Source organism: Gossypium arboreum, chromosome 7, assembly GCF_025698485.1.
Source record: "Gossypium arboreum isolate Shixiya-1 chromosome 7, ASM2569848v2, whole genome shotgun sequence".
NCBI classification, from domain to species: domain Eukaryota; kingdom Viridiplantae; phylum Streptophyta; class Magnoliopsida; order Malvales; family Malvaceae; genus Gossypium; species Gossypium arboreum.
Genome location: NC_069076.1, coordinates 20,147,434 through 20,219,522, shown reverse-complemented (window position 1 = coordinate 20,219,522; position 72,089 = coordinate 20,147,434).

The following is a 72,089-nucleotide window of genomic DNA, read 5'->3' as shown; positions in this document are numbered from 1 at the left end:
CTGCCTAACTCTCTGTTTATGATGCCATCAACAAATTGAAGTCACACGGCCAGATCACATGCTCGTATGCTTAGGCCGTGTGCTTCACATGGCTGAGACACACACCCGTGTCTCTGCTCGTGTGCTTAATACTGAGCATTCTATTTTGCAGCAATTTAGGTGCAGGGGACACACGACTGGATAATAGGCCCATGGGTTGACCGTGTGTCACACACGGCCTAGACACACGCCCTTGTGTCTTCCCGTGTGGACAATAATAAGGCTGTTTACCAAGCCATTTGTCACCCTTAATCACACATGCACTCACATCAATTCAAAGGCACAAAACATATAATACTTAGGCAATCAAACACTCACAACTAAGTCAATAACATGTCATTCTTATGCCATCATTTATCATGCTTAAAACATCATACTTAGCCCATTAAAAACATACTAATCTCACATTCACAAGAGGGCATTAACAAATGAATAAACTTATAATTAGCATAAGCCATCATTCATGGCTATATATAAGAAGAAACATTAACAATTACTAGCCAACACATATGGCCAAATTAATTATGACACATATAACAAATGACCAAGTTCCTATACATGCCATAAACTTAAAGTACTTGAATTCATTTATACCCAAAATGATAACTTGATACTATGATAATCTCCAGCGATCTCCAGCCCGAGCTAGCTTAATAACCCTATAAGACATGAGAGAGGAAGGCAAGGTAAGCTATATAGCTTAATAAGTTCATATGCAAATAATAAGCAATCTCAACTATACATATTTCATACAATTAACATAATGTAAAACCATACGAATGTCATTTAAATCTTATAAACATAACTTACTCATTCATATCTTACTGAGTGCTTTCCATGTTTTACAATATGAACACACATTATTATAATTTACTCTAATCTCATGGTTATAATTGATTCATTCACAATGCATACATCCTTTTAACTTATAAACATAATTTAACACATTTTGGCTTTAGCTTAACAACCATGATCTTTCCTTTATAACATGTTATAGCAATTAACAAATCACTTCAAATCTCATAATAAACATGCACATTAATTATGTGTACTCATATTTCCAAGCATATTTCTTAATATCTTTCGATTTCATAATCTTTTATCCTCTCGTACTTTCATACCATTTTCAATAGGCAATTATGCCAATCTTTCATTTTTCTCATATCTAATAAATCGCCACTTAAGTGAATAAGACGTGTTATATCACAAAAATTTGCCCCGAAAGCCAATCACATAATCATCAATCAAATTTACCATGCATTTAATATATCACAAGGTCATCACAATGTTATTCCCATAGTGCACATAAACTCACAATATCATGAAATCATTAATTATAAACCTTATGCACGTACATGTACTGTTTCAACATAATCTCATACTCATCTTTGTCTTTGTCATAATCGTCAAATTTCCCATTGAACCACTTGGAATACTAAAGGATACTCAGGAATCACATACACATAGAATCATACCAATGCCATATCCCAGATATGGTCTTACGTGGGATCTCATATCGATGCCAATAACCCAACTATAGTCTTACACGATTCTCATATCGATCCCATGTCCCAGACATGGTCTTACACGAAATATCATAATGATGCCATATCCCAGATATGGTCTTACACATGAACTCATAACCCTAATGTCATGACATTTGTATCTTAACTATTCCTAAGGTTCAACTAAGATTTCTCTCTCTCGTCGAAACTTCGTCAAATTATCCTCATAAAAATAATCATACATTTTATACAATATTATAACATTAAAATAAAACTATAATATTGCATTATTTACATACGAGCTTACCTCGAATGTGGCAACGACAAAAAAGACCTATTTGTCCAATATTTGTTTTTCCCCCGATTTAGACTCGAACTTCGTTTTTCTTGATCTATAATATCAAATTTAGCTCAATTATTAGTCACATTATTCAATGTGGCCCAAAAATCATATTATGGAAAAATTATGTTTTTTCCCCTAAAGTTTGACATATTTACATTTTTGCCCCTAAGCTCCAAAAATGAAATTTATTCAATTTCTTCGATTCTCAAGCCTAGCCGAACCACTTTTATACTTATAGCAGCCCAAATTTTTCATTAAGTCACACTTTTATGACATATTTTATAACTTTTACAAATTAGTCCTTTTGGGCATTTTCACCAAAAATCACTTAGCAAAAGTCGTTTATCTAACATTAAACTTGCATAATATACCATTAAACATCAAAATACACAAATTTATAACATGGTTCAAAACCTAGACCTTCATCATATCTCAAATTAATGGTAGAAATAGATAGATCATGATACAATGACTTCAAAAACATGAAAATCATTAAAAACCGGGCTAGAACAGACTTACAATTGAGCTTGAAAGCTTGAAAAACCCTATCCATGGTTTCCCCTTGTGAAATTTGGCCATGGGGTTGAAGATGGACAAAAACTGACTTTTAATTTTGTTTTTAATTCATTTTAATTACCAAATTACCAAATTGCCCTTAATGAAAAACTTTAGAAATAGAGCAAACCATGTCCATTTTTGTCCAAAAACTTAAAAAATGGTCTATTTACCATTTAAGGACCTCAAATTTAAAATTTCATAACAATTGGACACCTCTATCATGTAGAACTCAACTTTTTCACTTTTTACAATTTAGTCCTTTTGACTAAATTAAGTTCCCAAACATCGAAATTTTCGAACGAAATTTTCACAAGATCATTCTGTGAAACTGTAGACCATAAAAATATAATAAAAATGAACTTTACTATGTCGAATTTGTTGTCCCAAAACCACTATTCTAACTAGATCTAAAATCGAGCTATTGCACAGATGTGTCGAAAACTGCGTTCAGGACCAGGTACGGACATTATGAATTTCTTGTGATGCCGTTTGGTTTGACTAATGTACCTACAGTAATTATGGATTTGATGAACTTTGTAGTATTGATTGATGATATTTTGATTTATTCACGAAATTAGGCAGAGCATGCCGAGTATTTGAGAATTGTTTTGCAAACTTTACACGAAAAGAAATTATTCGTTAAGTTTAGAAGATGTAAATTCTGGCTTCAGGAAGTCGAATTTCTAAGACAGGTTGCATCAGCCGAGGGCATTAGAGTTGATCTGAGCAAAATTTCAGTTGTCGTAGATTGGAAGCCTTCGAGAAATGTATTTGAGGTTAGAATTTTTTTGGGTTTAGCTAGATATTACAAAAGATTCATTAAGGATTCTCGATGATTGCTACACCATTGATGAGACTATTGCAAAAAGATTTTAAGTTTGAGTGGTTTGAGAAATTTAGCAAAGCTTTAATAAATTAAAAGCATTGCTAACTGAGGCACCGATGTTAGTTCAGATAGAGTCAAGTAAAGAATTTGTGATTTATAGTGATGCATCATTAAATGGTTTAGGCTGTGTTCTGATTCAAGAAGGCAAAATGATAGCATATGCTTCTAGACAGTTCAAACCACACAAAAAAATTATTCGACACACGATTTAGAGCTAGTGGCGATTGTGTTTGCTTTGAACATTTGGTGACGTCATTTATACGGAGAAAAATATCACATCTTCACTGATCATAAAAGTCTGAAATACATGATGTCACAGAAAGACTTGAATTTAAGATAATGCAGATGGTTCGAGTTATTAAAAGACTATGATTTGATCGTTGATTATTATCCAAGAAAGGCTAGTGTTGTTGCTGATGCTTTGAGTAGAAAATCTCTGTTTGGTTAGCGATATTTGAATACACAGTTGATGTTGACTTATGACGGTTTCATTTTAGCTGAGTCGGAAGCTAGACCGATCTTTTTACAATAGATTTGTGTAGCTTAAAAATATGATGATGTGTTGTTAGCTAAATGGAAACGGATTGAAAATGTAACACCCCAAACCCGGCCCGGACGTTATAGCTGAATTTGGCGCGTCACATTGAAGTGTTTTAGCGAAAACCTTGTTTTCATTGAAAACCCTTCTTTAAAATTGGAAACCTTAATTAACTTATAAAAACTCTCTTTTAATCGCGAAAGCTTGTTTAAAACATATGATTTATGAGAACCTATCATTTTAAAATTTAGTTGCGGAAACGTAGAAAAACAAACTATGATTTAGGAAACCCATGTTCAACTTCTCATAATTACAACACATAAAAGTAACAATCTATATGATAATAAAAGAGAAGGCCTTATTACATTTCAGTCTAAAATTACTTAATAAACTAGAAACTATATGTTTGTTTTAAAAAAACAAGTCCAAGTCGTCTTGCTAGTTGGCTACCTCCGAGTCCCTCCAAACATCGAACCTTCTACTGAGCATCACCTGAGAAAAATAAAAGAGGGTGGTGAGTTTTCAAAAACTCAGTGTGTACAACCTTCGATGAGTAACAAGCATTCATCAATCACCATAAAATCATACATGCAATGCAATGCAGTGCAACCCACCCCAATAATCCAACCGGTACACATCATCTCCGTCCCCCGATACATATCATGTAGGGATATAAATATTGACCCACCCATCTGATACACATCAATGATAGCCCAGTTGCGAAACTACCTTCATTGCAGCAAGCTGCCAATCACATATTGGGCTTAAAAGCCGTCGGTGGACCCACGATTGTCAAGCAACCATGTGATCCTCATATACTTCCTCCGTTCGATAATTCCCAGCCCATATGCAACCTAAACAGCATATCGTATGTATGCAGCAGATATACATGTAACATCCATAAATATTACATTCAACACATAAGGGTATTTTGGTCATTTTTGCCCTTAGGGGCATTTCTGTAATTTCTCATTATTAGGTTTATTACATAGCTTGGCCTGTTAACAAGTCCTCGTTGGCTAAAGTGAACAGATACTATGCACCAAGTAGGATTCTAGAGAAGAGGAGGTGAGTCATTAAGACCGCTTAAGTACCTAGCTCTCCCTAGATCCAATCCTAGACCTGTATATACCCATTGCCACACCTTAATCTTATGACTCGTCCACGGTCACAATTAATTAATTATTTAAGTTTTATGTCAATTAAACAGTTATCAGATACTAGGTCCAAAACCCCTTACAAAGTCCAAACAAGTCTACATACATTCATATTGCCAACTAGGCCCAATCATATTCATATGGTCCGTTAGGCCCAAATCACATTCATATGGCCCATTAGGCCCAATCACATTCGTATGGCCCATTAGGCCCAAATCACATTCATGTTCATGCTTTCATATAATTTTCCATCACTTAACATCAAGTTGCCAATTTTGCCTATTATGGGCCCAACAGCCCATCGGGCCCACATAGCCCATTCTGGCCCGGTTGGCCAAAACACGACCCAAGTCCATGGAATCGCTCATGGGGCCCCAGATAACCTATCGGTTTCCCTCTTACGAGTGTTCACGCACTCGCAAGACTACCGTAGCCAAACTTTCGGCTTACCGATCTACTTGTGTGTGTGCAGTGTATGTACACACAAGGTAATAAAGCGTGCTATGATCCCCTTTACCATAAACCTACAATCGGTATCACTTAATGATGAATCACATGTACTTATCGAATACTTTACCAAAAGTCAAAATCTGACCTTAACCTTACCTGAAATGCCAAACCTTAATGGCTTTTTATTGCTCACTAATCATGAGTACTTCCCAAATCTGCATTAACCTTTATCGTTAAAAACATAATGGGTTACTTGTATCCAACATATGTCACCCTTTTCTATTAAAGCCTATTCAGCCAACCCTTACTGAAGTGAAGAACACTTACCAATATCTCACACCTAAGGAGTAAATCGGTAGGGATCCAAAAGACTGGGATTTGATACTAATCCTACCAAAACCAATTAAAAGAAGTGAGGGATAGAGTGATCTATACTAGCAAAACTGATTGAGAGAGCAAAACACTTACACTAGAATCGGTCGAAGTAAAAAGAGTAGTGGCGGCATAGAGGATATTTGGCTCTTGAGACTTCTTTGGTAAAAGAGGTTATTCGGAACAAAGAGAAGTAGAAATCGTTTAAAACCAGAGGTGAATCAAAAAGAGAACTTTAGTAGGAAACAATGGAAAATGGGCACAAAGAAAAAGAAGGGAGAACAAGGGATTTTCGGCTTTTAGATCTTTGGAGAGGTGTTTTCTAGCAACAAGGTGAGGGAGAATTTGGCATTAGCCTGGAAACCTCACATTCGGCACCTATATATAGCCTCTATGGCCAAATTTCCCATGACCAAATTCCCAATTCAGCTCCACCTCTTCTTCACTCCTCATCTCCTAAATTTTCTCCCTGATAACTCCTCAATTCCCTCCTCGAATTTCTCCTCTTATCACTCCCTACAGAGTTCATGTCCAACGCCACCACTTTCCATCTCTTAAGCAAAAGTAAATCCTTCTTTTGGGCAAGGAGGGATTCGAACCCCTAAACTCCTTGCCATGCATGTGGCGCCACTTGCCATTAAGCCACAAGCCTTTCTTGTGTCCAATTCTTCCTTCATTTATTCAAAAACCCACCTACTTGTCATCCAGGTTCTTTTAATAATTAAACTATAATTTCCTTCACCCCTAAGTTCAAACTCAAACCTTAACCAAGACCTACTATCACATAATTAACACTTGACTAGGAATGGTAAGCACAATTTTTATCGAAACCGAAAAAAAGAAAGTTTGGGATTTTAAGATTTATTGGGCATTACAGAAAAGACTCCTGATTCAGACTTTCAGATTGGATCCGATGATAGTTATACTTCAAAGGCAGAATTTTCATTTTGAGAAATTCAAATCTCGTTCCAAAGATTTTACAAGAAGCTCATAATAGTAGCTTATATGTTCTTCCTACTAGCAATAAAATGTACGGTGATTTGAAACAAATGTACTAGTGGCCAGGTATGAAATGAAAGATCTCAGAGTTTGTATCGAGATGTTTAGTTTGTTAGCAAGATAAATTCGAGCATCAGATACCTTCTAGTTTGTTACAACCAGTGATGATTCTGGAATGGAAATGGGAGCACGTCATGATGGATTTTGTATCGGGATTGTCTTTATCTCTAAGAAAAAAAGATGCAGTATGGGTCATTGTTGATTTGTAACAGCCCATTTTCAATAAAATCAGAACATTGGTTTCGAGACCACGAATCTAATGTGAAAATATTTATTTTATTATTATTTTAATGTTTACGAGACTATATTAAGGTCGTGTTAAAATTTTGTTAAGAAATTTTGACGTTTGAATGCTTAATTAAGTGAAAAGGACTAAACTATAAAAGAAATAAAAGTATATTTCAATTAGTTAAAAGGGTAAAAAGGCTATAAAAATGAAACCAATTGGACTTAAGTGGTAATTAGACCATTCATAGAGTTAATGGACATATATGGGTATAGCTTAAGTGATTTTTGAAGTTAAAAACAAAGGTTAATTTAGTAAATGAATAAATTTAACATAAATCAATTAAAAGAAAAATAACTGTCCATCTTCTTCAAGATTTTAATCCACCAAAAATTAGAAGAAGAAGAAGATTCCAAATTAGGGTTCTTTCATTCGGCCATGATCTATCCTTGCATGTAAGTGATATTTTGTCCCATTTTTAATGATTTTTATGTTTTCGAAACCGTTGTAGCTTAATCTAGATAGCCCAGGGACTAATTTGCAAAAATGTTAAAGGAATAGGGTTTTACCATTAACATGTTTGTATGATTCATTAAGTTTAATGAAAGACTATGAGTCCTTGTTGATAAATAAACAGGTTTTGCAAAGTGAATTTTGATGAAAATGTCAATTACGGGCTTATTTGTAAAATATGTAAAAGTACATAGTGAAAGTGTGAAATAATGATTTGTATGAGTTGCTATAGGTTTATAATGAATTCAAATAGCATGGGTTAGGGATGAAATTGCGTAAATTTCTATTTACGAGCTTAAAGACTAAATTGTAAAGAAGTTAAAATAATAGGGGCAAAAATATAAATTTGCAAAAGTATGAATTTTGGATTAAATTGAATAGTATGTGTATTAAATAGATTAATTTTGCCTATTTAGACCAAGATAGACCTCGTACGAATTTAGACCTGGGTAAAGCTAAAGCTTCGGATTAGTCGACTTTGTTTCTACACCTTTATCGTCGAGGTAAGTTCGTATAATTATGTAATGTTTTAATGTCATATTTTGAGCTATATGTAAATTGTTGATTATTATGTAAATGAATAATGTAAATCCAATGATTTTACAACAACTATTGAGCCCCGTTTGAACCTTAGGAATTCGTAGGATACAAATGACATGTCATTAGGGTTTTCATGTTTCGGGTCTTAGTTTTTGAATGTCCTACCGATCGCTAATGTCCTGCATTGTTGCAGATACTCCACAGCTCATGTGAGTAGCATCATGTAACTTACATTCCAACCCACAATTCGTGTGAGTAGGTCCATTTCATAGCTCGTGTGAACAATTATGTAAAGGAAAGGAAAGATTACGGTTATATGTTTAGCACACTTTGTGTGAGCTATCCCACGTATCCGATGATATTCTAAATGATTCAATGGGCATGAAAATGAAAGGAAATTATAAGTCCTCAAAATGAACCATGATGTGTACTTATGAAAGGAATTGAAATGGTGAGTACATTGGAAGTATGGTATGTTATTGAAGATGATGAATTCAAATAAGTTATGTTCATGTATAATGGTTTACCTATGTTAAACTCATGTGAATTATGTTTGAGTATGCTAACAACTATTATGGTTGGTGCTTAGGCTTGTGCCAAGCTTATGGTTGGATTTTAATATGAATAGATCTAATGTTAAGTAATAAAATGGTAAGTTATGTTTTATGTTTTACGAACTTACTAAGGATTATATGCTTACGTAGTTTTCTTTCCTATGTTTTTTAGTTAATCAGAAGCTCGTTCAAGACTTATCACACTATCCCACGGATATCAGTAGATTTCAAGGTTTTGGCCATGATTATAATGTCATGCATAGGAAACTTATGTTTAAAGTTTAAGTTGAATACTCAGTGTTCAATTTGGTATGTATGATAGTTTTTTTGGTACCATTTAGAAATCAATATATTTATGTCATTTAAGTACTTTGATGCATGTATCAAATGGTCCAAATGGTAAGGTTATTTTGATATGGCATGAATCTAATAAGGTATGGCTGAATTTTGTTAATTGTGGTATGTTTTGATATTGAAATAGGTTAGTTGATGAATGATCTAGTATACACATGTTTAGGTATGTTTGATGTATGTGCTTGAGGTGCCTATATGGCATATTGGTTGTATGGATTATTAGCCTATTGTATGGATCTTTTTATGCAGGTTTTGAGTATGTTTAGAAGCCTTGATAATGTGTGTAGAAGTACATGGGCTTATGCCTAAGAAGGGTGAAAGAAATGTCATGATTTTGTCCATTTTCTTGTCTACATGGCCTAAGATGCGGGCGTGTGTCCTGGTCGTGTGTGGTACACTGCCATGTGACATGGGCGTGTGTCCGGTGAAGGTTTTAAAGGTTTCTAGTGAGGCAATTACACAACCTAGCACACGGCCTGGTACACGAGTGTTAGGCTTGGCTGTGTGACCCAAGTCAAAAAGTTACACAGGTATGGACACGGGTTACGACACGATTGTGTGTCCCTATTTCAAATGTTACATGGATTGAGACATGGGTGTGTGTCTCAGCCATGTGAGGCACATGACTGTGCGACCCCTGCAATATGAAATTTTCTATCTTTTTCCTTAATGTTTCTAATGTTTCTGATTTAGTCTTGAATGGCTTCTAAAGTATTTATAAGGCCTCGAGGGCTCAAGTAAGGGACAATATGTGATAGTACTAGAAAGAACATATGTTTTCTCCGTACTTATTGGATAATTTGGCCCATTTAGTTATCTTTAGCACATATTTTAGCATTTTTAGTTCAATAAATTGCATTTTATAACTCAGTGGATCTTAACCTATTTATCCTTAATTTCATCATGTTTTGGTACTAATGTTGTTGCATAAGTATTTCTAGTTTGTACCTAGAATTGTCACCGCACTTGACAGCTGTTCGGATAAGAACAAAAAGGTGTGAGCTATGCAGTCTAGTACAACCAACTTGTACGTACAGAGGCAGTATGATTATGAAAAAAAGGACACTTGTGTTATTTGGATAAGTATTAATATTCACGTGAAAAGGAGGGGGATTATCTTCTTCAACCTATCTTTTGAAGCTTTTCAGCTATGGTGGCTTAAGTCTCCTACGGGTGAACCGATGTGAAAGGGACGCAGATCAGCTCCTGACGAGGAGCCCTAAGCATGACACAAGAGGGAATGGAGAGAATCAAGTCAAGATTATCTAGGAATAGTATTCTCCACCTGTTTCTTTTATACTTCTTTACTAAACGATGGTGATGACTTTCTATTTCATGTCTGTACAAAAGTACATATGATTTCTGGGTTAAATGTTATTTTATTCAATCTTGCTTCTACTGTTTGATCTTTGGGTTTGAATGTTTCTAGTATGGAAATGTTATTACGGTCACTGACACTTGAAAGTGTGGCGACAGTTCAAGCTAACAAGCATGACAATGGAAGTTGCTTGAGGATTAGAGGAATTTAATCCACTTTTTCTTAATAGTGTTCCATTGCCATCATTGGAAGGTATGGTTAATGTGCATGTTTAAGTCTTAGATTAAGTATTGAAGTTAAGCTTGGTAAGATATTCATTGCAATTTAATGCATCGACAATCACATATCCTTTTATACCTTGTAAGCATTTAGTATTATGTTGAATATTCATATAGAAGTTAAGCTTGGTTAGATATTCATCGCAATTTAATGCATCAACAATCACCTATCCTTTTATATCTTATTGTTTTCAAGTTATTGTTTCGACAACTACTCTCACAATTTATCTCGTTTCTATCTATTTATTACACTGACATTGATAGACAAAAGACAACCATCCTCGTGGGATCGATATCTGACAAACACATTATTGTTGTGACATTAAATAGCAAATTAAGTTTTGGTGCCATTGCCGGGGATGGCATTTGTTTGATGTTTATTTTTGTTTGTTTTTATTTCATAATATTTAGTTGTTACTAACTTGTTTTCTTTTTGTTGCTATTTTCACATTTTATTTTAGGTGTTGTATGACCTGAAGTAATTCGGAGTTAACTGCCGATTTTGATCCAAAAATTGAAAGAACCATTCGGAGGATACTTTGAGAACAAAGTAATATGGCTTTACCAATAAACTATGAAGTCATACCTCCAATATAGCAACAGAATGCTAATTACCCACCGTTGCCGCAAGATACTAAAATACAAAACATGACTAAACGAGATTTTGTTGTACCTGTCTTGGATGACTTATAACTGGGAGTTGTTAGGCCAGCAATCCAAGCTGGAAATTTGAACTCATAATGTTTCAAATGGTTAATTCTACTGGGCAATATGCTGGATTGCCACATGAGATGCACAAGAACACCTTAAATCATTTTTATTAATTTGTGCTTCCTTTAGTCAACAATGGGTTCCTAATGATGCTTTGAAGATTCAATTATTTCCTTATTCCTTGTAGGGAAGAGCTCATAGTTGGTTCCTTAGGTAACTTGCCGGCTCAATTACTTCTTGGAATGCACTAGCAACATAGTTTGTATTGCAATTTAACCTGCCAACAATGAATGCTCGTCTCTGAAATGATATTATAGCTTATCATTAGCTAGATGATGAGAATCTTCACACCATATGGGAATGTTATAAATATTTGCTTCGATGTTGTCCCATGCACGACATTCAACAAGAAACACAAATTGAGATTTTCTATAATGGGCAGAATTCACACACAAGGAACCTTGTTGACGCATCAGCCAATGGTCCTTTGCTGGACTGTACTTATAATGATGCTGTTGGAATTCTTGAGAGAATTGCTCAGAATAATTATCAATATCCTATCTCTAGAGCTACACAAGCAAAAGCTACTCTGGGATTTATTGAGTTGGATGCAATATCTACACTTAGTGCTCAGGTTTCTTCTCTCGCAAATATGATAAAAAAATATGCAAGGGACTACTGATGTTGCACCTATACAAGTCGCTTAACAAGTTGATGTTCCTAACTTTTTTTGTGAGATTTGCAGTGACAACCACAATTATGAAGATTGTCTACAACATGCAGAGAATGTATTTTATGTTAGTAACATTCGCAACAATTCTTATGCCACCTCTTATAATAATTCTACACGCAATCAACAGTTTTAGAGAACTCAGAATGCTAGACAAAATGCTGCGACATTCTGATATAGGAATATATCTACTCCAGGAAATTATAATTCAAGACAAGGGAATTACAATTAACAACAATAGAGCTACATTAGCACACTCAGATGCATCCTGTGACAGCCCAAAATTGACCCTAGTCGGGAGGTGGTTTCGGGACCACAAAACCGAGGCATAAAAATAATTTATAATTTATTTTGATGCCTATAAAATGTGTTAATTCATGTGTGACATTTTGATGTTTTGATTTAGAGTTATAAATGTGAATTTCATTAGAAAGGACCTAGTAGTAAACTTTGAAAGTATGATGGGGAAAGGTGTGATGACTAGTTGAACATGCATGCAAAAATAAGGGATTTGCATGTCAATTTCCCCAACATGAAGTGGCCGCCATGGCAAGAGTGGATGGGCAAAACATGTCATGAAACATGTTTTGTTGGTGCATTAGGGTGAAATAATAAAATAAAGAGCATGGGCAAAGAAAGAAAAAAAATGGTCTCATCCATGCTTCCCCCGCCGTGAGTTGAGAGAAAGGAAAAGAAAAAATTTGGTTCATCCATTCTCATTTTCTTTGGGCTGAAAATTCTAAGAAGGAAGGAAATTTTGCTCCATTTTTAGTTTAGAAGAGATCTAGAAGGAGATTTGGCTATACTTGCATCAAGATTAAGGTATGTTGAGGTTGTGTCATGAGATTCATGCTTGTTTTGGTTGCTAACTTGATGTGCATGTTAGCCATGGTTCAAATCCCTGCTATGCCATGAAAAATGGTATTTGGCCAAGGTTGATATTGTGTTAAAGCCATTGCATGCTAAATGTGAAGCTTGTTGATGATGCATGTAATGATGGATTGACTACTCTTGAAATTTCTTTTTAGTATTCTTGAGTAGGACATTGAATTCTTTGTTTAACCATGACCGAAGTTGAAAGAGTATGGTTGTGATGTATTTGGCCATGGTGCATTCATGAGCATGATTTATGCTTGTTACTTGATTGGTAAAAATTTGTGTTTGGATGGGTATGAACCCCTTGAGATTCGGCCTTGCACCTATATGTGTATACATGTTTGCACATGATGTATAGTTTCATTAGAAACAAACGGCATCAGTATTGAAACCCTGTACAGAGAGATATTCAAGTTGTAACGCGCGAAGGTCAGTGTAGTCGACCCACGTAACATGGGTGACTTTAACTAATAAAATGTACCAATTGGCGGACCAAAAATTCTAGAAAAAATCCAGGGATGGATATATGAGTCTAAATTCGGGGAAAATTTATGGAATCGGTTTCCAAGTTCGTAACTCAAGATATGCTTTTAAGGCAACAAGGATGCGCTTTTCCAGCTTGCACAGGAATGTCAAGTTGGTCGGTGCTATAAGTGGTTTTGGCTTGTTAACCTCGTGTCCGACAAACAACGGTCTCGAGTTCGGGTGTTACAATTTTATTGGTATCGAGCTACGGTTTAGTCGATCCTAGGACTACCGTGATATGTTTGGGGTCTAGCTATACATGCCATTAAGTGATAATTGATAGCGTGATGAATGATTGGTTCAACCAATACATTCGAACTAACACGGCTGTTCCACAACCTCCATTCCCGACTAATGCAACCCGCACCTACAATACCTCCGAATCGACCAAATAAGGTCAAGTAAGCCCCCATTCGATAGAATTCGAAAACATGGGGCTACTGAATTTAAAGCTACGGATAGCGACGATGCCGAGTAAGCTGAATTTTGGTTGGACAACACTATCCGGGTGCTCGATGAGCTATCATGTACACCGGTGAATGCTTCAAGTGTACTATCTCCTTGCTACGCGATTCGCCTACTATTGGTGGAGTACTCGACTTGTTGTGCCTAGGAGCACGTAACTTGGGAGTTCTTTCTAACCGAGTTCAAAGAAGTATATCGATCGAGATTTATGGATCAAAACGGAAGGAATTTCTTGAACTTAAACAAGGTTCCATTTGATTCACCGACTCACGAACGAAAATTTGTGAGGCTTAGCCGACGCAGCGCGTGAATGCATTTCTTCGAAGTGTGATGTGTAAACGCTCAAGATGGATGAATGATGATATAAAGTCGTATGTTGGCATTTTGGAAATCCGAGTTTGTGGCTCTTGTCGAGCGAAGCGCAAAGCCGAGGAGCTCAAGATGGAGAAAAGAAAAGTCAAGTGGGAGCAAGGGAGTTTCAGAAGAGGTCTTGGGAAGCCCTTCCACGATCATCAAAGAAATTTAGAGATGGCTTAGGCGGTCTAGAGACACTTGGGCTTTTCTAGATGAGACCGCGATCGACCCCTATGGGCACGCGAGTCACTTGATCGCCAGTGTTGGCAATGATCGTCGAGATGAACGGAGTGCCAATATTGTGGCAAATGGCATTCGGGAGTTGTAGACTCGTGACCGCCTCTGTTACAAGTGCGGATCACCGATCATTTCATTAAGGATTGCCCGAGTTTATCCGAACAAAACGTAAATCAAAGTGGGAACCCGGTGCTACCACAACTCGAGGTAGGCCACCTAGAAATATGGGCAATGCTAGTGGTTTGTGAATACCGGATGTTTTCCACGAAGAATTGCCGGATTACCACTGTTCGGAAATAGAGTTTGGCATCGAATTGGTACCGGTACCACCCCAATTTCGATAACCGTATCGTATGGCACCAACGAATTAAAGGAGTTGAAAGCTCAGTTGCAAGAATTGGTGGATAAAGGTTTTGCTCACCCGAATTTTTCACCTTGGGGTGCACCAGTGTTGTTTGTGAAAAAGAAGGATGGAACCATGAGGCTGTGCATCGACTATCGTCAGCTTAATAAAGCGACGATAAAGAACAAATATCCGTTATCACAGATCGACGATTTGTTCGATCAACTCAAGGAGCTTCGGTGTTCTCGAAAATAGATTTGAGATTGGGCTATTATCGATTCTTGAATTCGAGATTCAAACGCACCCAAGATTGCCTTGAGCGAGATATGGTCACTACGAGTTCCTAGTGATGCCGTTTGGGCTTACTAATGCCCTCGGTATTTATGGATTTAATGAATCGATCTTCGACCATATTTGGATCGGTTCGTAGTCGTGTTCATTGATGACATCTTGGTCTATTCAAGAAATGAGACCGAACATGCTGAACACCTGAGGTTAGTGCTGCAAATTTTACGGAATAAGCAATTATATGCTAAGTTCAAGAAGTGTGAGTTCGGTTAAGAGAGGTTAGCTTCTTGGGGCATGTGATATCTCAGACGGTATTCGAGTCGACCAAACAAAATTTCAGCCATACTTAACTGGAAGCCTCAGAAATATTACCGAGGTTCGAGCTTTTGGGGCTTGCTTAGTTATTACCGACGATTTGTAAGAGGTTTCGATGATAACCACGCCAATGACGGCTACTCCAAAAGGATGTTAAGTTTGAATGGACGGAGAAATGTCAAAAAAAAAGTTTCGATCAACTGAAAACTTATTTGATGAAGCCCCAATTCTAGTGCAACCCGAATCGGGCAAAGAGTTTGTTATTTATAGTGACGCATCCCTACTTGGGTTAGGTTGCGTATTGATGCAAGAAGGTCGAGTTGTGGCCTGTCGTCGAGGCAATTAAAGCCACACGAGAAAAATTATCCGACCCATGATCTCGAATTGGTCGCCATCGATTCGCCTTAAAGATATGGCGACATTACTTATTTGGTGAGAAGTGCCATGTGTATCCGGATCACAAAAGTCTCAAATATTTGATGACTCAAAGAGACTTAAATCTGCGACAAAGACGTTGGCTCGAGTGTTAAAGTATTATGAGCTGGTCATTGACTATCACCCGGAAAGGCGAATGTGGTTGCGGATGCCTTAAGTCGTAAATCATTATTCGCTTTACGAGTGATGAATGTACACTTGTCCGTTTCTACCCGACAATGTGTTAGTAGCTGAATTGAAAGCCAAACCATTATTGATACGTCAAATTCGTGAAGCTCGAAAGTCGACGATGAGTTGGTTGCAAAACAGTGAGTGTGTTCGAACAAGGACTCGGAATTTCAAATCGATGATGACGATTGTTTGAGGTTCAAAATTGCCCTGTGTTCCAAAGAATTGAACTTATTTCGATAATTCGAACGAAGCCCATTGTAGCCGAATGGCAATCCACTCGGGAGTACGAAGATGTACAACGATTTGAAACGCGTCGGTTTTGGTGACATGGTATGAAACGAGACATCTCCGACTTTGTTTTGAGATGTTTAATATGTCAACAAGTGAAAGCGGAACATCAAGTGCCTTCAGATTACTTCACCACCACGATACCCGAGTGGAAATGGGATCGAGTCACAATAGACTTTGTATCCGGACTGCCATTGTCAGCAAGTAAGAAGGATGCGATTTGGGTCATGGTAGATAGATTGACTAAGTTGGCTCACTTTATCCCCGTACATACGGATTTTTCAATGGACAAACTAGCCGAATTGTACGTTTCTCAAATTGTGAGATTACATGGGGTGCCTATTTCTATCGTATCGGATAGAGATCCGAGATTTACCTCGCTATTTTGGAAGAAGTTGCAAGAAGCTTTGGGTACCAAGCTACATTTCAGCACCACCTTTCACCCCCAAACCGATGGTCAATCTGAGCTGATAATTCAGATACTTGAGGATATGTTAAGATGTTGCATCCTCGAGTTCAGTGGTTCATGGGAACGATATTTGCCTTTGATTGAATTCGCTTACAACAATAGTTTTCAATCAAGTATTAAGATGGCACCCTACGAGGCTTTGTACGGTCGTAAATGCCGTACACCATTGTTTTGGACGAGCTCGGTGAAAGCAAAATTTTCGGTGGATTTAATTAGAGATGCTGAATGAAAGTGAAAGTAATCCGTGAAAGTCGAAGATAGCCTCCGATCGTCGAAGTCGTCGACGCTGGTCTCAAACGAAAAGACATCGAGTATCGTGGGAGATAAAGTGTTTCTCAAGGTTTCGCCTTGGAAAAAGATACTCGATTCGGTAGTAAGGGCAAGTTGAGCCCGAGGTTCATTGGGCCATATGAGATATCCGAGCGAGTCGGCCCGGGGCATATCATTTGATTTTGCCCCGAACTCAAAAAGATTCACGATGTCTTTCATGTTTCGATGCTTCGACGCTATAGATCTGATCCATCGCACGTGATTAGTCCATCGAGGTTGAAATTCAAACCAATATGAGTTATGAGGAAGAACCGATTCGTATCCTATCACGTGAAGTGAAAGAGTTATAAACAAGCGGGTTCCGCTAGTGAAAGTGTTATGGCTCAAACACGGATAGAAGAAGCTACTTGGGAAACCGAGAACTCTATGAAAGAGCGATACCCAACCCTATTTACGGTAAGATTTTCGGGACGAAAATTTCTTAAGTGGGGAGAGTTGTGACAGCCAAAATTGACCCTAGTCGGGAGGTGGTTTCGGGACCACAAAACCGAGGCATAAAAATAATTTATAATTTATTTTGATGCCTATAATATGTGTTAATTCATGTGTGACATTTTGATGTTTCAATTTAGAGTTATAAATGTGAATTTCATTAGAAAGGACCTAGTAGTAAACTTTGAAAGTATGATGGGGAAAGGTGTGATGACTAGTTGAACATGCATGCAAAAATAAGGGATTTGCATGTCAATTTCCCCAACATGAAGTGGCGGCCATGGCAAGAGTGGATGGGCAAAACATGTCATGAAACATGTTTTGTTGGTGCATTAGGGTGAAATAATAAAATAAAGAGCATGGGCAAAGAAAGAAAAAAATGGTCTCATCCATGCTTCCCCCTTGGTCGTGAGTTGAGAGAAAGGAAAAGAAAAAATTTGGTTCATCCATTCTCATTTTCTTTGGGCTGAAAATTCTAAGAAGGAAGGAAATTTTGCTCCATTTTTAGTTTAGAAGAGATCTAGAAGGAGATTTGGCTATACTTGCATCAAGATTAAGGTATGTTGAGGTTGTGTCATGAGATTCATGCTTGTTTTGGTTGCTAACTTGATGTGCATGTTAGCCATGGTTCAAATCCTTGCTATGCCATGAAAAATGGTATTTGGCCAAGGTTGATATTGTGTTAAAGCCATTGCATGCTAAATGTGAAGCTTGTTGATGATGCATGTAATGATGGATTGACTACTCTTGAAATTTCTTTTTAGTATTCTTGAGTAGGACATTGAATTCTTTGTTTAACCATGACCGAAGTTGAAAGAGTATGGTTGTGATGTATTCGGCCATGGTGCATTCATGAGCATGATTTATGCTTGTTACTTGATTGGTAAAAATTTGTGTTTGGATGGGTATGAACCCCTTGAGATTCGGCCTTGCACCTATATGTGTATACATGTTTGCACATGATGTATTGGCATGACATATATACTATTTCAAGGTATATATTTGCTTGTGATGATGTTTCGGTTATGAAGTACATGAGAGATGTGTATTGAGCTACAATATGTAATGCGTTAGTTAGTAAAATGCATGTTGTTTTTGTGTGGTATTAAGTGCATAATTGGCCTCAACATGGACATGCATATTCGGCCACATGAGGGGAAGTTGGTGTGCATGCATTCGGTTAGAGGCAAGCATATTGATGCCTATTCTTGGCTTAGAAAATTCGGCTAAGAGGAATATTAACTAATGTGTTGAGTTCAATTCGTGATTTCGTACATATGCGACTTTGATGCCTAATGAGCATATATATTGGCTAGGTATCTTGAATTCCTCTTTCGATGCTCAAATGATAAAACCAATTTATTTGTTAAATTAAGCTCAAGAGCAAAGGGGAGCTAAATCCAATAAGGGGAAGGAAAAAGTCGTCGAATAGCCATCGAAATCGTTCAACCACGTCCGAGGTAAGTTTTCGAGTATCGAAACTTAGATTTTGATTCGATTGAATGAAGTAATAAGCAATCGAAATTGTGCCTTTGTATGTGGCCATTGAGCCGAAATGATATTTTTGCTAAGTGAATTGTGCATAAAAGTTGTGTTATGAAATTGAAACAAAGATGTGTATGAATGTTCGAGTGATATCCGGGCTAAGCCCGAAGGCAATTGGGCGAGTTATGATATCCGGGCTAAGCCGGAAGGCAATTGTGCAAATTGTGATATCCGGTTAAGTCTCAAGGCCTTTGTGCGGTTACCATAACCGGCTATGTCCCAAGGCGTTTGAACGAGTAGCTATATCCGGATAAACTCCGAAGGTATGTGATTCGAGAACTTTGAACTTGCTGTAAAATTTTCAGTTAATGCACTTGTGAAATTCCCAACAACAAGGTATGTTTTGTGTGTGCTTCGCACACTATGAGTAAGTGCGTATGAATATTCGCTCTAATGATAAATGAGCTATCGGCATTAACTAGGCCGTTATTTGTGTATGAATATAAGAGTTGGGATTGTGAAGTAAGCATGTCTTTGAGAAATTGTGCATATGAATTATTGTTTAGCTACTTGAATGCTATGCTTTGGTTGTGTGTATATTATGGCTCAAACTTACTAAGCATAAATTGCTTACTCCGTTTCTTTGTTTCTCTGTTTATAGATTTTGCTCGTTAGCGATCGGATTCGGGATCATAGAAGTTGAAGTCAACCACACTATCAAAGCCCTTTTGGTACTCCTTTAGTTGAGTTTTGGATATGGCATGTATAGGACCACCCTCGGTTGTTTTAAGTACTTTGTGATGTATATGTGTGCGGCCATGCGAAAATGGTTCGTAAAAGTGGAGTATGGAATTTGACCATATGTGGTTTGTAATTATATTTGGTTTCATGATGTGATTATGGTTTGGAATGAGAGTGTTGGTCACATGATCAGCCATTGGAATGGCTAAATATGATCATATGTGGACCTAAGTATGACTAGACTATAGTTGGTCCATGGGAACTACAATATAGGTAAAGCCTACCTTAAAAACAGAGGCTGCCAGCTGCAGTGACATGGATGTGAAAAATCACCAAAATTTGTAGGAATGGTGTTAAATAGTGAATAAATTATGTGATCGAACCTTGACGAGTCTATTTTCATATGAAAGTAACGAAACGATCATATGAACAGTATACTGAGAGATATTAAAGTTCTCGTGAGACAGGGCCAGAACGGTTTCTGGGTCCCCTGTCGCGACTTTGAAAATTTACCATAAATTATCCAGAATGAATTAGAATTCATGCCTTATATTTCCAGATTCCATTTTCAGTCTAGTTTCATTAACAACAAACGGCATCAGTATTGAAACCCTGTACAGAGAGATATTCAAGTTGTAACGCTCGAAGGTCAGTGTAGTCGACCCCTGTAACATGGGTAACTTTAACTAATAAACTGTACCAATTGACCCGACCAAAAATTCTAGAAAAAAATCCAGGGATGGATATATGAGTCTTAATTCAGGGAAAATTTACGGAATCAGTTTCTGAGTTCTGTAACTCGAGATATGATTTTTAAGGCAACAGTGACGCAGTTTTCCAGCTTGCCTGGCAATGTCAAGTTGGTCGGTGCTATAAGTGGTTTTGGCTTGTTAACCCTCGTGTCCGACACCGGCAACGATCTCGGGTTCGGGGTGTTACACATCCCTAACAAAGCCAGATGTATCCATACCAGAATTAGACACAGCCATAACATTCTTCAGTGCTAAATTAGCATGTTTAAGAACATCGACGATAACAGTACATGCAAGCTTATCATTTTGACCCATTAGCAGCTCTTGAGGCTTTAATGCGGGAGTATGTGACTCGTACAGAAGCTATTATGCAAGGGAATTAATCTTCTATTCGGGTGTTGGAGGCACAATTAGGACAACTTGCTTTGAATCTGAATACTTGACCACCGGTCACACTACCTAGTGACACAAAAAATCCTAGTCTGAGGGAGAAAGAACATTGCAAGGCTATCACTCTTAGGAGTGGTAAACAAACTGGCACGCCTACTACAGACTCTATTGTAGCACCTTTAGATACTGGAAAAGTGATCCTTGGTGAGAAGGTTGAATCTGAAGGTGTCTGACCTAATTTTCACTCATATGCCTCATATCTGACCCTCGAATCAAAGGTGTCAGTACAATCAGATGTATCTCCACCATTACTTTTTTCGCAAAGATTCAGGGAGAATGAGCAAGATAAGCAGTACCAATAGTTCCTGAACAAACTGAAGCGACTTCAGGTCAATATTCCTTTAGTAGGCGCTCTTGTACAAATTCTGCATTATGGGAAATTTATGAAGAAGCTCTTATCCAAGAAGAAGATCAGTGATATAAACCGTTGCACTCATAGAAGGCCGTAGTGTTGTTTTGAAAAATAAGTTACCCCCCAAAGTAAAAGATCCTAGGAGCTTTACTATCCCATGTTCAATTGGCAACCATTATTTGGGCAAGGCTTTATATGACTCGGGAGCTAGCATTAAACTAATGCCACTATCTACTCTCAGAAAGTTGGGAATTGGTCACATGAAACCTACTGCAGTGACATTGCAACTAGTTGATTGATCATTGGCTCAACCTAAAGGGAAAATCAAAGATATCTTAGTTCGTGTGGATAAATTCATTTTTTCGTCTGATTTTATCATACTTGATTGCGAGGTAACAAAAATGTTTCTATAATCTTGGGACAACCATTTTTAGCCACCGGATGAACTTTTATTGATGTTTACAAAGGTGAACTGACCATGTGACTTAATGATGAGCACGTTACCTTTAATGCTTTCGAATATATTTAATGCAAGGATAAAGAAGAATGCCATACTGTTGATGTGCTAGATGTCTAATTGAGGAAGAATTCAATTACCAAAGCACAATACTTACTTGAGAAGTTTGCAATGACATCTAATAATGAATTATTAGATAATTGTGCCAACATGGTTGAAGCTAACAATATTGAACTCAGGCTGTAACACCCCAAATTTTGGGCCTAGAAGTATTGGGTCTTAAGTATAGGAATAGATAGGAGGCTACACATAAATGTTTAGTGGTGCAATAGAGTGACACAAATACATGCCTGCTTTAGTAGTTAAGTGTCCTAGGAAGTGTCTGAGAAGTCTTGGGCTCAAGCCTTGCCTTGCTCAAAAGTTTTGTTTTTAAAGGAATAAACCTCTTCTCTAGTCGGTAGGCTTTTAAATTAAGTGACCGTCGATGTTACACTGGCGTGCGCTCGCTCATATGGTAATCTAAATGCCTAAACATGGATGTATGATTGTTGAGGCTAGCCATGAGTGATTTCATGGGCCGAGCCCGAATTGGGCCATAGTGGGTTGAAAAGGGTCGTGCGGCCGCCCGGGCACGTGGGCCCCACATGGGTAAATCACACGAACGTGTAGAGAATTTTGGGCAGGCTGTGTAGTCTTCAGGCCAAGGCCATTTCTGGGCTATGTGGGCCACACGAGCATATGGGCCCATATGGGCCCACAATATGGGCTGTGGGCTGCTTTTCACTGTTTGACTGTTAAGGTTGCACAGGTCACCCGAGACGACTGTAGACCTACTGTTGGGTTAGTAAGTTTATCTAGACCCCCTATATATGATAAAATGACTATCTTGCCCTTATAAGGTAAGATGACTATTTTGTCCCTTTGTGATGTATATATATATGTACATGTTGATCGTATTTAAGCATGCTTTTTAAACCGTAATGGATACATGTGTGATTCTGTGATATGACATGACATGATTGTATGATGCATTGCATGGGGATGGGTTTATACTGATCGGAGGAAGTGTACTGAAAGGCTTCGAGCATAAATTACTGGCAGCCCATCTGCATATTACTGTTTAGTGTCGCAACCGGTACTATTTGGAATGTAGGGATGGGTGGGTTGATTATATCCGCACATGGAGTGTAGGGTTGTACAGAGTTGGAGTGTAGAGGCTAGATGGGCAGGACTTACATATTTTTTAAACTGTTACTGCATTGATTATTGTTACTGTAATGGGCTAAGGACCAAACACATGACTGTTTCTGTATTAAGATGGGCTAAAGCCCAAACTGATATTGGCATTGTTAATAAAAAGGGCTTAGGCCCAGACTGTGTTTGTTTTCTGACTGTTTGCTTATATGGGATTACACACTGAGTTTTTGTAAACTCACCCATCTATTTATCTGTACAGGTAATCCCTAGGCTTAGTCAGATCAGTGCTGTTAGGGACTGAAAGGCGGCAATTCAAACGCATTTACTATCATATTTGATTTATTTTTACAAGTAATTTTATTTTGGGTATTTTTACTATAATAAGGCCTCTTTAAATTTTTAATCTTTAATTTTGGGTTTTACTTGTTTTGATTTATAACTGATAGTCGTAGACGCAAGTTTTCAAAAAAGATAAATGTTTGTCCAAACCACCACGTTTATGCAACAAGTTTTAAAAAGCTTCCACTATAAGATGATATTTTTGGAAATGAATGTCGATTTTAAAGAAAATACTTTTTGGATAGTGACGCAAGTTTTGAAAAGGATGACATAACTCAGAAAAACACAAAGAGGTTAAATGTAACGCCCCCACGCCCGAGACCATCACCGGAGTCAAGCTTGAGGGGTTACCGAACATAATTTATCAATTTAAGAACTTCAAATCATTTGTTTCTACATTCACAGCTTTCTAGCTACTCGCGTCACAGTTACAAGAAAAATCATATCTCGAGTTATGAAACTCAAATTCAAGATCCGTAAATTTTCCCTAAATCTAGACTCATATATATATTTACTAACTGTTTTCTAGATTTTTTGGTTGGTCCAATTAGTACAGTTTATTAGTTAAAGTATCCCCTATTTCAGGGTTCGACTGCTCTAACATATGTGTATTACGAATCAGATATCTCTCTATACAGAAATTATATGACTACAAGGTTTGTTTTTATTAAAACTAGACTCAATAATGAATCTGTAAATATAAATAACAACTTCTAATTATTTTTTTAAAATTTATTATGAATTTTTAAAGTCAGAAAAGGGGATCCAGAAATCACTCTGGCCCTGTTTCACAAAAGTTTAAATATCTCATAAAATATAATTTATATGCCTATTTTGTTCAATCCACATAAAAATAGACTCATTAAGCTTCAATTTCATAACTTACTCATTATTTAGCTCCATTTATACTATTTTTAGTGATTTTTCAAATTCATGTCATTGCTGCAGCAATATTCTGTTTTAAGGCAAGTTTCATCTTTCCATGAATTTTTTATGAACTAGATAACCTATTAAACTTCCATAATATCAAACATGATCTAAATTAGCCATCACCATGACTTATCAATATCAAACATTTTCTCAACCAAACATGGCCATATCATAAAATTATTTACACAAAATAGGTATATTGCTATACATGCCATACTTAAGTAGTTGTACAAGCCATTTACCAAGATAAAAGTCCTTTGGATAGTGTGATCGAACTTTCGACCGTCCCGATTCTGAGCCGCTTGTTCAAAACTACAGTGAATGAAAAGGAAGGAGTAAGCATAAATGCTTAGTAAGTTCATATGTAAATAACAAGTAACATAACAATACAAATATACCAAACAACTTTAGCATGGTATCACCAAAACATATATCACATTTCTAAACATCATTCATCATCTTACCACCTTATCGTTGTTGTATCTATTTTCAACCCTAGGGTTAAGAACATACCTGTCCAAAGTGTCCATTTCACAACACTTACCAAAACGTCGCTTGCATCTTAAGTGTTCTTCCATTTCACTAGAAATTTCACCCGTTGAACACATCAGAATACAACTCGGATACACGGATAATTTGCACGTAAGTGCCTCATATGTAATCAAGAAATCATGTAACCCGCCCCTAAGTGAACTCGGACTCAACGAGCTCGGGCATTCGCATCCATAATTGAACTCGGACTCAACTCAACGAGTTCGGATGCCTAGTTACATCTCACGAACTCGGACTCAACTCAACGAGTTCGGACATCCGCATCCATAGGTGAACTCGGACTCCACTCAACGAGTTCGGATGCTCAACCATCCTAGTGACATGTCACTTGTATCCTAATCTATTCCTAAGGTTCAAACGGGCTTTTTCCCTCGATCTCACATTTGTCGTCTTCCATGGAATATCGGAACCGATACTCGGTAGCAATTCATATTTATCAAGTAGTAAACATAATTTGCATATTACTCAACATTAACCACAAAGCATAATATTTCACGATAAAAAAAAATCAGCATATCATATAATTAACATCAATAACTTAAAAATAACAATTATGCTACATTATTTACACATGAACTTACCTTGGTACCAAAATATAAAGATTTTGCAATTTAGTCCATAATCTTTTCTTTTCCTCGATCGCGACTTGAATCTCGTTTCTCTTGATTATGGAGCTTGGAAGCTTGAAACAAACCCTAGCTATGGAGAACCCTTGAAATTTCGGCCTAATGAAGAAGATGGACAAAAATTGGCTTTTAATTTTGTTTTTAATTCATTTTAATAACTAAATGACCAAAATACCCTTACTACTAAACTTTCCAAAAATTCCTTCCATGTCCTAATTTTGTCCCTGAACTTAAAATTGGTCAAATTCTATTTAAGACCTCCTCATTAATATTCCAAAACAATTTCATACTAAAAACTTCTAGAATGCAAGTTTTGCAACTTATTCGATTTAGTCCCTACTTTCAATTTAAGCACTTTAGGCATAGAATTTCATCACGAAATTTTCACACAATCATGCAATCATATCATAATCATCAAAATAATTATTTCTATCTCGGATTTGTGGTCACGAAACCACTATTCCGATTAAGCCCTAATTCAGGATATTACATTAAATATATAGTAAGAGTCTTCATCAATATAACATTTTACGAAAAACTCTTCAATGTGACATTGCCAGATTCGGCCATAACGTCTAGGCCGGGTTAGAGGGTGTTACACAGGCATGGATGGCATATTGAATCCTTACACTTAACCAACAGAACAACTCTAATTTTCAAGCCATCTATCGATGAAGCTCCTATTCTGGAATTGAAACCACTACCTACTCATCTTAGATACATCTTTCTTGGTGATAATAATACTCTCTCATTATTGTCTCTACAACACTGGATGTAACTCAAGAAGAGAAATTGGTCTATATTCTTAAGCAACATAAACAAGCTATAGCTTGGACTATTGCTGATATTCGAGGCATTAGTCCATCTTTTTGCATGAATAAGATCAAGTTGGAAGATGAAGGCAAGCAATCAAGTGAGTAAAAAAGAAGATTAAACGAGAAGATGAATGAAGTTATTAAGAAATAAATTATGAAATGGCTTGATACTAGAATTATTTACCCTATTTTTTATAGCAATTGGGTAAGTCCAGTGCAATGCATTCCTAAAAAGAGTGGCATCACTATGGTTAGCAACGACAAAGATGAATTAATTTCTACATGTATTCTTACGGGATGGCGAGTCTGTATGGATTATTGTAAACTTAATGCTACCACAAAGAAGGGCCACTTCCTACTTCTTTTCATTGACCAAATGTTGGACTGGCTTGCTAGAAGAGCCTATTACCGCTTCTTAGACGGCTATTCTAGGTACAATCAAATTGCTATTGCATCGGAGGATCAAGGGAAAACAACTTGACCTGTTCCTTTGGTACTTTTGCTTTTCGTTGTATGCTTTTCGGTCTTTGCAATGCACCAGCCACATTTGAAAGATGCATGATGGCAATATTCTCAGTTATGATTGAAGATTCTTTAGAGGTTTTTATCGATGTTTTCTCCGTCTATGGGAATGATTTTGATCATTGTGCTGACAATTTGGATAAAATATTGTGGTAGGCCATCGCATCTTTAGCCAAGGCATTGAAGTAGACAACGCTAAAGTGGAAATCATTTAGAAATTACCTCCACCGACAAATGTGAAAGGTATTCAAAGTTTTCTTGGGATGCGAGGTTTTACCGAAGATTTATTAAAGATTTCTCAAAAATTGCAATGGCCTTATGCTCATTATTAGAACAGAATTGAAAATTCCTCTTTGACAATGCATGTCTGGATGCATTCATTCAATTAAAGACACAACTAGTAAATAACCCATTGTCATTACACCAGATTGGTTTCAACCTTTTGAAGTTATGTGTGATGCAAAAGACTTCGTTGTGGGTGCTGTTCTAAGATAACACAAGGGAAATTTATTTCATGCCATCTATTATGCTAGCAAAACTCTTATAGAGGCTCAAATCAATTATACCACTACAGAGAAAGAATTTTTGGCTGTAGTCTTTACTTTTGATAAGTTTCGTTCTTTTCTTGTTGGCGCAAAGGTTACCGTATTTACTGATCACTTGGCATTGAGACATCTTTTTGCAAAAAAGGATACAAAACTAATACGTTGGATCTTACTATTCCAAGAATTCGACATCGAGAAGAAAGACTACAAGGTTAAGAGAATCAAGTTGCAAACCATTTGTCTCAATTGGAAGTTGGCAGCGAAGATGGAAACATTACTTAAAATTTTCGGTGCAATCCTAGATGAGAAGCTATTTGTTGTAGATGCAACCCCTTGTATGCACATTTAGTTAATTATCTAGTGTAGGGAAAACTCCCATTGGGTGTCACAAGCCATAAAAAGAAAGATTTCTTCGTGAAGTAGTGAAGTATCATTGGAACGAGATGTATTTATTCAAGGTACAATGACAACATTATTCGATGTTATGTTCCGGAAGAGGAGATGCTTTCAATCCTGAAGCACTGTTATGATACTCCTTATGGAGGTCATTCCGGTGGCATGCGAACTACTGCTAAGGTTCTCCAATCAAGATTCTACTAGCCTTCATTATTCATAGACGCCCACAATTTTGTGAATCAATGCGATAGGTGTTAGTGCACTGGTTCTATATCTCGATGCAATGAAATGTTACAGTAGCCAATTATGGAGGTTGAATTATTCAATGTTTGGGGTATGGATTTTATGGGACCATTTCCAAGTTCATTTGGAAATCTTTATATACTAGTAGCTGTTGACTACATCTCGAAGTGGGTTGAAGCTGTTGCAGTCCCAAAGGATGATGCAAAGATAGTGCTTAATTTTTTTTCACAAGCATATACTCATCCACTTTGGCACGCCAAAGGCATTGATTAATGATCAGGGTACACACTTTCAGTTCAACCAGGTGGCAACCACATTGAAGAGCTATGGAGTTAATCATAGAATGGCTACTACTTATCATCCATAAACTATAACACCACTAACCCATAACCGTTGCCGGAATAGGTCAGGAGGCATTACTTAACCCACAACACGACTCAGAATATTCGTATATCAAATATCAAGTCATTACAGTAAATGTCATTCATTCACATTCATTAAGAACATAAAATCGAGCATACGATACTTAAATGAGCATTCAGAACTAAATTGATAACATATAAAAGTTTCATAACTTATAAAAATTTTCAACTTTTCAATGGTCACACACCCGTGTGAATAGACCGTGTGCCTCACATGGCCTTAGACATGCCCGTGTGTCTAAGCCATGTCAAAACAGGGCATAGCTAATGACTTGCTCACACAGCTACAAGATACGCCCGTGTGCCTTGGCCGTGGTTGAGCCTGACTTGGGTCACACGGCTAGCCATATGCCCGTGTGCTTTGGCCATGTTTGGGCTTGACTTACAATTATAGGGTACCCCAAGGGACACACGACCGTGCAACATAGCTGTGTGTCACACACGGCTGATACACACGCCCGTGTCTCTACCCGTGTGGACAAAAATAGGCCATTTAAATAGACAATTTGCCACCACAAATTTGGGTCAACCTACAAGCAAAGAATCAAGCATATATGCACCACCATTTTTTCAAATTTTATGCCATAACATAAAATAAGATCATACCAAAACATTTCCTTCCATACATCATTCAATCTCAAACTAAACTTACCAAAACTTACCTACTATAACATACAACATTTTCATATTAACATCACATACCATAAGCCATTATCAATTATGAGTTTAAACACCAACTAGACAAATCATGTGACAACCCGAATTAGGGCCTAACCAGAATAGTGGTTTCGTGACCACAAATCCGAGATAGAAATAATTGTTTTATAATTATTTTTGGGTTTATGATATGATTGCATGATTGTGTGAAAATTTCATGATGAAATTCTATACCTAAAGTGCTTAAATTGAAAGTAGGGACTAAATCGAATAAGTTGCAAAATTTGCATCCCGGAAGTTTTTAGTATGAAATTGTTTTGGAATATTAATTAGGAGGTCTTAAATAGCAATTTGACCAATTTTAAGTTCATGGACAAAATTTGGACATGGAAGGAATTTTGAAAGTTTAGTAAGGAGGGCATTTTGGTCATTTGGATATTAAATGAAATAAAATGGGAAAAATAACACAAAATTGATCATCATCCTCCTTAGTTGCTGCGAATTCTCCTCTCTCCATAGCTAGGGTTTCTTCAATTTTCAAGCTCCATAGTAAGTGATTCCAAGCCCGCTTTTAATGTTCTTTACGTTTTTAGAATCCGGAAGCTCGATTAAGCTTATGCTAGTAATAATTTAACCTAGGGTTCATATTTGGAAAAATACCCATAGGTGAAATTTGTGTATTTTGATGTTTTATGATAGAATATGAGGTTTTAAATTATGTTAAATAACTTGTTCTACTCGGTTTTAAGTGAAAACGAGTAAAACGGCATAATCGGTAAAAATACCTATTGTTCATAACTATATGATAGAGTGAGAATTTGATGTTGTTGTAGAAGAGAAAAATGTTCAGCATATCATAAAACATAAGAATAAGGGTTGAAATTAACTTTCCGAGCCTAGGGGCAAAATTGTAATTTTGTAAAAGTTAGGGGGCAAAAATGTAATTTTTCCATGATGTAATTTTTGGATTGAAATAAATAGTATGAGTATTAAATGAGCTAAATGTGTTATTATAGATTAAGAAAGACGCGGAATTGATCTTGAACGGGGGAAGGAAAAAGTTTTGGACTAAATTGCAAAATTTCCACATTTTGCACCAAGGTAAGTTTGTATGTAAATATTACAATAATTTCATGTACATTCTTATATTTCAGCCTATTATATAAATACACTAGCTGATGTTAAAATATAAATCGACTATTGGAAGAATGGAAATAAATATAGAGAGAGATCCGGTTGAACATTCGGAGAGATCGAATGAAATAGAGGGCGTAGCTAGGTCACATGTATGATCTTTGAGTGCACATCATGTGTACAAGAAAGCTACGAGACACCATGTAGTAGCTAGGTCACATGTGTGATACGGGATGTATCCCATGTAGACAAGAGAGCTACGTGAAAGATAAATGTAGCTGGGTCGCATGCGTGATTCCAAGTGACGGACACCATGTAGACAAGAGAGCTACGAGACAAATCGGCTAGGTCGCATGAGTGGTACTAAGTGTTCACCATGTGTACAAGAGAGCCGAACTAAACGAAGTATGATGGTGGGGCTGTGTTCTGAAACCATTAAATATCGAGGATTGATCCGAATTGTTCAACGGGATGGTTTTGTGGTGATATTGTGGTTTGGACCTACACTTATGGTGAATGAAATGTGGTGAAAATGATTTGTGGTATATACATATATAAGATAAAATGAGGTTAGCATAAAGAATTTGTGAAAGAGTGAAATTAGCATTAAAACTGTTTTTAGATGGTAGCAGTGATGTGATTTTGAAAAATCACCAAAAATAGGAGGAATATAATTAGAGGTTGAATGAGATGTGAAATTAATGTTTAATGAGTCTACTTTCATATAAAAGAAACAGAGCAAGCAAAGGAATTCTATATTTTGAGATATTTACAATTGTATGTGACTCGCTCAGGATGAATACGTGATCCCCTGTTCCAACTTTGAAAAATCATTAAAAATTGTACAAAGAAAATTAAGAAATATAGTTTACATGCCTAAATTCCTTATTGAGACTAGTTTTAAATAAAATATACATCAGGGTTGTTTGAATTGTGTACTGAGAGAAATTCAATTCGTAGTGAACAGAGGTCAGATCAGTCGAGCTGTGTAACAGGGAAACTTTAACTAATAAACTGTACTAATCGGCTGAACCAAAATTATAGAAAAAATTAGCAAAAAGCTTTATTAGTCTAGATTCAGAGAAATTTTACGGATTTGAATTTCGAGTTTTGTAACTCGAGTTATGATTTATTTAGTGAATATGACGCTTGAGACAAATTTTAATCAAAGTGGAATGAATAGTGAAGTTAAAGTGGATATACTTGAATTGTTGTGTAAACATGTTAGATTTTTTTTAATTAGTATTTACATACTTACTTACTAAGCTATAAGCTTAGTTTGTTTCTCTCTTTGTCTTATAGTGTTCTTGACTTGCTCGGGAGTTAAGGATCGTGAAGATCTACCCGCACTATCATACTTTAGGGTATTTGAACTAAACGTTTTGAATTATGGCATGTATAGTAGGCTTAATTATTTTGTTACGTGTCATATCTGTCTAGGTTTAAAATATTAGTTCTGATGCTCGACCAGCTACTTTGTACAAGCCATTAAAGTTGGCTAATATTGTTCAAGACATATGTTATACGATGCACTATCAAATTGGATGACATATTTATATCTCGGTTATGTTTAATGGTATGTGTTATGTTCTGGTAATACCTTGTATCCTGATCCGGCGACGATAACGGGTAAGGGGTGTTACATTTAGTGGTATCAGAGCCATGGTTTAGTCGGTTCTCGGACTAATAAAGTGTGTGTAAAAGTCTAGCTATACATGCCATAAAAATATTGTGATAGTGTGGTGACTCTGATTATTCTAAAGCGTGTTTTGTTTTAATATAGTAATGGATCCTGAAGGAACTGCGGTGATGATCTTTGCTAATGCTTGCCGCTCCGTACAAGGGACCGCTTTGTGGAAAGTAGACTGAGACATTGAGACAAGGAGATGAGGCTCGGGATGCCTTTCTCCAAATGATGAACAATTGGTATCTTGAATTTATTCGAGCAAATCCAAATGCTCAACCTCCTCCACCCCTCCTATACCTCGGGCGATTCACAGTAGCTGCTCAAGGTATAGATTTGGTAAGAATGAACAAGCCTCCGATTGACAAGATTCAAAACAAGGGGTCAAGAGTTTAGAGCAAAGGTTGATGATGATCCCGAGAAAGCGGAATTCGGTTTAAAAATTCTACCCGTGTATTTGATGAGCTCTTTTGTACACGAGGAATGCTTAAAGTGTCTTGTATCACTTTTGAGAGATTGACTTACCACCGGTGGAAGACTTTGGTTGCAGTGGTGCCAAAAGAAAAGTTACTTGGGATTTCTTCCAGAAGAATTTAGAAAGAAATACATAAGTCAGCGATTTATTGATAAAAACGGAAGGAGTTCCTTGAATTGAAGCGGGGAAAATGTCATAGCGCAGTATGAACGCGAATTTGTAAGACTCGACAAGTATGCCTGGAATGTGTGTCCACCGAGGCCACTATGTGTAGAAGATTTGAAGATGGGCTGAATGAAGACATTAAAGTGCTTGTAGGAATTTTGGAGTTGAAAGAATTTGTAGTATTAGTTGATCGAGCTCTTAAAGTCAAGAATTGAACAAAGAAAGAAGAAAAGTCGCTATTGAGGCTCGAGATGTCGAAAAAGACGGATAAGCAAGCCATTTCAATATCAACCAAAGAGGTCCAAAGAGACAAACCCTCGAATGAGCAGTTTCAATTGGGGATTCACACGAGATCGTGGTAGAGCATATTCGGGTCTAAAGCTCAAGCTACTTGGTGGCAAGTGTGGGTAATGTGCGACCTAGAAAGCCCGAGTGTCGACAATGTGGCGAGCAACATTATGGTGAGTGTTGGGGGATGAGCGAGCTTGTTTCAAAAGGTTCTCATGAGCATTTTATTAGAGACTGTTCGGAGAAAGTTAAAGAAGAAAGATTTGAGTGCTAGAGAATACCACCGCTAGTAGAGGTAGACCACCGAGAAATCTGGAGGTGGGACTAGTAGTAAAAGCTGTGATGAAAGATTTAACGGCAAGATCGAAGCTAGAGCACTGCTAGAGCTTATGCTATACGTGTCGAGAAGATGCATCATCTCCGATGTCATTCTTGGTACATTTTCTCTATGATACTATTGTTATTGCATTGATTGATCCGGGTCCACTCATTCCTATATTTGCATGAATTTAGTATCCAATAAAGCGTTGCTGTTGAATTTCTTGAGTTTACGATTAAAGTGTCGAACCCTTAGGCCAATATGTGCTAGTTGACAAGGTTTGCAAGAATTGCCCATTAATGATTCAAGGTCACTGCTTTTCCGGCCAACTTGATCTTTGTTACCATTTGGTGAGTTTGACGTTATCTTGGGAATGGACCGGTTAACATTGTATGATGCTAAGGTAGATTGTAAACAAAAGACACTAGAGTTGAAATGTGAAAATGGAGAAATTCGTGGGTTGAAACAGATGAATCAAATAAATTGCCTATGGTGATTTCGCACATGTCTGCACGTAAATACATGAGAAAAGGTGTGAAGCTTATCCGCTTATGTAATGAATATTGAGTTGCCTCAATGAAATTTGAATCGATCTTGATAGTCCGTGAGTTTCGGATGTATTTCGGAGGAATTGCAGGTTGCCTCCGAACAGAGAGATAGATTTTGCCATTGATTTGTTGCGGTCATCGCACCGATCTCGATTGCTCCATATAGAATGGCTCATTGAATTAAAAGAATTGAAGGCTCGATTGCAGGGAGTTAACGGACAAGGGATTTGTGAGACCGAGTTTCTCTCCTGGGTGCTCTGTATTATTCAGTAAAGAAGAAGGATGGTTCAATGAGACTTTGCATTGATTACCGTCGACAATAAGGTGACTATAAAGAACAAGTACCCATTGCCGAGGATTGATGATTTATTCGATCAGTTAAAGGGGCCACAGTGTTTTCAAAGATTGATTTGAGGTCCGGTTACTACCATTGAGAGTTAAGGAGTCGATGTGTCGAAAACCGCCTTTAGGACAAGGTATGGACATTATGAGTTTCTTGTGATGCCTTTCGCTTAACAAATGCTCCAGCTATATTTATGGACTTAATGAATCGGATCTTAGGCCATATTTGGATAAGTTTGTAGTAGTGTTTATAGATGACATTTTAATTTATTCTCGAGATGAGTCCGAACATGCGAACACTTGAGAACTATCTTGCAGATCTTGAGAGAAAAGAAACTGTTTGCCAAGTTTAGTAAAAGTGAGTTCGGCTTCGTGAAGTCGGATTTTGGGGCATATAGTCTCGGTGATGGTGTTCGGGTGGATCCAAGCAAGATTTCTGCGATTGTTGATTGGAAACCGCCCAAGAATGTATCCGAGGTTAGAAGCTTTTTAGGCTTAGCCGGGTATTATAGACGTTTTGTTGAAGGATTTTCGATGATTGCCTCTCTTATGACTAAGTTGTTGCAAAAGAATGTTAAGTTTGAATGGACTAATAAATGTCAACAAAGTTTTGAAAAGTTGAAAGCACGATTGATGAAGCACCAATTTTAGTACTGACCCGAGTCGGAAAGGAGTTCGTAATTTATAGTGATGCATCATTGATGTGCCTTGGATGTGTGTTGATGCAAGAGGGTAAAGTGGTAGCTTATGCTTGAGACAGTTAAAACCGCATGAGAAGAACTATCCTACACATGATTTGGAACGGCATTTGTTTTTTTCCTTGAAGATTTGGTGACATTATTTGTACGGTGAAAATGCGAATTTTCTTGATCACAAAAGTTTGAAGTACTTGATGAATCAAAAGGATCTGAATCATGACAAATGAAGATGGCTTGAATTATTGAAGGATTATGATCTAGTGATTGATTATCATCCGGAAAAGTAAATGTAGTTCTTGGCGCCTTGAGCGAAAAATTTCTTTTTACTTTGAGAGCCATGAACATGGGGTTAGCATTGTCGATGATGGGTCAATCTTAGCGAGATGAGAGCTAAACCGTTATTTCTCCGATTGATTTGTGATGCTCAAAAGAATGATAGTGAGTTGCGGATCAAGAGAACTCAATGCGAATCGAGTTACGACTCGATTTTCGAGTTGGACCGGATGACTGCTTGATGTTTCGAGACAGGATATGTGTGAAAAAACGATAAATTGATTGAAAAATATTACATAAGGCGCACAATAGTTGTTTATCGGTTCATCTGGTAGCACAAAAATGTATAATGATTTAAAGAAGTCAGTATTGGTGGCGGTATGAAAAGGGACATTTCGAATTTGTAACCAAGTGTTTGATCTGTCAACAAGTAAAAGTTTGAACATCAAGTGCCTTGAGATTACTTCAACCGGTAATGGTGCTCGAGTGGAAATGGGACAAGATTACCATGGATTTTGTAACCGGTTTGCCTTTAACTCCTAAAAAGAAGGATCTTTGTTTGGGTAGTGGTTGATAGATTAACAAAGTCAGCCCACTTTATACCAAGACGTACCGATTACTCACTTGGTAAATTAGCGAATTATATATTGCTGAAATTGTGAAGTTGCACGAGTACCTATGTCTATAATATCGATAGAGATCCAAGATTTACCTCGAGATTTTGGAAAAAGTTACAAGAAGCTTTGGGTACAAAATTGAACTTTAGTACCGCATTTCATCCACAAACAGATGGTCAAGCGGAAAGAGTAATCCGGTACTCGAAGATATGCTTAGATCTTGTGTTTTAGAATTTGGAGGTAGTTGGGAGAAATATCTATCTTTGATTGAGTTTGCCTACAATAACAGTTATCAATCAAGTATACAAATGGCACCGTCTGAAGCCTTGTATGGTCGTAAGTGTCGGACTCCTTTATATTGGACCGAGCTTAGTGAGAAACAGATTCATGGAGTTGATCTAGTTAAAAAACCGAAGAGAAAATAAAAGTAATTCGGGATTGCTTGAAAGTCGCTTCAGATCGACAAAAGTCATATCTGATTTAAAAAGAAAAGAGATTGAATTTCGGTGGGTGATAAAGTGTTCTTGAAGGTGTCACCATGGAAAAAGATTCGAGATTTAGTCGAAAAGGCAAGTTGAGTCCGCGTTTTATTGGCCCATCTGAGATTCTTGAGAGAATTGGACCAGATGGCATATCGGTTGGCCTTACCGCAGAGTTAGAAAGAATTCATAACGTGTTTCATGTATCAATGTTGCGACGTTATCGTTCGATCCTTCACATGTGATTTCCCCAATGAAATTGAGATTCGATCGGATATGACCTATGAGGAGGAACCAATAAAGATTTTGGCTCGAGAGGTTAAATAGTTAAGAAATAAAAGTATAGCTTTAGTGAAAGTATTGTGGCACGGACATGGGATAGAAGAGGCTACGTGGGAACTGAGGAAGCTATGAGGAAGCAAGACCCAAACCTCTTTACGGTAAGATTTTCGGGACGAAAATTTCAAAGGGGGAGAATTGTGACAACCCGAATTAGGGCATAATCGGAATAGTGGTTTCGTGACCACAAATCCGAGATAGAAATAATTGTTTTATAATTATTTTGGGTTTATGATATGATTGCATGATTGTGTGAAAATTTCATGATGAAATTCTATACCTAAAGTGCTTAAATTGAAAGTAGGGACTAAATCGAATAAGTTGCAAAATTTGCATCCGGAAGTTTTAGTATGAAATTGTTTTGGAATATTAATTAGGAGGTCTTAAATAGCAATTTGACCAATTTTAAGTTCATGGACAAAATTTGGACATGGAAGGAATTTTGAAAGTTTAGTAAGGAGGGCATTTTGGTCATTTGGATATTAAATGAAATAAAATGGGAAAAATAACACAAAATTGATCATCATCCTCCTTAGTTGCTGCCGAATTCTCCCTCTCTCCATAGCTAGGGTTTCTTCAATTTTCAAGCTCCATAGTAAGTGATTCCAAGCCCGCTTTTAATGTTCTTTACGTTTTAGAATCCCGAAGCTCGATTAAGCTTATGCTAGTAATAATTTAACCTAGGGTTCATATTTGGAAAAATACCCATAGGTGAAATTTGTGTATTTTGATGTTTTATGATAGAATATGAGGTTTTAAATTATGTTAAATAACTTGTGCTACTCGGTTTTAAGTGAAAACGAGTAAAAGCAGCATAATCGGTAAAAATACCTATTGTTCATAACTATATGATAGAGTGAGAATTTGATGTTGTTGTAGAAGAGAAAATGTTCAGCATATCATAAAACATAAGAATAAGGGTTGAAATTAAATTTCCGAGCCAAGGGCAAAATTGTAATTTTGTAAAGTTAGGGAGCAAAATGTAATTTTTCCATGATGTAATTTTGGATTGAAATAAATAGTATGAGTATTAAATGAGCTAAATGTGTTATTATAGATCAAGAAAGACGCGAATTGATCTTGAACGGGGAAGGAAAAAGTTTTGGACTAAATTGCAAAATTTCCACATTTTGCACCAAGGTAAGTTTGTATGTAAATATTACAATAATTTCATGTACATTCTTATATTTCAGCCTATTATATAAATACACTAGCTGATGTTAAAATATAAATCGACTATTGGAAGAATGGAAATAAATATAGAGAGAGAGATCCGGTTGAACATTGGAGATCGAATGAAATAGAGGGCGTAGCTAGGTCACATGTATGATGCTTGAGTGCACATCATGTGTACAAGAAAGCTACTGAGACACCATGTAGTAGCTAGGTCACATGTGTGATACGGGATGTATCCCATGTAGACAAGAGAGCTACGTGAAAGATAAATGTAGCTGGGTCGCATGCGTGATTCCAAGTGAGGGACACCATGTAGACAAGAGAGCTACGAGACAAATCGGTTAGGTCGCATGAGTGGTACTAAGTGTTCACCATGTGTACAAGAGAGCCGAACTAAACGAAGTATGATGGTGGGGTGTGTCTTTGAAACCATTAAATATCGAGGATTGATCCGAATTGTTCAACGGGATGGTTTTGTGGTGATATTGTGGTTTGGACCTACACTTATGGTGAATGAAATGTGGTGAAAATGATTTGTGGTATATACATATATAAGATAAAATGAGGTTAGCATAAAGAATTTGTGAAAGAGTGAAATTAGCATTAAAACTGTTTTTTAGATGGTAGCAGTGACGTGATTTTGAAAAATCACCAAAAATAGGAGGAATATAATTAGAGGTTGAATGAGATGTGAAATTAAATTTTAATGAGTCTACTTTCATATAAAAGAAACAGAGCAAGCAAAGGAATTCTATATTTTGAGATATTTACAATTGTATGTGACTCGCTCAGGATGAATACGTGATCCCTGTTCCAACTTTGAAAAATCATTAAAATTGTACAAAGCAAATTAAGAAATATAGTTTACATGCCTAAATTCCTTATTGAGACTAGTTTTAAATGAAGTAGACATCAGGGTTGTTTGAATTGTGTACTGAGAGAAATTCAATTCGTAGTGAACAGAGGTCAGATCAGTCGAGCTGTGTAACAGGGGAAACTTTAACTAATAAACTGTACTAATCGGCTAAACCAAAATTATAGAAAAAATTATCAAAAAGCTTTATGAGTCTAGATTCAGGGAAATTTTATGGATTTGAATTTTGAGTTTTGTAACTCGAGTTATGATTTATTTAGTGAATATGACGCCTTGAGAGACAGCTTAATCAAAGTGGAATGAATAGTGAAGTTAAAGTGGATATACTTGAATTGTTGTGTAAACATGTTAGATTTTTTTAATTAGTATTTACATACTTACTTACTAAGCTATAAGCTTACCTTGTTTCTCTCTTTTGTCTTATAGTGTTCTTGACTTGCTCGGAGTTAAGGATCGTGAAGATCTACCGCACTATCATACTTTAGGGTATTTGAACTAAACGTTTTGAATTATGGCATGTATAGTAGGCTTAATTATTTTGTTACGTGTCATATTTGTCTAGGTTTAAAATATTAGTTACAGATTACTCGACCAGCTACTTTGTACAAGCCATTAAAGTTGGCTAATATTGTTCAAGACATATGTTATACAATGCACTATCAAATTGGATGACATATTTATATCTCGTTATGTTTAATGGTATGTGTTATGTTCGGTAATACCTTGTATCTGTTCCTGACGATAGCATTGTAAGGGTGTTACAAATCACATGGCTAAATATATACATCACAAAACATAATCCCACAACTACTAGCTTATACATGCCATACTTCAAAATATAAAATTTCAAAATACCAAAATGAGGTCGATAGTGTGGTGATGATCCTTGACGATCCTCGAGCTTGCAGTAGCGTTGATATCTGTAAAACAATGCAAACATACACAAAGAAAGCTTTCAATAGCTTATTAAGCTCATACCAAAAATCATCAATACATAAGTATTTACAAATTATCTACTCATCTATCAAATCTACGCCAACACAATCCATATGTTCATACCAAATCAATGAGCTTCACATTCATAGTATCATCTACCACATAGGTATCGTACATACATGAATCTTCCCACACTTACTCACTTTCATTATCCCCTTTCGTTTAAATATTTTAAGACTTTCCATAAATTATTCGTGCTTTGAACATCCGCACACTTAGTGCTGCAACAGGTAGCCAAAGCCAGAACGATTCCGCACACTTAGTGCCATATCAATTAGCCGAAGCTAAGTCAGTATCGCACACTTAGTGCCTCATATAGCTGAAGCTAGTTTAAATCGCACACTTAGTGTCAAATACTATTGATTTATCGTCGTATTCATCCAAACCAAACATATATACAATCTAGGTATAATTAAAACAACAAAAATATATTAATAACACCATGTTTTATGTACGAACTTACCTCGTACTCTGAATTGTCGGCTCGGACTGTTTACTTTACAATTTTTGACTTCCCTCGGTCTAAATCCAAATTCCTCTTTTCTTGATCTAAATGTATTCACCAAATTATTCAAAACGATCCATGAACACATATTTAGAGCTTTTTGCAAACTAGCCCTCACATTTTCACATTTTGACACTTTAGTCCCTAATTCACAAAATCACAAAATACACAAAATTTGCTTATATACAAGCCTAGCCGAATTTCATAGCTCTTATACAAGTCCATACATTTCATTTATTTCACATTTTAGTCCATCAAAATAACATTTTTACAAATAAGCCAAAAATTCAATTTCATCAAAAAAATCCAAAAACAAAACATATAAATCAAATATCAAACTTTAATATTTCATCTTAAAACATCACAAAGCTCATGAATCCATCCATGGTACATTTAAAAATCACCAACAAAATCAGAAACTGAGGCATGGGTTCAATAATATACGAAGCAACAATTACAAAAATGTAGAAATTATAAAAAACCGAAGCAAAAACATCCCTAAATCAAAGCTTGCAAGTGCTGAAGCCTAGCCAAAGATTTTCTCTTTTCTTTGTCTCTTATTTTCGGCCAAGAACATGTTTAATGGCTTATTTTCATACATTATTTTAATTATAATTCATTTTATAATTAGTTTACCATTTTGCCCTTAGTATAAAACATTAAAAAACCATTTTACAAAGGTCATTAATGTCCATTAACCTTTTAAAAGGCATAATAACCACATAAGGACCTTTCATAAACAAAGCCAAGTCAAATAGGCACTTTTAACATCTACCACAGCTTTTGTACTTTACGCGATTAGGTCTTTTTTTGCAAATTAAGCACACATACGGTTAAATCTTAATACGATACTTTCACACATGCTAACACACATATCACAAGCACAAAAAATAATATTTAAAATATTTTTCTAACTCAGATTTGTGGTCCCGAAACCACTATTCTGACTAGGGTCAAAATCAGACTTTTACAACTCTCCCCCCTTAGGGATATTCGTCCCCGAAAATCTTACCATTGAATAGATTCGGATATAACTGTCCCATAGTATCTTCAGGCTCCTACGTGGCCTCTTCAATACCATGCCACTTCCACATCACTTTTACTAATGAAATTTTTTTTATTTGCAGTTCTTTAACGTCGCGAGCTAAGATACGAGTCGGTTTTTCTTTCGTAAGTCATATCAGACTGAACTTCAATCTTAGACGGAGAAATCACATGCAAAGGATCGGTTCTGTATCATCAAAGCATCGATACGTGAAACACATTGTAAATCTTTTCTAGCTCTGGTGGCAATAACAATCTATACGCTACCGGCCCCATACGATCGATAATCTCATACGGCCCGATGAACCTTGGACTTAGCTTGCCTTTTCTAGCAAACCAAAGCACTTTATTCCATGGAGACACATTCAAAAACACTTTATCACCGATCTCAAACTCAAAGTCTTTTCTTTTCAAATCTACATATGATTTCTGACGATCGGAAGTTGCTTTCAAACTATCTCGGATCACTTTTACTTTTTATTCAATTTCTTTTATCAAATCATCCCCGTGAATCTTATTTTCATTGAGTTCAGTCCAATACAAAGGTGTACGACATTTATGACCATATAAAGCTTCGTAGGGTGCCATTTTAATGATCGATTGAAAACTATTGTTAAAAGTGAATTCAATTAAATTTAGATATTGTTCCCACTACGTTCAAACTCAAGAATACAACATCTCAACATGTCCTCGAGTATTTGAATAATCCGTTCAGATTGACCGTCCGTTTGCGGATGAAAAGCAGTACTAAAATGCAATTTAGTACCCAGAGCATCTTGCAATTTCTTCTAGAATCGTGATGTAAATCTCGGGTCTCTGTCTAACACTATCGACAATGGCACACCATGCAATCTCACGAAATCAGAAATGTATAACTCAACTAACTTATCAAGTGAGTAATCAGATCAAATCAGAATAAAATGAGCTAATTTCATTAATCGATCAACTACAACCTAGATTGCATCTTTCTTTCTCAGAGACAGGGGCAAACCCGAAACAAAATCCATGGTCACTTGATCCCATTTCCACTCTAGAACCATAATCAGTTGTAACAATCCCGATGGCACCTGATGTTATGCTTTAACTTGCTAACAGATCAAACATTTAAAAACAGATTCAGATATATCTCTTTTCATTTCGGACCACCAATAACGTTGTTTCAGATCATTATACATTTTCGTACTACCCGGATGCACAGATAAACAACTACTATGAGCTTCACTCAGAATTATTTGAATCAATTTTGGATTTCTCGGAACAACAATCAATCTCGAAATCTCAAACAATCATCTCTATCAACTCTGAATTCTGAATCAGAATCTACATCGCGCTGAGCTCGTTTAGCTAAAATTTCATTATTAATCTTCTGAGCTTCGATAATTTGCTAGGTCTTGCTTTTAATTCAGCTAAAACTAAACCATCATCTGATAAAACCAAATGAGTATTCATCGCACTCAAAGCAAAGAAAATTTTTTGACTCAAGGCATCAGCAACAACATTTGCTTTTCCCGGATGATAATTAATCACAAGTTCATAATCTTTTAGCAGTTCTAACCATCTTCTCTGTCGCAGATTCAGATCTTTCTGAGTCATCGAATACTTCAAACACTTATGATCAGAGTGCATGTGACACTTCTCACCAAACAAGTAATGGCGCCAAATCTTCAGAGCTAAGACAATCGCAGCTAATTCAAGATCGTGCGTCGGATAGTTCTTTTCGTGTGACTTCAACTATCTCGAGGCATAAGAAATGACTTTGCCTTCTTGCATCAAAACACATCCAAGACCAATAAATGAAGCATCAGTGTAGATAACAAATTCTTTACCCGATTCGGGTTGTACCAATCCCGGAGCTTTAGTCAACAAAGTCTTCAACTGATCAAAGCTATTCTGACACTTTTTAGACCACTCAAACTTCACACCTTCCTGTAGCAGTTTTGTCAACGGAGTCACAATCATCGAAAAACCTTTTGATGAATCTTATATAATAACCAACAAGTCCTAGAAACCTACAGACTTCAGAGACATTCCTCGGAGGTCTCCAATCCAGAATAGCTGAAATTTTGCTTGGATCAACTCGGATACCAGATGATGATACATAGGGCCCAAAAAACTCACTTCTCTCAACTAGAATTCACATTTACTGAACTTCGCATACAACTGCTTATCTCGTAAAATTTGTAGCACTAATCTCAAATGCTCGACATGTTTGGATTCATCACGTGAATAAATCAATATGTCATCAATAAATACAACAACAAATTAATCTAAATACGGTCTAAAAATTATGTTCATCAAATCCATAAAAATAGCAGGTGCATTAGTCAATCCGAAAGGCATAACTAAGAATTCATTGTGGCCATACCTTATTCTGAAAGCAATTTTTGGAATATCTGAGTCTTTCACTCGCAACTGATAATAGCCTGATCTCAAATCTACTGTCGAAAACACTGTAGCTCCTTTCAATTGATCAAACAAATCATCAATTCGGGGTAGAGGATATTTATTCTTGATAGTCATTTTATTCAACTGACAATAATCAATACACATTCTCATCATACCATCTTTCTTTCTCACAAATAGAACCGAAGCACCCCAATGTGAGAAACTCGGTCTGGCAAATCCTCTATCAGTCAACTCTTGCAATCGAGACTTTAATTCTTTTAACTCGATCAGAGCCATTCTATAGGGAGCTATTGAAATCGGAGTAGTACCAGGTACCAATTCAATACCAAATTCTACCTCTCTAACCGAAGGTAATCCCAGAAGTTCTTCAGGAAATACGTCAGGAAACTCACACACAACAGGCACTGATTCAATTTTCTTTTCTGACACTCTCAAATCAATCACATATGCAAAATAAGCTTCACAAACTTTCTCACAATACTTAAAGCTTTCATCGAAGATATTATGGCAGGCAATCCATTCAAATCACTAGATTCAATTTTGACTATTTCATCATTCTTGCATCTCAAATCAATAGTTTTCCATTTGCAATTCACCAGAGCATCATGCAAAGTTAACCAATCCATACCCAAAATTTATATTAAACTCATCAAAAGGTAACAACATCAAATTAGCTGGAAAACAAGTGTCTCGAAACATTAACAGAAATTCTTGCATACTCTATCAACTAGAACACATCTGCCTAAGGGGTTTAAAACTCTAATTACAAATTCAGTAAACTTTACAGGTAAAGACTTATTGTTCACTAAGTTCATGAATATATATGAATGTGTCGTTCTAGGATCTATCAAAGTAATCACAGAAGTATCATAAAGAGCAAATGTACCCGTAATCACATCTGGCGATGAAGCTTCCTCGCGAGCTCGAATAGCATAGGCTCTGGCAAGTGCACGAGCCTCAGATCTAACAGCTATGTTTTTTGTTCCTCTTTGACTACTACTTATATTTCCTGAATTTCTAGAAGGTCTACCACGAGAAGCATTACCACTCTACCTCGGATTTTGAACATTATCTTTTTCAGCTAAATCTGGGCAATCTTTTATAAAATGATTTCTTGAACCACAACTATAACAAGCTCAGTTATTACTTTTTTCCCTAGCATTCTCCAAAATGTCGTCTTCCAGATTCATCACACTCAAGCTTTTCATTCTTTGTATTATCAGCACTGACAACAGATGTAATTGAAGATTTGAAATTCGATTACGATCTAACATGATCTCTGTTCAATTATCCCACACTAGTCTTTGAACGGCTGCTATCATCTTTAAACTTCTTTGATCCAGATTGAAATGATTTACCTGATGATTTCTTCCGTACCTTTCTAGCTTCAAAATCAGCTTTTCCTTTCTCTTTCCCGAGATCTTCAGCTTTACATGCTCGTTCAACAAGCACTACAAATTATTTTATTTCTAAAATCCCAACTAACAGATGAATATCTTCGTTCAAACCGCCTTAAAATCTCTTGCACATTATTGCTTCTGTAGATACACATTCGTGAGCATATTGACTCAACCTTACAAATTCCCACTCGTATTCTGTGACAGACATACGACCTTATTTAAGCTTGAGAAACGCTTTGCGTTTCTGATCAATGAATCTTTGACTGATATATTTCTTCCAGAATTCAACTTGGAAGAAATCTACACAACTCGTTTACTAGGAACCACAGACATCAAAGTCTTCCACCAATGATACGCTGTATCTCTCAAGAGGGAAACAACACATTTTATGCATTCTTCAGGATTCAATTATAGTTTATCAAACACTTATATTGTGTTCTCTAACCAAAACTTGGCTTTTTCAGCATCATCACTCATTGTAGCCTGGAACTCTTCAGCACCATATTTTCTAATCTTATCAATTGGTGGTCTATTTAACTGAACCTGATTCACTGGTGGCATAACAGGGGTTTGAGGGGGATTAACCGAAGGTAGAGGTTGTTGTACAGCTGGATTGGTTCTAATATATTGGGTGAACCAATCATTCATCATTTGATAGAAGGCTTGCTTAGCCTTCCCATCACGACTACTCGTAGCCGGTCGAGAATCAGCTTACACTGTCCCTTGTGCGGGAGCAGGCGTATTGCTTTCAACATTGTCTGCTATAGCTCTCTCTTTCAGGATCCATTAGCTATATAAAAGCATATTTCAATGTCAGGATTCATCACACTATCGCAGTTCACAAATATGGCATGTAGAGGTACACCCACAAACGTTATGGCAGTCCTAGAATCGACTAAACCATACCTCTGATACCAATAAAATGTAACACCCCTAACCCATAACCATCGCCTAAATAGGTTAGGAGGCATTATTTAACCCACAACACAACTCAGAATATTCGTATATCAAATATCAGGTCGTTATAGTAAATGTCATTCATTCACATTCATTAAGAACATAAAATCGAGCATACGATACTTAAATGAGCATTCGAAACTAAATTGATAACATATAAAAGTTTCAGAACTTATAAAAATTTTCAACTTTTCAAAGGTCACATGCCCGTGTGAACAGGCCGTGTGCCTCACATGGCCTTAGACATGCCCGTGTGTCTAAGTCGAGTCAGAATAGGGCATAGCTACTGACTTGCTCACATGGCTACAAGACACGCCCGAGTGCCTTGGCCATGGTCGAGCCTGACTTGGGCTACACGGCTAGCCACACACCCGTGTGCTTTCGCCGTGTTCGGGCCTGACTTACAATTGTAGGGTACCCCAAGGGACACACGACCGCGCAACATAGCTGTGTGTTGCAAATGGCTGAGGCACACGCCCGTGTCTCTACCCGTGTGGACAAAAATAGGCCATTTAAATAGCCAATTTGCCACCCCAAATTTGGGTCAACCTACAAGCAAATAATCAAGCATATATGCACCACCATTTCAGCCAATTTTATGGCAAAAAATAAAATAAGATCATACCAAAACATTTCCTTCCATACATCATTCAATCTCAAACTAAACTTACCAAAACTTACCTACTATATCATGCCACATGGGCATATTAACTTCACATACCATAAGCCATTATCAATTATGAGTTTAAACACCAACTAGCCAAATCACATTGCTAAGTATATACATCACAAAATATAATCCCACAACTACTAGCCTATACATGCCATACTTCAAAATATACAATTTCAAAATACCAAAATGAGGTTCGATAGTGTGGTGACAATCCTTGACGATCCTCGAGCTTGCAGTAGCGTCGATATCTACAAAACAATGCAAACATACAGAAAGTAAGCTTTCCAAAGCTTAGTAAGCTCGTACCAAAAATCATCAATAAATAAGTACTTACAAATTCTCTAATCATCTATCAAATCTATACCAACCCAATCCATATGTTCATACCAAATCAATGAGCTTCACATGCATAGTATCATCTACCACATAGGTATAGTACATACCAAAATCTTCCCACACTTACTTTCATTCTCCCCTTTCGTTTAAATATTTTAAAATTTTCCATAAATTATTTGTGCTTTGAACATCCGCAAACTTAGTGCTGCAACAGTTAGCCGAAGCCAGAATGATTTCACACACTTAGTGCCATCTCAATTAGCCGAAGCTAAGTTAGTATCGCACACTTAGTGCCTCATATAGCTGAAGCTAGTTTAAATCGCACACTTAGTGCCAAATACTATTGATTTATAGTCGTATTAATCCAAACAAAACATATATACAATCTAGGTATAATCAAAACAACAAAAATATATTTATAACACCATGTTTTATGTACGAACTTACCTCGTACTCTGAATTGTCGACACGGGCTGTTTACTTTATAATCTTCGACTTCCCTCGGGCTAAATCTGAATTCCTCTTTTCTTGATCTAAATGAATTCAAAATTAACCCTTTTATTCACCAAATTATTCAAAACAATCCATGAACACATATTTGGAGCATTTTGCAAACTAGCCCTCACATTTTCACATTTCGACACTTTAGTCCCTAATTCACAACATCACAATATACACAAAATTTGCTTATACACAAGCTTAGCCGAATTTTCATAGCTCTTATACAAGTCCATACATTTCATTTATTTTTCATTTTAGTCCCTTAAAATAAGATTTTTACAAATTAGCCAAAGATACTCAATTTCATCAAAAAATCCAAAGACAAAACATGTAAACTAAATATCAAACTGTAATATTGTATCTTATAACATCACAAAGCTCATGAATCCATCCATGGAACATTTCAAAATCATCAACGAAATCAGAAATTGAGGCATGGGTTCAATAATATACAAAGTAACGATTACAAAAACGTAGAAATTATCAAAAACCAAAGCAAAAACATACCTAAATTAAAGCTTGCAAGTGCCGAACCCTAGCCAAAGCTTTTCTCTTTTCTCTATCTCTTATTTTCGGCCAAGAACATGTTTAATGGCTTATTTTCATACATTAGTTTAATTATAATTCATTTTATAATTAGTTTACCATTTTGCCCTTAGTATAAAACATTAACAAACCATTTTACAAAGGTCATCGATGTCCATTAACCTTTTAAAAGGCATAATAACCACATAAGGACCTCTCATAAACAATGCCAAGTCAAATAGGCACTTTTAACATCTAGCACACAACTTTTGCACTTTACGCGATTAGGTCTTTTTTTGCAAATTAAGCACTCATACGGTTAAATCTGAATACGAAACTTTCACACATGCAAACTCACATATCACAAGCACAGAAGATAATATTTAAAATATTTTTCTAACTCAAATTTATGGTCCCAAAACCACTATTCCGACTAGGGTCAAAATCAAACTGTTACAATTCTACCTGTTAGGGATTTTCCTCCCCGAAAAATCTTACCATTGAATAGATTCGGATATAACTATCTCATAGTATCTTCAGGCTCCCACGTCGCCTCTTCAATACCATGTCACTGCCACATCACTTTTACTAACGCAATTTCCTTATTTTATAGTTCTTTAACCTCGCGAGCTAAGATACGGATCGACTTTTCTTCGTAAGTCATATCAGACTGAACTTCAATCCTAGATAGAGAAATCACATGCGAAAGATCGGATCTGTATCATTGAAGCATCGATACGTGAAACACATTGTGAATCTTTTCTAGGTCTGGTGGTAATAACAATCTACACTACTGGCCCAATACGATCGATAATCTCATACGACCCGATGAACCTTGGACTTAACTTGCCTTTTCTAGCAAACCGAAGCACTTTCTTCCACGGAGACACTTTCAAAAACACTTTATCACCGATCTCAAACTCAATGTCTTTTCTTTTCAAATCTGCATATGATTTCTGACGATCGAAAGCTGCTTTCAAACTATCTCGGATCACTTTTACCTTCTGTTCAATTTCTTTTATCAAATCAACCCCGTTAAACTTTATTTTCGTTGAGTTCAGTCCAATACAAAGGTGTACGACATTTGCGACCATATAAAGCTTCGTAGGATGTTATTTTAATGCTCGATTGAAAACTATTATTATAAGCGAATTCAATTAAATTTAGATATTGTTCCCACGTACCTTCAAACTCTAGAATACAACATCTCAACATATCCTCGAGTATTTGAATAATCCGTTCAGATTGACCGTTTGTTTGCGGATGAAAAGCAGTACTAAAATGCAATTTAGTACCCAGAGCATCTTGCAATTTCTTCTAGAATCGTGATGTGAATCTCGAGTCTCTATCTGACACTATCAAAATGGCACACCATGCAATCTCACGATATCAAAAATGTATAACTCAACTAACTTATCAAGCAAGTAATCAGATCGAATTGGAATAAAATGAGCTGATTTACACAATCAATCAACTGCAACGCAGATTGCATCTTTCTTTCTCGGAGACAGGGGCAAACCCGAAGAAAATCCATGGCCACTTGATCCCATTTCCACTCTAGAACCATAATCGATTGTACGTGACACTTCTCACCAAACAAGTAATGGCGCCAAATCTTCAGAGCTAAGACAATCGCAGCTAATTCAAGATCTTGCGTCGGTTAGTTCTTTTCATGCGACTTCAACTGTCTCAAAGCATAAGAAATGACTTTGCCTTCTTGCATCAAAACACATCCAAGACCAATCAATGAAGCATCATGTAGATCACAAATTCTTTACCCGATTTGGGTTGTACCAATACCGAAGCTTTAGTCAACAAAGTCTTCAACTGATCAAAGCTATTCTGACACTTTTCGAACCACTCAAACTTCGCATCTTCCTGTAGCAGTTTTGTCAACGGAGTCGCAATCATCGAAAAACCTTTTGATGAATCTTATATAATAACCAACAAGTCCTATAAAAATACAGACTTTAGAGACATTCCTCGGAGGTCTCCAATCCAGAATAGCTGAAATTTTTCTCGGATCAACTCGGATACCAGATGATGATACATATGGCCTAGAAAACTCACTTTTCTCAACCAGAATTCACATTTACTGAACTTCACATAAAACTGCTTATCTCGCAAAATCTGTAGCACTAATCTCAAATGCTCGACATGTTTGAATTCATCACGTGAATAAATCAATATGTCATCAATAAATACAACAACAAATTGATCTAAATACGGTCTAAAAATTCTATTCATCAAATCCATAAAAATAGTAGGTGCATTAGTCAATCCGAAAGGCATAACTAAGAATTCGTTGTGGCCGTACCTTAGTTTGAAAACAGTTTTTGGAACAACTGAGTCTTTCACTCACAACTGATAATAGCCTGATCTCAATAGATCTCAAATCTATTGTCGAAAACACAGCAGCTCCTTTCAATTGATCAAACAAATCATCAATTCGGGGTAGAGGATATTTATTCTTGATAGTCATTTTATTCAAGTGACGATAATCGATACACATTCTCATCATACCATCTTTCTTTCTCAGAAATAGAACTGAAGCACCCCAATGTGAGAAACTCGATCTGGCAGATCCTCTATCAGTCAACTCTTGCAACCGAGACTTTAATTTTTTTAACTCGGTCGGAGCCATTCTGTAGGGAGCTATTGAAATCGGAGTAGTACCAGGTACTAATTCAATACCAAATTCTACCTCTCTAATCGAAGGTAATCCAGAAAGTTCTTTAAGAAATACGTCAGGAAACTCACACACAACAGGCACTGATTCAATTTTCTTTTCTGACACTCTCAAATCAATCACATATGCAAAATAAGCTTCACAAACCTTTCTCACAATACTTAAAGCTTTCATCGAAGATATTATGGCAGGCAATCCATTCAAATCACTAGATTCAATTCTGACTATTTCATCATTCTTGCATCTCAAATCAGTAGTTTTCCATTTGCAATTCACCAGAGCATCATGCAAAGTTAACCAATCCATACCCAAAATTTATATCAAACTCATCAAAAGGTAACAACATCAAATTAGCTGGAAAACAAGTGCCTATGGGGTTCAAAACTCTATCAACTAGAACACATCTGCCTATGGGGTTCAAAACTCTAATTACAAATTCAGTAGACTTTACAGGTAAAGTCTTGCTGTTCACTAAGTTCATGAATATATATGAATATGTCGTTCCAGGATCTATCAAAGCAATCACAGAAGTATCATAAAGAGCAAATGTACCCGTAATCACATCTGGCAATGAAGCTTCCTTGCGAGCTTGGATAGTATAGGCTCTGGCAAGTGCATTACCACGAGAAGCATTACCACTCTACCTAGGATTTTGAACATTATCTTTTTTAGCTAAATCTGGGCAATCTTTTATAAAATGATTTCTTGAACCACAACTATAACAAGCTCGGTTATTATTTTTTTTCCCAGTATTCTCCGAAATGTCGTTTTCCAGAATCATCACACTCAGGCTTTTCATTCTTTATATTATCAGCACTGGCAACAGACGTAGTTGAAGATTTGAAATTCGATTGCGATCTAACACGATCTCTGTTAAAATATCCCACACTAGTCTTTGAAAGACTGCTATCATCTCTAAACTTCTTTGATCCAGATTGAAATGATTTACCCGATGATCTCTTTCGTACCTCTCTAACTTCAAAATCAGCTTTTCTTTCTCTTTCCCGAGATCTTTAGCTTTACATGCTCGTTCAACAAGCACTACAAATTCTTTTATTCCCAAAATGCCAACTAACAGATGATTATCTTCATTCAAACCGTCTTAAAATCTCTTGCACATTATTGCTTTTGTAGATACACATTCGCGAGCATACTGACTCAACCTTACAAATTCCCACTCGTATTCTGTGACAGACATACGACATTGTTTAAGCTCCAGAAACTCTTTGCGTTTCTGATCAATGAATCTCTGACTGATATATTTCTTCCAGAATTTAGCTTGGAAGAAATCCACGTAACTCATTTACTAAGAACCACAGACATCAAAGTCTTCCACCAATGATACGGTAGGAGAGAAATAGTACATTTTATGCATTCTTCATGATTCAATTATAGTTCATCAAACACTCTTGTTGTGTTCTCAAACCAAAACTTGTCTTTTTTAGCATCATCACTCGTTGTAGCCCGAAACTCTTCAGTACTATATTTTCTAATCTTATCAGCTGGTGGTCTATTTAACTAAACTGGATTCACTGATGGCATAATGGGGGTTTGAGGAGGATTAACCGGGGGTGGAGGTTGTTGTATAGCTGGATTGGTTCTAATATATTGGGTGAACCAATCATTCATCATCTGATAGAAGGCTTGCTTAGCCTCCCCATCACGACTAATCGTAGCCGGTCGAGAATCAGCTTGCACCGTCCCTTGTGCTGGAGCAGACGCATTACTTTCAACATCGTCTGCTACGACTCTTTCGGGATCCATTTGCTATATAAAAGCATATTTCAATGCCAAGATTTATCAAAGGTCATGCACCCGTGTGAACAAGCCGTGTGCCTCACATGGCCATAGACATGCCCGTGTGTCTAAGCCATGTCAAAACAAGGCATAGCTACTGACTTGCTCACACGGCTACAAGACACGCCCGTGTTTCTTGGCCGTGGTCGAGCCTGACTTGGGCTACACGACTAGCCACACGCTCATGTGCTTTGGCCGTGTTCGGGCCTGACTTACAATTGTAGGGTACCGCAAGGGACACACGACTATGCAACATAGTCGTGTGTCACACACGGCTGAGACACACGCCCATGTCTCTACCAGTGTGGACAAAAATAGGCTATTTAAATAGTCAATTTGCCACCCCAAATTTGGGTCAACCAACAAGCAAAGAATCAAGCATATATGCACCACCATTTTAGCAAATTTTATGCCAAAACATAAAATAAGATCATACCAAAACATTTCCTTCCATACATCATTCAATCTTAAACTAAACCTACCAAAACTTACCTACTATAACATACCACATGTGCTTATTAACATCACATACCATAAGCCATTATCAATTATGAGTTTAAACACCAACTAGCCAAATCACATCGCTAAGTATATACATCACAAAATATAATCCCACAACTACTAGGCTATACATGTCATACTTCAAAATATACAATTTCAAAATACCAAAATGAGGTTCGATAGTGTGGTGATGATCCTTGACGATCCCCAACCCTGCAGTAGCGTTGATATCTATAAAACAATGCAAACATAGACAAAGTAAGCTTTCAAAAGCTTAGTAAGCTTGAACCAAAAATCATCAATACATAAGTACTTACGAATTCTCTAATCATCTATCAAATCTATACCAACACAGTCCATATGTTCATACCAAATGAATGAGCTTCACATTCATAGTATCATCAACCACATAGGTATAGTACATACCTAAATCTTCCCATACTTACTCACTTTCATTCTCCCCTTTCGTTTAAATATTTTAAGACCTTTTATAAATTATTCGTTCTTTGAACATCTGCAAACTTAGTGCTGCAATAATTAGCCGAAGCCAGAACGATTCCGTACACTTAGTGCCATCTCAATTAGCCGAAGCTAAGTCAGTATTGCACACTTAGTGCCTCATATAGCTGAAGCTAGTTTAAATCGCACACTTAGTGCCAAATACTATTGATTTATCATCGTATTCATCCAAGCCAAACATATATTCAATCTAGGTATAATCAAAACAGCAAAAATATATTTATAACACCATGTTTTATGTACGAACTTACCTCGTACTCTGAATTGTCAACTCGGACTGTTTACTCTACAATCTTCGACTTCCCTCGGTCTAAATCTGAATTCCTCTTTTCTTGATCTAAATGTATTAAAAAATAACCCTTTTATTCACCAAATTATTCAAAACAATCCATGAACACATATTTGGAGCATTTTGCAAACTAGCCTTCACATTTTCACATTTTGACATTTGAGTCCCTAATTCACAAAATCACAAAATACAAAAAATTTGCTTATACACAAGCTTAGCTGAATTTTCAATGCTCTCATACAAGTCCATACATTTCATTTATTTCACATTTTAGTCCCTCAAAATAACATTTTTACAAATTAGCTAAAAATACTCAATTTCATCAAAACATCCAAAGACAAAACATGTAAACCAAATATCAAACTTTAATATTTCATCTTTTAACATCCCAAAGCTCATAAATCCATCCATGGCACATTTCAAAATCATTAACAAAATGAAAAATTGAGGCATGGGTTTAATAATATACGAAGCAATGATTACAAAAACGTAGAAATTATCAAAACCCGAAGCAAAAACATACTTAAATCAAAGCTTGCAATTGCCAAACCCTAGCCAAAGCTTTTCTCTTTTCTTTTTCTCTTATTTTTAGCCAAGAACATGTTTAATGGCTTATTTTCATACATTATTTTAATTATAATTCATTTTATAATTAGTTTACCATTTTTCCCTTAGTATAAAACATTAACAAACCATTTTACAAAGGTCATTGATGTCCATTAACCTTTTAAAAGGCATAATAACCACATAAGGATCTCTCATAAACAAAGCCAAGTCAAATAGGCACTTTTAACATCTACCACACAACTTTTACACTTTATGCAATTAGGTCCTTTTTGCAAATTAAGGAAACTTTCACACATGCTAATTCACATATCAGAAGCATAGAAAATAATATTTAAAATATTTTTCTAGTTAAATTTGTGGTCCCAAAATTGCTATTCCGACTAGGGTCAAAACCGGATTGTTACATAAACTAATGGACAAGCCGAAGTATCAAATTGACAAATTAAAAACATTCTTGAGAAGGTTGTGATCCCTTCGAGGAAAGATTGGGCTTCCAAACTGGATAATGCTTTATAAGCATTGCAGACAACATATAAAACTCCATTAGAAATGTCACTGTATCAATTGGTTTTTAGGAAAGCATGTCATTTGCTAGTTGAAGTGGAGCACAAAGCACTATGAGCAATTAAGCAAGTGAACATAGACTACCAAGCTACTGGAAAGAAAAGGCTGTTGGATATCACTGAACTAGAGGAGATTAGGTGAAATGCCTATGAAATGTAGCAATTCACAAAGAAAAGACCAAACGATGGCATGACAGAATTATTTTGCATCGACAATTTACCGTGGGTCAACTAGTTTGATTATTCAATTCTAGTCTGAAACTGCACCCGGGTAAATTGCACTCTCATTGGACTGGACCATTTGAAGTTGTCGAAGTATTTCCTCATGGTGTAGTCACAATCAGAGATTTACATGATGGACACTAGTTCAAAGTGAATGGCCAGCAATTGAAACATTATTTTGGGAATATTGATCAAAAGCATGCAGATAACATTAAATTGGTCGAAAATTTTTAATTTTTATGGAATTTATTATTATGTAATTTGATTTTTGTTTCTATTCAAGTTTTTTTTTACTTTTTTATTTATTTTTACAGAATAATTAGGTACTATTATGGACGCACTTGGGCTTTATTGTCAACACAGTTCGTACTATTGTATTGTCACGTATGACTCACCATGAATGAGGGTAGATTAGAATATTTAGATCCCACCGTTTGATCAAAAGTGACCTATCCGTCTGATTTGTCTAAATAGGCACAATCCCCATTGGACACATTTATTTTTGCCAGCTTTATATCTATTCATATAAAAAAATCACACCTTTCCATCTTATTCTTTCACTTGCTATTAGACCCCCTTCACTGTGCCGACTGTAATACATACAAAACAACCATTTTTATTCACTTTCTCTTCCCCAAGCTTGTACCTTTACAACTTTAAACCATCTTCACTCCACAAAACAAACAAAATATAGAAAGAATGAGAGGATCAGTCAAGAAAGCCACCAAGGCTATTGAAGAACACTCATCCTTTACAACTGTAGTTCATGAATCAGAATCTTCTATTCTAATGGAGAAAAAAGAGTCGGTGATCTTTTTAATGAAAGTGGCTAAGGATCGGTTTCAAGATAACATTTTGAAGCCAAACTTCCACCCAGAACAGGGCATTCTCCTTTAGCAACAACAAGACTTGAGCAAGCAAGTCTACAAAACCATCTTTAAGCTAAAATAGGAAATTTTCTGCACTCATCCTGGAAATTATCCTCCTTTATTGGTACATGAGTTTTACGGTAACCTTTATGAACATGAGTTAGAGTTTATGTTTGTTCGAGAAGGCTTAATCCTATGGGATGCTAAAAAAATTAATGAGTTGTACTACACTAAAGTAGATGTAGATGAACACTTTGAGTTTATTGTGGATATCACATATGAAAAAAGGGACCTATTGGTGAAGGATTTATGTTAAAAGAATTATACAATGTGTAATAGCCCGATTTAGACCCTAATCGGAACAGTGGTTTTGAGACCACGAATCCGAGTCAAAAAATATTTTTAAATTATTTTCAGTGTTTATTCTGTGTGAATTTATGTCTGTGAATATTTCGTGATTTAATTTGGTCGTTTAGGTGCCTGATTAAATAAAAGGACTTAATCGCGTAAGATAAAAATTTAGTGGTTAAATGTGAAAGTACTTAATTGCTATTGTGTTTATTAATGGAAGCACCTATGATGCAAACATACCTTTACATACTTGCATGGGCACATTCGGCTATTAGTAAGTAATTTATACATAATAATAAGTAAGGGTAAAATAGTAACTTATGTGATAAAATGTTATAATATAAAGTATATTATAAAATAATAAGACAAATCATAATGTGTTCATACTTTCTACTAGCCGAATATCAAAATGACCAAAGAAAAGAAAAGAAACTTAGGGTTCAGCACTTCCAAGCTTTATTCAAGGTAAGTTTTAGCTCGGTTTTTGATAATTTCTACGTTTTTGAGATCGTTGCTTCGAATACTTCAAAACCCATGCTTGAATTTTTTATTTTGATGAATATTTTGAGTTGAGCCATTGTTGATAGCTTGTGATTTTTGTTGGTTGATGATGAAAAATGAAAGATATGTTTTAGATTAAGATATTTTGTATTGGAGTTTTTGATGATTTTGGGTAATTAGGACTTAATTGCAAAAATAATAATTTAAGGGACTAAAATGTGAAATAAATGAAATATATGGTCTTGTATGAACACTAGGAATATTCGGCCAAACATGGGTACCTTGAAATTTTGCATATTTTGTGTTTTGTGCAATAAGGACTAAATTGTAAAAATTATAAATGTAACGGGTAAAATGATAATTTTCCTATTTATGTGTTTTTGGATTAAATTGAATGAAAATATGTTTGAATGAGCTTAATTTGAATATGTTTAGATCAAGAAATAAAGAAATCAGATTTGGATCGGGGAAAAACGAAAGTTGTCGACTAGCAGCCCCGTCCCGTTTTACGACATTCGAGGTAAGTTTATAAGCAAAAAGATGTTTTTATTTGGTAATTAAATGTTATATTTATATGCTGTTATGAAATGTAGAATTTTAATATGCTATGGCCGAAAATGATTAAATTTGACTACTACACTTTCGAGTTCGATTCGACTGAGTTACGATGTCCGAAAGCCCCGTATGAACCTTAAGAATAGCTAGGATATATATGTCATGACATAGGATTCTGATATATGTGTGCGAGTAAGACCATGGCATCGATATGTGATTCTGATATGTGTTTACGAGTAAGACCCTGTCTGGGACAGTGGCATCGATATGTGGTTACATGTAAGACCACGTCTGGGACGTTGGCATTGTATGATTTATGTGCTTATTCGAGTGTCCTATCCAATTTTGAATGGTTCATCGGGCAAAGATAAGTTGCATTCGAGTGTGTAAAATGAGCTAAATGACCAAGTATGAATTAGCTTAAGGTTTATTTAAAATAAGGTAAGTGTGTAAATTGATACTCATTACAAATTGTGTGCACTGCAAATGAGGATTACTTGTGAACTAGGTATGGGTATTCAACCTTGTGAAAATTATTGGAATGAGTATTAATTATATATATGGGAATTTATGTATTCGGTCACATAATCAATGCATGTTTATGAAGTTATATGGTAACACGTGAGCTTAAGTAATTGAGTGTATGTGAATTAGATTTGTAATGATTATTTGGCTTTGGAAAATCAAATGCTAATATGTTAGTTTGACTATATGGAAATTCGGTTAGGCGATACTTATAATGAATATATATGTGTGTATATATATATAATATGAATTTATATGCGTTTGGATCTAAATGTGTTAAGATAATATAACTTGGTTTAGTCAAATTAAGATGATAAAATCCTTGGGTTAATTATTTGCTTATGAATTACTAAGCTATAAAAAGCTTACTTGTGTATATGTGTATTTTTTTATAGATTTTGGATCAAGCTACGAGCTTGGGGACTGTCAGCAAAGTTCATCACACTATCTACTGTTTTGGTACCTTATAAGCTAAACTCAAATTATGGCATGTAACACCCTAAACCCGGCCTGGAAGTTTGGCTCGAATCTGGCTTGTCACATTGAAGTGTTTTTCGGAAACCATGTTTCCATTAAAAACCCTTCTTAATAATTAAAAACTTGTACCCTTTTTAAACCTTGTTAGAAAACCTCAGCTGAATAACATTCTTAACAACATTGCAAAAAATCCTGGGAGTTGTGGAAGCATAATTTAAAAACAATTGCGGTTACGTAATGTTTTGAACAACAGTAGTTGTTTTGGAAAACCGTGTTCTAATACTAGCAATTATAAGAACAATAAATAAAATTCCAAATTTGACATCCAGAAAATTACAACGGCTTTACTACAACCCACTTAAAAACATTTATAAGCAATAATCAAAACTATAACATAAACAGTGTGTGTGGCTTCCTCCGAGCCCCTCGTAGCCCCGATCTGTCTAAGGTGGAAATTACCGGAAAGGTTAATAAACGGGGTGAGTTTATGAAAACTCGATGTGAAATCCCTACTATATAAAAGGAACAATCCATATAAAAGAATTAAAAGTTGGACCCAACCTACTTACAGTTTCAGTATCAATTGGGCCTTAGCCCATTTTAACAGACAGTACCAGATGGGCTTTAACCCATTATAGAATAAGAAACATTATCAGAACTAGAATCGTAATCGAATTAGTATTAGGTAATGTAATCAAAATCGAATCGAGATCGTAATGTAATCAAAATCGAATGTGAATGCAATCCCAACCCACCTATAACCAACCGCTACACTCCACATTGCACACCCTACACTCCATGTGGGGAATAGCTCAACCCACCCAAATTTACACTCCACAGTTGCGGCATTGTCGCTAAGTTATCGATATTGTGACAGAGTCACGAAAGCAGATATTGTGGCGAGCCACCGTATCAGATATTTATGGCATAGCCACCAAAAGCGAATCATCGTGGCAAAGCCACTTAATGTAATATGTGGCACAAAGCCATCGATAATCGCATTATGTTAGGCACATAGCCATCAACTAGAGTAACATAACCGGCACACGACTCTAGGTAAATGTGATCGACACGTAGTCGTCAATAACCATATATTGGCACATAGCCTTAGGCAAATACGTTTGGCACACACCATAATCAAAGTTGGCACGAGCCATATGTAGGTTGACACAAAGCCATAATCGAAGGCTTTAAGCCATCGGTAGTCAGATCATGTTAGGCACATAGCCATCGGGGCGGTAATATAGTTGGCACACAGCCTCGGGTAAATATGATCGGCACTCAGCCATTGATCGGTCCACAGTCGTCTTGGGCGACCCGTGCGACCTTATCAACTCAGTACGAATATACGACTCTTAAGCCTTCGGTGGATCCACAGTCGTCAAGCAACCATGCGATTCTAACAGATCAGATCTTCCTCCGTACAAAATCCCAACCCATGCAACATGTCATGTAAGCAGAATGTCATGCCCATATTTAAATCAAACAATCACAGTCAAGTCATTCATATACCAACATATATTAACAATCAAATTTGTCAACCACACAGTCCAAGTTAGTCACTTGGCCACAAGGGCAAAATAGTAATTTAACACCTTATGGGCAAAATGGTAATTTTACCCCACAAGGTATCTCGGTAATTGCACCCTACAGGGGTATTTCGGTAATTCTACCCTACATGGGTATTTCGGTAATTCTACCCTACAGGGGTATTTCGGTAATTTTACCCTACAGGGGTATTTCGATAATTCACCCTATAGGGGTATTTCGGTAATTCTACCCTACAGGGGTATTCTGGTAATTCTACCCTATAGGGGTATTCCGGTAATTCTACCCTACAGGGGTATTCCGGTAATTTTACAAATTAGGGGTATTTCGATAATTTTACAAACCAGGGGTATTTTGGAAATTTTATTGGTCGAGGGTATTTTGGTAATTTTGTAAACCAAAGGTATTTCAGTAATTTTGTAAATCGAGGGTAAAATGGTAATTCTGTAAATCGAGGGTAAAATGGTAACTCTGTAAATCGAGGGTAAGACGATAATTCTGTAAATCGAGGGTAAAATGGTAATTCTATAAATCGAGGGTAAAATGATAATTCTATAAATCGAGGGTAAAATGGTAATTTTATCTTACAAGAGTATTTCGGTAATTTTGCAAACTGAGGGTATTTTAGTAATTTTACAATTGACGGTATTTCGGTAATTTTATAAACCGGGGGTACTTTGGTAATTTTACAACTAGGGGTATTTCAGTAATTTGGTAAACTGAAGTATTCTAAACAGGGATAACAATATGAATGGCCCTAAAGCCCATTCTCGACCCAAATGGGCCCACATGCTCGTCTGGCCCTTTTAGCCCAAATCTAGCCACAAATATGAGATTCACCTAGCCTAGTCCAATATTTATTACACAATCAAACAACTTATCCAATTGGGCTCAGAGGCCCATTGGGCCCACATGGCCCTTTTCTATTGTCATGACTGAAGTAGCCATCCTACAGCCTAGAGTAGCGAGAAAATACACACCTGATAGGAGACTGGAGTTAATCCGCGCTCCGAGCACTCTTAGCCGACGCCCAACCCAAACGAGCACAACATAAAGCGAAAGGGATCAGCCAAGAAAGGTACCTTACTCTCCTCATGGTTCTCTCTATTTAAAGCCGACAGATCCACTCTTATGTTAACTTCCCGATGTGGGATCCCTCCATCATCAGAGTTTAATTTCAACACCAACTCTTGCCGCCCCCTGTTAGCAAAATAAATGCTCTTTGCTTGCCATGGGATTCAAACCCATGCCTCCCCTTAAATGCTCCACACGCTACTTGCCACTAAGCCACAAGGCTTTTTGTGTCACAATTTCTCCAACAATATTCTTAAGGCCTACCTACTACACCCAAGGTTTGATTCACCTTAAACCAAAATTTTTGGTAGAGTCCAGGTTTGAACCCAAGACTTCTCCAACACTTCTCAGCACACTTAACCACTAAAACAAGCCTTCATTAACGAAATTTTCACGCACAATAGAATATTATAAGCTGCCTTCAACAGCTCCCATGCTCAAGGCCCAAAACTTCTAGGCCCAAATTCAGGGTGTTACAACTCTACCTCCCTTAAAGAAATTTCGTCCCCGAAATTTCCATCTAACAGGTAGTCGTGTAACATCTACCCCACTACGCTACAATCAAGACTCGATCCTACTATCACTATCACACTTCAACTAGAACTTGAAACATCTTATACATACAACACATATTCACGAAGCGACCACATATTTATCACACATATATACAATTTCTATATCCAAACATCACATCCACATAAAATAAATACCAAATTTAAATTGCACCAATATCTAAGGAATCCACAGATTTCAATTTCTAAGCAGACAAAAGTATTCAAGACTTACAGATTCTAAGATCGGAGACTCAGTGTGCCACACTTTTTAAGAGAAATACTTCAAACAGATCACGTGGTTGAAAATAATTTTATGAAATTCAACCTTTGAAAATCCAATCCACAGTCGAGTTGTTGCAACCCAGGCCCTGATACCACTGAATGTAACACCCCAAACCCGGCCTGGAAGTTTGGCTCGAATCAAGCGTGTCACATTGAAGTGTTTTTCAAAAACCAATTTTCCATTAAAACCCTTCTTAATAATTAAAAACTTGTACCCTTTTAAACCTTGTTAGAAAACCTCAATTTGAATAACATTCTTAACAACTTTTCAAAAATCACGGCGATTCTGGAAGCTTAATTTAAAAACAATTGCGGTTACGTGATGTTTTGAACAACAGTAGTTGCTTTGGAAAACCGTGTTCTAATACTAGCAATTATAAGAACAATAAATAAAATTCCAAATTTGAAATCCAGAAAATTACAACGGCTTTACTACAACCCACATAAAAACATTTAAAAGCAATAATCAAAACTATAACATAAACAGTGTGTGTGGCTTCCTCCGAGCCCCTCGCAGCCCCGATCCGTCTAAGGCTGGAAATTACCTGAAAGGTTAATAAACGGGGTGAGTTTACGAAAACTCAGTGTGAAATCCCCTACTATATAAAAGGAACAGTCAGTCATATAAAAGAATTAAAAGTTGGCCCCAGCCCTACTTACAGTTTCAGTATCAATTGGGCCTTAGCCCATTTTAATAGACAGTACCAGATGGGCTTTAACCCATTATAGAATAAGAAACATTATCAGAACTAGAATCAGAATCCGAATTAGAATTAGTATCAGGTAACAGAATCAAAATCAGAATCAGTATCAGGTAACAAAATCAAAATCAGAATGTGAATGCAATCCCAACCCAGCCTATAACCAACTGCCACACTCCACCCGTACCAGTCCTACACTCCATGTAGGAATAGCTCAACCCACCCAAATTTACACTCCACGATTGCAAAGATTGTCGCTCGGTTATCGATATTGTGACAGAGTCACCAGATATGAATATTGTGGCGAGCCACCGATCAGATATTTGTGGCATAGCCACCAAAAATGAATAATGTGGCAAAGCCACTTAATGTAATATATGGCACAAAGCCATTGATAATCGCATTATGTTAGGCACATAGCATCAACTAGAGTAACATAACGGTACATGACTCTAGGTAAATGTGATCGACACGAGTCATCAATAACCATATATTAGCACATAGCCTTAGGCAAATACGTTTGGCACACAGCCATAATCAGGTTGGCACAGAGCCATATGTAGGTTGACACAAAGCCATAATCGAAGGCTTTAAGCCATCGGTAGTTGTATCATGTTAGGCACATAGCCATCAATGACGGTAATATAGTCAAGACACGACCTCGGGTAAATATGATCGGCACTCAGCCATTGATCGGTCCACAGTCGTCTTGGGCGACCCGTACGACCTTATCAAATTAGTACGAATATACGGCTTCTAAGCCTTCGGTGGATCCACAGTCGTCAAGCAACCATGCGATCCTAACAGATCAGATCTTCCTCCGTACAAAATCCCAACCCATGCAACATGTCATGTATGCAGAATGTCATGCCCATATTTGAATCAAACAATCACAGTCAAGTCATTCATATACCAACATATATTCACAATCAAATTCGTCAACCACACAGTCCAAGTTAGTCAATTGGCCACAAGGGCAAAACAGTAATTTAACACCTTAAGGGCAAAATGGTAATTTTACCCCACAAGGTATCTCGGTAATTCCACCCTACAGGGGTATTTCGGTAATTCTACCCTACAGGGGTATTTCGGTAATTCTACCCTGCAGGGGTATTCCGATAATTCTACCCTACAAGGGCATTTCGGTAATTCTACCCTACAAGGGTATTTCGGTAATTCCACCCTACAAGGATATTCCGGTAATTCTACCCTACAGGAGTATTCCGGTAATTCTACCCTACAAGGGTATTTCGGTAATTCTAGCCTACAGGGATATTTCGATAATTTTACAAATCAAGGGTATTTCGGTAATTTTACAAACCAGGGGTATTTTGGTAATTTTATTGATCGAGGGTATTTTGGTAATTTTGTAAACCAAAGGTATTTCAGTAATTTTGTAAATCGAGGGTAAAATGGTAATTCTATAAATCGAGGTAAAATTGTAATTACAGTAAATCGAGGTAAAACGGTAATTCTATAAATCGAGGTAAAACAATAATTACAGTAAATCGAGGTAAAATGGTAATTCTATCTTACGAGAGTATTTCGATAATTTTACAAATCGAGGGTATTTCAGTAATTTTACAAACTGAGGCTATTTCGATAATTTTACAAATCGAGGTATTTCAAGAATTTTACAACCAATGGTATTTTGGTAATTTTATAAATCGGGGTACTTTGGTAATTTTACAACCTGGGGTATTTCAAGAATTTGGTAAACTAAAGTATTCTAAACAGGATAACAATACAAATGGCCCTAAAGCCCATTCTCTACCAAATGGGCCCACACGCTCATCCTGCCCTTTTAGCCCAAATCTAGCCACAAATATGAGATTCACCTAGCCTAGTCCAATATTTACTACACAATCAAACAACTTATCCAATTGGGCTCGTAGGCCCATTGGGCCCACATGGCCCCTTTCGGCCCATCGCGGCCCAAAGTAGCCATCCTACAGCTAGAGTAGCGAGAAAATACACACTTGATAGGAGACTGGAGTTAATCCGCGCTCCGAGCACTCTTAGCTAACGCCTAACCCAAACGAGCACGCCATAAAGCGAAAGGGATCAGCCAAGAAAGGTACCTTACTCTCCTCATGATTCTCTCTATTTAAAGCCAGCTTCGCATCCATTCTTATGTTAGCTTCCCGATGTGGGATCCCTCCATCATCAGAGTTTAATTTCAACACCAACTCTTGCCGCCCCCTGTTAGCAAAATAAATGCTCTTTGCTTGCCATGGGATTCGAACCCATGCCTCCCCTTAAATGCTCCACACGCTACTTGCCACTAAGCCACAAGGCTTTTTGTGTCACAATTTCTCTAACAATATTCTTAAGGCCTACCTACTACACCCAGGGTTTGATTCACCTTAAACCAAAATTTTTGGTAGAGTCCAGGTTTGAACCCAAGGCTTCTCCAACACTTCTCGGCACACTTAACCACTAAAACAAGCCTTCATTAACGAAATTTTCACGCACAACAGAATATTATAAGCTGCCTTCAACAACTCCCATGTTCAAGGCCCAAAACTTCTAGGCCCAAATTCAGGGTGTTACAATGCATGTATAGGCTAGATCGTATTTTGAAAATGATGAAAGTTGGTTATGTATAAATGCCATGCGAAAATGGCTAAGTTATTATATTAGTATCTGATTATGTTAAGTAAGGCTTTAACTAATCTTGATCATTAAATTACTTGCTTTGAATGCAAAGTATGTGATGAGTGTCATATGCTTTGAATTAGCTTGTGTGTTATGTTAGGCTTGGTCTTGTTTATCTTTAGTCAAATGTTTAATGAACTTGTTGATTAGGAATTAAAGTTGGAAGTTTGGTTTTTAAACAATAGGTTTCGGTTAAGAAAGAGAAAAGGTATAATGTATGTTTGGTGTGTTTATTATGATGCGATTGTAAATATTATGTGCGACATTGTCTCAATAACGTATATGGTTCATGGATAACCTAGTTGGCTAAATAATATGAATCTAGAGTTTTAATGATAATTTTAGCTTTGACTTTTGGATAAATGTGCAGGTTGTAAGCATTCATAATGAATAAAATATATGTTTTAAATGTCAAGTTTATATTAAGTCAAGGTCAAGGATGTATGCATAAAATACAATTTGGTCTGTTGATGATGTGCATATTTGGTTCTATGGTTCATTATAGAAGTCATTGTACTATTAAAAATCATGAAGTTATTGAGTGAAAGAGAAAGAAGTGTGCATGACACTAATTTCGAAACTCATTATTGTATTATGCTATGATATGCGTGAATAACACTTAGACTTGCTATATTATTTAAGTTTTGCATGTCGAGTACATGTGTAAAGTGCTTATTAATTATATACATGTGATGGTCATGTAATTTTATTAATTAAGTGCAAGTAGTGAATGGGTATTATGCAATATATAGATTATATTTAATATTATTGTTTCATGTGGATAATATGACTATTCACATACATGAAGTGAAATGTTCTAATTTAAAGGATGTATTAATTTATTAATTAATTTTAATTAACCTTCCAGACTTACGTTTGTGAATAATTATACATATATATGCATGTGTTCATTTAAGATCGTGTTTAATTAGAATGCCTTATGACCTGTTTGGATTTGGATATGGGTTAGGTGTGTTACACAATGCACCACCGCTTCCTGACACTGCAAAGTAAAATCTAGTTTCATTTTGTCAACTCTAGGCTACTACCCTCTACTCACAGCACGACAATCAACCTCGATAGAATGTGCCAGATACATTCAATTGTCAAAGGTAGAAAGATTGATGTCGGCGCAATACTCCACTAGGAAATTACTGACTGCATTGCAAGGGAAACTGGAATTTTGGTTTTCCCATCGTTGGTGATGCTACTGTGCCAGCAGAAAGGGATTGTACGAATTGTAGCCGCATTAAGTTGGTTAAGCTTGGCCCCACTCCCAGAATTTCCATTGTTCCCACCGATCATCTAAGATTATGAACCCTCATCTGAGGAATATGACTTAGGGGACCAAGGCAAATAAATGGAATCCCCTTTCATTGTGCACGTCTCTAATGATAAGAAAGAAGAGGACTCAAAGGACATTAAAGAGTGCATGCGAAGGATTGAAAGCCTGGTCAAGGTCGATTTCGTTGCTGGTCAAGAGGCACCTACTGTTGAGGAGGAAGTTGATGTGGGAGAGGAGGAAGTCCGTGTTGCAGTTGTGAATGAAAAGGCCGAGGAAGAAAATATTGAGAAAGAATCCACTGAGAAAGAATCTACTGAGAACATTGTCAATGCATCTGAGTTTGTGGGTGCAACTACTAATAATTTGTAGCGAGATCAAGCTAGACCGGTGGAAGTTGCAGAGATAACTAGTGAGAAGCACCACATCTCATTGGCAATAGTGGTCTATACTGGACCACTCAAGGTAACCCTTCCTACACAAGAAATAGCTAATGATGCCGGGGAAGCGCTAGAAATTGAGGAGCAATCCGAGGACCGTGTGAAGCCCAAAAAAAAGAAAAGAAATTACTCTGAAGACAAAAAGTGCAAGAGGAGGAGAAAAAGAGGATGAAGAAGAAACATCGTGTAGCCACATTGATGGGCGAGGAAAACTGAGTTAGTTTATTTTATGTTTTAGCTGCAGTATTCATGCATTGCATGTAGCTGTAATTTTCATTTTGTTAGTGCACATTGTCATTGCATTTTTATTGTCATTGCATTTTAATGATAGTTCATTAGATACAATGCAAACTTTAAGTTTGAGGGAATGCATATGGGGTATGAAAATACATCCACATTTCAAAAAAAAAAAGATTGAGTTTAATGAAGCATGCAAGGTTTATTTGTGGTTAATGCAAATGTGTTTGAAATTTTTTTGTTGCATTCGATGCTTAATTCTTGAATCATGTGAATTATCAATGAATGAGTTGGATAAATTTGACTGAATGTTGTATCTTCAATTCTTTGATGAATGATTTAGGTTGCATTAGTAATGAATGACTAGTAGCATTCCTTGAATCTTGAATGAATCTTCCTTTTACAGCTACTTATATATATAGTTATGAATAAGAGACACTCCAAAGTGGGTGTATTGTGAAATGTTAAAGAGGGAACACTCCAATGCAAGCATTAGAAAAATGAATCTGGCCAAAGGCTATCGCTGCATGAGCATGTGTTGGCACAATTACATACTCTCTAAGGGTTTGTTGCACTCTATCGTTACTTCTTAGGAATAAGGGTACAGTAATGCAACGATATCCCTTATTCACAAAAAAAAACATATATTGTACAATAAATGTTGTATTGGTAGATAATATTTAGGATTTAAAGCAAGATGCTGGTTTTGATGAAGTTGCAATCTTATTCAATCATACTTATGTATTGTCGATGCAATATTCTGTCATTTGAATGTGACTCATTCACTAGGAATTTAGGTGATTCTAGTGCTGGAATGCCAGTGCCCCCAAGGCGCAGCGGAAAAATAAAATTTTGGCAATCCAACCATGGATCCATGTGCAATGAACAAATCGGGAAAATCGAAATAATGAAAATGGTTTCGAAATTACTGAAACTTTAATATGAATAGACAACGACGCCTCGGCAACAAGAATTCTGAACCACTATCGAACCAAGTCATAACTTTTCAGATGCCAACCTCTACGCACTCCACCCAGTTGACAATGAACGGAAGAAGTCCCCAAAACGGTTTTAGAGATTTCTTTGTTTTGACGACTGTTAGACCACTAAAAAAAGCTAGGTTTTCTTTTTAAGGTTATTATCTATATATATAACTCCCCTTTTAAATTTCTTATATTTATATCGAATATTTTAAAATAAATAAATAAATATAATGATGTTTTAACCGAAAATTATAATTACATTAATTATAACAAAGATTTCTGTAAACTATATTTATTTAAATTTATATACAAACCAACTTCATATATTAATAGAATTATGTTCTCATTATGTGTACAACATTCTTGTACATATAATATGCTCGATATTTGATTGCCCAATTAAATTAATTCTATAATTAATTTAATTGATGTGACAACCAAAAACAATACAACTATGTTTTATTTCGATCATCTCAACCATATGGTGTGACCCTGTAGGCTCTTGTAACGTTAGCAGTAATACTAGAATGATTCTAATGTTACATACAATGAGTGGCATATAGCAATGCATCATTGCTACCTAAGTTACAAGAAGTCATGATTCGACATAATCTTTTGTAATTTATCTTTCATGCATTAATCCTTAAGTCCTTTATCTCTAGAATGAACACAAGTCATGGAATAGTCACACTTGCATAGTCCATCTCATGTTTCTTGATATCTTGAGTAGACTATGATATACAAATAAGTATGACATCTCATATCAACTTATTTGAGCATGGTCATGCATTTGTAGTCTCACTCAATCAAGTGACCTAAGATATTACTCCCATTATGTAAGAGGGACCTATTCTATACTGATCAACCATATCCCTCTACATAGATTGTGGTATATCCAACATTAGCCTTTATAGAACAACCAATTATGGTGTACATTTGACTGTATCAAAATATACAACTCACGATGTTGGGATAATGATGATCTCAAGTCAGAGGATCATATACATATTAATCACTATGAGTAATGTTGTGACAATTACATAATAATCCAAGAAACATACTCATAGTGGGTCAGTCCAATATGTTGTTCTCTAACACACATATTCATGCATTGATTTTGACACTCCATATCAATGACAACTCTTTATCATCAATCAACCACATGTTAGTCTCAATACATTATTGTTTTCCTAGTCAACAATAATACTTGACTAAGGATCTTTTAAGAACAATCATATTATTCTTAAGACATTATTATAAAACAGTTTATTTATACACATAGAAAGAAAAACTGAAATAATAATGGAAACCTCTTATATTAAAACATGATAAATCAAGTATGTTATTACAACCATCTCATGATTGATCTTTGGGCATACTCTTACATCAAGTTGCTAGAATGATCATTTGCCTTAATGAATTCTTATGTAGCCCTTGCTAGTTTCTGTTTTACTTGAGGAAAAGTAAAAACTCAAGTTTGAGGGTGTGATAGTAGTAGAAAGAACATATGTTTTCTTCCTACTTATTGGATAATTTGTCCCCATTTAGTTATTTTTAGCACATATTTTAGCATTTTCAGTTCAGTAAATTGCAATTAATAACTCAGTGGATCTTAACCTATTTATCTTTAATTTCGTCATGTTTTGGAACTAATGTCGCTACATAAATATTTCCAAATTGCACCTAGATTTGTCGCCGCACTTGACAGCTGTGGTTAGGAACAAAATGGTCTGAGCTATCCAGTCTGGTACCGTGCACCCCTTACCCGTATCCGATGCTGGGATAGTATTCGAGGTATTATCGGACTCAAACGCAAACAAACATACAAAATCGAGCTATAAAATTTCATCCAAATTTAAAACTTTTCAATAACATACAAATTGTCCCTTAAAAGGGCTTACGAGGCCCAAAGCATGCATCGAGAGCAGTTCGGGACTAAATCGAGAACTTTTGGAACCTTTTCGACACTTAGAAATTTTTTTTTATTTTGGAGAGTCACACGCCCGTGTGGCTTGGGACACGCCTGTGTCCTCAGCCCTTGTAACTCTCTGACTATGACGTCATCAGCAAAATGAGGTCACACGGCCACATCACACGCCTGTATGCTTAGGCCCTCTGACAAATTAAATTCTCGAATTTAAGTACAGACTTCACACGGCCTGGGTACACGCCCATTCCCTAAGGCTGTGTCCTCCACACGGCTGAGACACATGTCCGTGTCTCTGCTTGTGTGTTTACAATTGGGCATTCTATTTTGCATTAATTAGGGTGCAGGGGACACACGGCCAAACCACACGCCCATGGGGTGGACCGTGTGCCACACACGGCCTAGACACATACCCGTGTGTCCAACCGTGTGGACAATTGCTAGGCTATTTTCCAAGCCATTTGCCACTGTTGAACACTCACCTACCTACACTATCTTCATGTCATACAATATGGCACCTTTAGTTACTGTAACACCCCAAACCCGGCCCAGACGTTACGGCAAAATTTAGTATGTCACATGGAGATGTTTAAAAAAACATGTGTTTATCTAAATTCTTTATTTAGGGTTTAGCAAAAGTCTGTTCTTGTTTTAAGTTAAAGTGAATGAAAGCTGTGCACCAGGTAGGAAGCCAGAAAAGAGGAGGTGAGTCTTATAGGACCGCTTAAGTACCAAGCTCTTCCCGGATCCAATCCTAGACATGCACACATCCATTGCCACACTTTAAGCGAGTTACGTGTCTCACTGAACATTAAAACAGTTTAAGTCTCGCTTAAAATATTTATTTTCTTGAAAAACATTTACCTTATGGAAACTTTATGCATCATCGTGATCTTTTAAAAACAAGTAGTTTTTATAAAACGAACCCTAGTGCTAACCAGTTTAATAATCCCCAAAATAAAATTAATTAAAAAGAGCGGCCTTATTAAAACTTTAAGCATAATAAAAATAATCCAAATTAAATGCTAAACTTATTAAATCGGCAATCAATCTTCATGGCCATTCGAATCCCGCCACTCCAAGTCCACCAACTAGGGCTCACCTGCAAGGATGGAAGAGGAAGGGGTGAGTTTGGGAAACTCAGTGCATACAGAAACCAACCCAAAGCCCAAATCAGCTCGAGCCCATTGGGCCTAAGCCCTATCTGAGATAACAATACACATGGACCGAAGCCCTTTTCGAATCACGAAGCAAGGCCTTAGCCCTTTTTACATAACAATGTGGCCCATAGGCCCATTCAAGAACATAGGTAACAATTGTAGTAATGCATGCAAACCCATCCGGGAGACTACTCAACCCACCAACTGCTACACTGCACTGCATACCACCCTACACTCCATGTGGGGAATATCTCAACCCACCCAAATTTCTACACTCCACAGTTGCGAGAACGCCGCTCAAATATCAGTAAGTTGAGGCAAAGCCTCCGGTACGTGGATGAACCACTTTCAATACTTCCTCCGTCAATACCCCAATCCCATGCAACAGATATTAATAAAAGCATATCATGTAAAATACAGTATTAATCAATCATGCAGTTTAGCCAATTAAACCCTAGGGGTATATCGGTAATTTTGCTCTTTAGGGGTAATCTTCGTAACTTAGCAACTACACAAGCTACTTCAGTAATTTTCAACAATTTTATGCAGTTTGGTTCCACCATCTAACTAACAGGCTAATTTTCCCATCTCTTACCCATATTGGTCCGTAAGCCCATTGCGCCCAGTTTTGGCCCATCGACACCCTTTTTCTGAAGTACGTTAAAACGTCACACAAACTTACTTACCACTTTGCGGTGCTAGATCTAACAATTACTCTACGTCTTGAGAGCATTCGCATACTCACAAGCCCATGAAATGCCGGAATTTTGATATTTCGGCTTTTGCCGAATTGAACTAAGAAAGGGTGTTCGCTACACACCTGATTCGCGATGACTGCTACTGAGATCCCTTCCGATGTCCTTCAATTGATTAGCACAGTTCTTATTTACAAACCATAATCACTAAACCCAAAACCTACTTATC